The sequence below is a fragment of the Cibotium barometz genome, chromosome 16, assembly GCF_041138505.1.
Source record: "Cibotium barometz isolate CiBa-2024 chromosome 16, ASM4113850v1, whole genome shotgun sequence".
NCBI lineage: Eukaryota > Viridiplantae > Streptophyta > Polypodiopsida > Cyatheales > Cibotiaceae > Cibotium > Cibotium barometz.
The window spans coordinates 18,155,229-18,227,317 of NC_141061.1; the positions used below are offsets into that span (position 1 = coordinate 18,155,229).

The following is a 72,089-nucleotide window of genomic DNA, read 5'->3' on the forward strand; positions in this document are numbered from 1 at the left end:
TCCTTGTAGAGACAGCTCCTAGATGGTCTGAATCCATTTTAGAAATTTTGACAAGTGGTCAAATACAACTAGCAGGTCCTAATGTGGACCTATGGCGACCATTCAAGTTGATTTCCGGGAGATTATATCGTCAGGGTAATGATGGAGTGTTGAGGCTTATACCTAACCCCGACCAATATGAGGAGATCTTGGAATGGGCACATGCGGGTATCGATGGAATCCATGCATCAGCTACCACTTGTGTGCGACGTATATCTCAAGATGGGCAATGGTGGCCTACCATGCATGCAGATGCTGAAACATTTGTTCGTAACTGTGCTTCATGTAAAATTCAGAAGCCAATTCATAATGTCACATTATTCCAAATTTCAACTACACCAAGTTGGAGTAAGTATATTGTGGACTACCTTCAGCATGGTCATACGGATCAAACAATTCCTAAACATCGAAAGCAGGCTATTAAAATTGAAGCGGCAAACTATATGCTAATAGAGGGCCAACTCTACAAGAGGGGCAAGGATGGCAACTTACGCATGTGTGTATGTGAAGCTGACTATCTGAAAATCTTAACTCATGCACATGCAGGTGTTGGTGGTGGACACTTTTCTGGCAATACCACAGCTAAGTTGATTAGGTGGTCTGGGCTTTGGTGGCCAACCTTACAAATGGATGCCGAAGAATATGTGAAACGTTGTGACGATTGTCAAAGGACCAAACCTCCCATCACAAAGGATAACATGCCATTGCGGCCTATGTTAAGCACACGTGCTTTTGCAAAATGGGGTATTGATTTTGTCGGTCCCATTAAACCTCCAGCTCGTAACACGCATGCAGAATATATTATAGTCGCAACCGACTATTTGACTAAATGGGTAGAGGCAAAGGCAACAGTCAAAAATGATGCCAGAACCACAGCTAAGTTCTTGTATGAGTACGTGTTTACACGCTATGGCTTACCTATTGAGATCGTTAGTGATCAAGGTGTACACTTTGTAAATGAAGTCATAGAATTTTTGCTTCAAGAATTTATGGTAATTCACAAGCGTTCTGCACCCTATCATCCCCAGACTAATGGACAAGCCGAGAGTACTAATAAGATTCTCTGCACAGCACTCACAAAGATTGTTGAGGGACATAGGACTGATTGGGAGCAAAAGTTGCACTCAGTTCTCTGGGCATATAGGACAGCCTATAAAACATCTGTGTGGGCACAACCCCATTTGAACTTGCTTTTGGGCTAGACGCAATTCTTCCCATTGAATTTCTTGTACCTACTCTACGAGTAGCTAAACAACTGGATTGGACTGGTCATGAGCTTTCACAACGCGTTGACGAATTGGAAAAGCTTGATGAGACCCGCTTATTGGCGGTAATGGGGATGTATGCTGAGAAGAGAAGACAAAAGCAATGGTATGATAGAAATGTAACAACTGGCCGATTCAAAAAAGGAGACCTGGTGCTCTTATACACACTTAAGAAGCATAAGAGAAAGCTCAAAAAATGTGGCTTAGGACCGTTTGTGATTAATGAGCTTACCCCAAGTGGTGCAGTGCGTTTAGAGACACTAGAAGGTGAGCAAATGCCTAACTTCATTAATGGAAGTCGTCTCAAGAAATACAATGAACCATTAACTGAAGCCATGCTTCAACAGATGCATGCTGCACAAACACGGAAAAAAGCACTTGACCTACTTAAACGTCAGGCTCAAGAGGAGGCTAAAGCTAGAGTTGCAAAAACCAAGGAGCGTCGCAAAGCTTCTATGTTAGCCATACAGTTGGCTACTGATGAGCCATATGTCGAACCATTCAATATTCAAGTGGGACTTCATCTTCATGAGACTACCTACTTTGTCTCTGCCTTAATTGACTCTGGTGCAGATTTTAATGTTCTCTCGTTTAACACCTGGATAGCCTGGGGTCAACCACCACTTGTGCAAATTCCTGTGGACCTACGAAGCTTCTCTGGAGAAGATAACCCTATAGAGGGAAAATGTGTCATTATGATGAACATTCAGGATCACCAGATGTCAGTGCCCTTTTATGTGGCACGTAAGTCCAAGGCGGTAGTAGAGGTTGTTCTCGGTAGATCGTGGTTAAGTGCTACCAATTGCTCATTAGATTGGAAGAATAGACAATACAAGTTGCAAATTGATTCTGATTGCATCTTGGGATCTGCAACTCAACGAGCTTTATCGTGTCAAAGGGGTAATGTTTCTACCTTACCCAACCCACAATCAAAATCTGCTCTTGAAGCTCCAAAAAAAATGATGTGGATAATTGATGAGTACTCAAGTGAGGGCCATGGCTGGCATGTTCCAACTAATCTAGTTGCTGCTCAAAGAAGGCCAGGCAAAAAAGAATTATCAATGTGGCTACCCAAAGATGCGTACAAACTTGTACCATCCAGTCCAGTTGCTAAGCCTCTTAAGAAGCACATCATTTCCAAGCCTAAGCCTCGAATTGTTACTCGATGGGTCCCAAAACATGTTCTCAAAGCACAAGGCTATTATGAGAGTGCAACAGCAATTTGGCTTCCAAAATGCCATGCTTTGACAGGGGTAAAAGAGTGTTTCAGAAAGATTCCAAAAGTCACCCCTGATTGCCCATATCAGTGGGTGCAAAAGAAATCAACACAAACTCTTCAAGAAAGGAAAGGTGGCTGTGATAGCACCTACAAAACAACTTGTGTTGATCTTCCTAAAACATGTATTGAAACACCTGCTGTCCCTATTTCTCCTTGTTTCACAATTCAACCAACAACTTGTGTACCTACGACGAGTCCAAATGTGTCTCATTTGAGCATAGATTCTAGCATTTCAATGCCTAAAACCTCTTATCTTGCTCAAATTCGAAGACAATTGCTAAAGTGTCCACCTCTTAAAAAGGATATACCAAAAACTAAAGATAAGGCATTAACACTACAATTAAAGCTCTTTGGTAAATCAATGTTTGAATAATGTAGTTCCTTATGCCTTTAGAAGATGTGTTTTCTTTGAAATAATCTTGTTTTTAATTGGAATTGTCATGATGGATATGAGTGTTCTAAATTTCATTGTTCTACGTCCAGATAACTCCTGATGGATATGAGTGTTCTAAATTTCATTGTTCTACGTCCAGATAACTCCTGATGGATATTTGGCGAGATACATGTCCACCATGCATTGACCCCGATAGTACTCGACCAGATCATCGCGGGGGTTATAGTGCTCCTCCATTTCAAACACATTCTAGGTACTTCTATGCTCCCTTAGGTGAAAGTTGCTGTGGGCATCACTTTGTCACATTATTCTATCACCCATTTCCACATTGTCAAGAGTGTGCACGGCTTGTATTAGAAGAAGCTTCACATATTTGTTGGATATGCCGCTCTTACTTTAGACGATATGGCATGGGCTTAATGAAGCAAATTGTGGGAGTTACACCCCAACGCCATAATCTTCTTAATGTGAGAATACCAGAGAGGGGACCAAATCAATGACGATTACCTGAGGAGGTTCAAGCACAACAATGGAGGGATACAAGCCTAAATGACTTGCAACCACCGATCCTGCAAGCCCTCCTTCCCCAAGCCTCCACATGTCAATATTGGATCAATATGAGTACCTACATTGCACAGTTCCAAAATCGAAACTGTCTGATTAACCTTCCCATAGAACCAATGCCATACTTTAGTGAGGGAGCACTCCTTCCTCTACCACCTTCTCCAGCGGCGGCAGGTTTTTGTGAGGGGTTGTCTCTGCATCCTGAGGAAATTGATACAATCTTTCCAGCAGACGAGGACACGGATCCACCACCAGGGCAAGGGTAAGCACATCGACTCCACAATAAGATCGACAAGCCAGGGCACTTTTCTCCCATTGGGTTTTTTCCCCTCGGCTATATTCGGTGTTTGGCACCAATGGTAAATTTTTTTTTTCTCTTCTTTTTTTTGTGTTTGTTAATAAAAATTTTGCAGAGATCCTCGCTAAAACAAGAGCATCAAACATGCCCCACTAGTCCACCTACCTTGCACACAAATTAGGAAGGGGGGAGACATGCTACGCCTACAAAGATCAAGGAGGAGCAATCTGCACCAAAATCAGCAATGCCTCATTGCAAACGAACAACATCAACAGAGCACTACAACAGGTGTATTCAAATCTTAATCTCTACTTCTTTTTGTGCTCTTATCTTTCGAATATATGGTTTGCATGTTCACACAATATTGGCTGGTGTGAGTTTTTGATTAGTTGTTAAAATATGGTGAGTTAGTTCTAGAGTCTTAGAAGACTTAGTAACAGATATTTCTATTTAAAGACAGTGTAGGATATATACCAATGGAGTATGCCAAGTACTTATGTTTTCAAGGTATATTAGTTATCCTTAGTGGTAGCTACCTCTTAGATATGAGCTAGGTGCTAGGAGTAATAAAAATTTACGAAAATGTGCCTTAATAAATATATATCCAAAATAAATTGAGACAGGAAGTGTCTACCGCCATGTGAAATGCTTGGTAGGACCTGAGGTTGTCTTAGCACCTTGGGGCCGATGCCTTGGTTTCCATGGGGTGAACACTGATGTCTAAAAACTTCAGAAGAAGAACTTTGAGGAATCTATCGCCTTGATAGATGTTGGTAGGACTCGGGGGTACACTATGGGCCCTCAAGACCGATGCTTTCATCTTCAAGGGGTACTCCTAATTAGGTCATAACAGAAGGAAAAAGGGTATGTCGCCCTTGAGATACTTAGCGGTCTTTAGATTCTCTTGGCGGAGGTCTCTTGGCCATTGCTTGGGTCTCTTTGGGATAGAACCTTAATCTTCATCAACTTCTACACACATATCAAAAAAAAAAAACGAGAGTTCCAATCACCTTTGCTCATATTTAGGAGTAGGTATGCCATTTAGGAGTAACTTACATACTGGTAGGACATTGAGACTACGGTCATAACCGGCGGTGTACAAAGCACACTTGCCTTTGCATAGCATTATCTACTACTTAAGTCTCACTTTGACTAGTCTTTACTCACTTATTTTAGTACTAATTAAAACTATAATCAGCCCTGCACTTGTATGCTCACGTGTGAAGTCATCATTGCTGATTTTTCTTTTCTTTTCTTTTCTTTTCAATAAAGGACTTTACTCGTATCAATTGTTTTTTTGTTGCAGCTCTTGCTACTACCGCGCTCGAGGACGTGCGCAAAATAGGAAGGGGGGAGTGTTGCATGCAAATGAAGATCAATACAAGGATGCCGAGGATGCAACAAAAAAAGATACTTAGGGCTCTTGTAAAGAGTTCCACTTTGTAGATGTATGTGGGAGAGGGCTTCACAATAATCCCACATGGGAACTTTTGAGAGTTCTAGAATTTTTGTATAAAAGGTGGCTCATTTGAGAGCATGGACACATTGGGCAAACTCATGTTTGAGCTCTCTTGAGACTAGCTCTCCCTCTTCTTCCATAGAGGTGCAAGCTCTTCTCACTCCCCATCTACATTGTTGTAAGTTCTATTCTTTTGTTAATTCAATGCAATGAGTTGATATTAGTCTCTCTTCTCTTGTCAATTCTCTAGTATGCATATTTCTTATTGATAGCTTAAAGGGTTGTTTGCATGCTAGGGAAATGTTTATTTGAGAATGAAGAATGCTTAATCTTTGTGTAAGCAATAGCTAGGCTTTCTTCTTGTTTGGATGTATGGATGAATGGAATGTGGAGTTGAGCAATAGCAAGATTGAGCTTGAGTGTGTGTGTTTGAATCTATGTCAATAGTAGTAGTTTTCTTAGCATTCTCTCCATCAAATGGATAAGCTTTTGTGCACCGGTACGGGTTGAATCCCTAGCTCCGAAAGGGATGCAAATCCCATTGGATTGAGCTAAGTGTGGATCATACTACTCTTGCTACAAGTGAGAGAGTTATTCCGTCTCCAGGGACCAAACTTTGCAAGCATGTGGGGGGGACCCACCCCCACATGCTTGCAAAGTTTGGTCCCCATCTGGGTACGATGGTATGGGGAAGGCCTGGATTTTCTATGGCCTCTTAAGCACCAAGAGACTTGAAAAACCTGCACTGGGCGCCAATTGCCAATCCAAACATGCTCTGATGGTGGGGACCAAACTTTGCAAGCATGTGGGGGGGACCCAGCCCCACATGCTTGCAAAGTTTGGTCCCCATCGGAGCATGTTTGGGTATGATGGTATGGGGAAGGCCCGGATTTTCCATGGCCTCTTAAGCACCAAGAGACTTGAAAAACCCGCACTGGGCGCTAATTGCCAATCCAAACATGCTCTGATTGTGACCAAACTTTGCAAGCATATGGGGGTGGGTCCCCTCCCCATGCTTGCAAAGTTTGGTCACCATCAGAGCATGTTTGTGTACGATGGTATGGGGAAGGCCCGGATTTTCCATGGCCTCTTAAGCACCAAGAGACTTGAAAAACCCGCACTGGACGCCAATTGCCAATCCAAACATGCTCTGATGGGGACCAAACTGTGCAAGCATGTGGGGGGGACCCACCCCCACATGCTTGCAAAGTTTGGTCCCTATCGGAGCATGTTTGGGTACGATGGTATGGGGAAGGCCCGGATTTTCCATGGCCTCTTAAGCACCAAGAGACTTGAAAAATCCGCACTGGGTGCCAATTGCCAATCCAAACATGCTCTGATGGGGGGACCAAACTTTGCAAGCATGTGGGAGGGACCCACCCCCACATGCTTGCAAAGTTTGGTCCCCATCGGAGCATGTTTGGGTACGATGGTATAAGGGAAGGCCCGGATTTTCCATGGCCTCTTAAGCACCAAGAGACTTGAAAAACCCACACTAGGCGCCAATTGCCAATCCAAACATGCTCTGATTGTGACCAAACTTTGCAAGCATGTGGGGGGGACCCACCCCCACATGCTTACAAAGTTTGGTCCCCATCGGAGCATGTTTGGGTACGATGGTATGGGGAAGGCCCGGATTTTCCATGGCCTCTTAAGCACCAAGAGACTTGAAAAACCCGCACTGGGCGCCAATTGCCAATCCAAACATGCTTTGATTGTGACCAAACTTTGCAAGCATGTGGGGGGGACCCACCCCCACATTCTTGCAAAGTTTGGTCCCCATCGGAGCATGTTTGGGTACGGATGGTATGGGGAAGGCCCGGATTTTCCATGGCCTCTTAAGCACCAAGAGACTTGAAAAACCCGCACTGGGCGCCAATTGCCAATCCAAACATGCTCTGATGTGGACCAAACTGTGCAAGCATATGGGGGGGACCCACCCCCCATATGGGGGGGACCAACCCCCACATGCTTGCAAAGTTTGGTCCCCATCGGAGCATGTTTGGGTACGATGGTATGGGGAAGGCCCGGATTTTCCATGGCCTCTTAAGCACCAAGAGACTTGAAAAACCCACACTGGGCGCTAATTGCCAATCCAAACATGCTCCGATGGGGACCAAACTTTGCAAGCATGTGGGGGGGACCCACCCCCACATGCTTGCAAAGTTTGGTCCCCATCGGAGCATGTTTGGGTACGATGGTATGGGGAAGGCCCGAATTTTCCATGGCCTCTTAAGCACCAAGAGACTTGAAAAACCCGCACTGGGCACCAATTGCCAATCCAAACATGCTCTGATTGTGACCAAACTTTGCAAGCATGTGGGGGGGACCCACCCCCACATGCTTGCAAAGTTTGGTCCCCATCGGAGCATGTTTGGGTACGATGGTATGGGGAAGGCCCGGATTTTCCATGGCCTCTTAAGCACCAAGAGACTTCAAAAACCCGCACTGGGCGCCAATTACCAATCCAAACATGTTCTGATTGTGACCAAACTTTGCAAGCATGTGGGGGTGGGTTACCTCCCTATGCTTGCAAAGTTTGGTCCCCATCAGAGCATGTTTGGGTACGATGGCATGGAGATTTTCAACAAACAATATGATAGCCAAAGTGTTAAGAAATATAATAAAATCAAGAACATCAACTAAAATGTAATGATACTCAATAATGAGAAAACTCATAATGATATAAACATCAAATAAGTACATCAGAATGAAAATGAGCTACCCCAGCTAGTCTGAGCTTTGTCACTGCCCAAAAATCTAAGTACAATGTAAGTGAGCTAACCCAGCTAGTCTGAGTTTAGTCACTATCAACAGCAACCCAATCAAAATCGTCATCTCTATTTGTCGGTCGACGTGCGCGTCGAGGCTGCTGTGCACGTCGAGGAGGCTGTGCCGGCTGTGGGGGTCGTCGAATGTCTACGGGGAGGTCTGCCTCAAAGGAAGGATCGTGAGCTGGTGCCGGTCTACTCGGGAGCTCACGAGTCCCAAAAGCTGCTATGGCCCTCTCTCTCTCTACGTCGTGCTAATGCAAGACGCCTCTGTCTGTAAACCCAAAATCTATAATCTGCAATGGTGCGTGTCTGCCACTCTGCTCGTGTAAGCTTCTCTGCTGTAAGGACACGCTGCTCATGAGAAGCAGCACTGCTGCTAGCACCATCACCCGCTGTGCCACTAGGGCCAGCACCACCCACGCGCTCATATGCTGTCACCTGGCTCTCATGTAGGACTCTCTGGTAAGCGTCGAACTCATGTGAGCTCCACTCTATCTCAGGAGGCACCTCAGGCTCCTGGGCTCTATCGTCGAAGGCGTCGAGTCCCAAGTCCATAGCTGATGTAAAGTCGACAGGCCTGCCAGTCCTGGCATCTACTCGTACAAGGCCTGGGTGAAGATCATCGATGCCCAATACCCTGTACGTCGCTAAGTCGACGCGTGCACGGTAGGATGGGCATGCTGAGAACCGGACGAGCTCCTGGGTGATGCAAGACAAGTGGAAAATATGTCCACATCCTAGGGCATATCCTCCTGTACTATCAATGTCCTCGATACATAAACAGCAGCACGCATCACGTAGGAAGGGTGGTGCATCCTGCGGGAGAGGTCATCGAAAAACCTCTGTTTGACAGGCCGTGGATATAACGGTAGGTAAGGCACTGTCACGTCCGATGATCTACGATACTCTCGAACATGCAGCATCAGCTGCTCTGCCCTGTGCTAGGCAATCTGCTCCATAATCTGATGATGCTGTGCCTCAGCTCTGGAGCTCTCTACCTCGGTCCGAGCCTACGCAAAAAAGTAAAGCATTAAAATATTTGATTAGTCTCTCATTAGGTATTACTTAAAGAAATTTGTAACTTAGGACCTTAATTATAACTCTTTAACATGCAAGAGAAACCTACCTGCTGGATGTCGGACGGACTCTCTCAGATGCTGTGCCTCTGCAGTAGCTACCTCTGCCATCTGTAATGCAGCTCGGAGGCGGTCTATCTCCGCTCTCGCCTCTACCAACTCCTGAGTGAGCCTCTGAGTGGTAGGTGTGGGAACCTGCGTGACACAATCAACCATGCTGCTCATGTAAAAATATAGAAAAGTACATATAAACATGAAGATAAATGACCAAAAAAACTTAAGACGTAATATATATGTAAATACCTCCACATCTGTCGTCGGTATAGATCGTGAGAATAGGCGCACCACGTGCTGGATGCTCTCCGTGGTACTCCGTACGTCAATGCCGACCTGCGTGGTGCCAAGAGCCTCTACTGTCGACAATGGCACAAATGAAGGATCTGTGGTAGGTGCTACATGAAGGGCTGGTGGAGGCCGCCTACCCTGGTCTTGGAGACGGCCTCGGCCAGCACCACCACCCGGACGATGGCTGGTGTAATCGACCTCCTCCCCTAAGACAAACTCCGCATATAACTGCTTTGCGAAGTATATGGGAATCTGGCGGTTGTTCGACATCCTCCCATATGCGGCAACATATCGACTATAGATATGTGCCGCCATACGAGGATGCGAACACCGCGAAATAGTGAGGGGCTTGCCGCCCCGGGCCTCATCCCACGACTATCGAGGAAAAGATCTAGGAAAGCCCCATCCCTAATAGGAGCAAGATCACAGACCTGACGATATGTCAGGCCATGTGACACAGGAGCAGCGCGATGGTGGGCTATCCACTCATCTACATAAACAATATCGTGAAGGCTACGAAGGGACGCAAGCATCGCCTCCAAGTTTGCCACGATATGTAATGTAGACGGAGTGTCTCTAGCACTCCTACGGATAGCCGCTAACTCGCGGTCTATCTCCGCGATGAGGTCCGCAATAGATGAGCGGCCCTCCTCGTGGCCCTCCTCGTGGCCCTCCATGCTAAAACCTAAGCCAAATGTGAAGGGTCCAAATGTGAAGGGTCTAATGTGAAAGGTCTAATGCTTAGTGCTAAGTAGCACTAATGAAGCTAAAAACAAAGCTAATGGGCTCACTAATACTAATCCAAATCAAGAGAGCAAGAGAGTGAAAACGACTTGTGAAAATGAGGCAAAAAAAAAGTTTTTCGGTTTTATAACCTCGATCGAGGTTCGGAAACATCATGCAATTTAGGGTTTGCAAGATTAACGCTCTGGATATTAGGGTTAGTGCAACATACAGCCAAGATACACACCTAATTCTAGGGTTGGGGAAGGATCGACGGCTGAGATTTGATATTACTATCTCGTTCGAGGTAAATGGACGGCCACGATTTAAAGGCATTACCACGACAAGGTATCTCGACGGTCAAGATTCATTATATACCTCGATCGAGATATTTAAACGGCCGAGATCGCATCTTCTAGCGTACGTGAATGGACGGTTTAGATTGCGTTTCCGTATCTCGATCGAGATAATTGGACGGTGGATATTGCATCTACGTATCTCGATCGAGATATGCGGACGGTGCAGATCGAATCTCTGTATCTCGATCGAGATATTTGGACGGCTGAGATTTGAACTCAGTATCTCGATCGAGATATGGGGACGGTGGAGATTGTATCCGATTACCTCGAACAATGAATGGTCGCGATTGGATGTATATTTCTCGTTCGAGATACGTGGACGATGGAGATGTGCTAGTCAAATATGCCTACGTGGACGATGGAGATGTGCTAGTCAAATATGCCTACGGGGATACAGCGTGGCCCTGATGTGGATCCGAGTGGCATAGATATCTCGATCGAGATATTGTGGTGGCGGTGACATGTATTGGTGACATGGATGACGCCTGGAAACCCGGACCTGCTAGCGTGGCATTAGTTGGCATCTCGATCGAGATATGTCGATTTAGGCTCGGGAGGCACGTGTCGTCTTTTGATTCGCGGCACTATCACGATCGAGGTACTCCGCCCGAGATGCATAGATGTCCTAATTTTAGAGAGAGTGAACGAAAGTGAGTACCCTCATCTTGCAACCACCCAAATGTAGATCTTGGTGTCGATGTATCCCCTAGTCTTTTTCATCATCCATGTCTACTCTCTAGAAGTTGTGGAGGAGCTGTTTGTAGATTTGGCAAGCCTCTCAGATCTGTTGGTGGAACAGGTATAAGTTCACGCCACAGAGTTATCAAAAACTAGTTGTGTGGATACTTAAAATTACCAAACCGTGTGTGGTCTATAACCTAGCGCGGGCGGAATTGCTAAAATCAGGTGTATGTGAAAATCGACTCCAAAAATAGTCACGTTTTACTTTTTTATCAAATTTTGATTTACATGTCCATCTACACAGTTAAAGTCTTCCTTTGAGCATACTAACTAATTGAAAACTCAATCTTGAATTTATACTTAACTTAAAACTTAGAATTTTGGCCTGCTCTGAAAAATTGCTAAAAACCTGTTGGAATTCATTACTGAAATCTGTAACATCCAAAACTTGGGATTATCTTTAATCATAACTTGGCTCGGAGGTATGTTACATTCTCTCCCCATTAAGAAATCATCGTCACCCCCGACGATAAAAACATCTTATCCTCAATCACTAGCCCTTGAGAGAGAGTTTTTTTCTTATTCAACTATTACACTTTATATAGTACTTGAGAAGTTGTATACCTTTGACTGTTTCTTGCATTGTCAGGTCAAGAGGAGTATCATTCCTCACATTCAATCATGTAGGACTGCTAAATATGCTTGGGATGCACTTTTGTCATTGTACCAGATACGTAATGAAGCATGTGTTGCTTATCTATGCAAGCAACACATGCTTGAGAAGTTGTATACCTTTGACTGTTTCTTGCTTTGTCAGGTCAAGAGGAGTATCATTCCTCACATTCAATCATGTAGGACTGCTAAATATGCTTGGGATGCACTTTTGTCATTGTACCAGATACGTAATGAAGCATGTGTTGCTTATCTATGCAAGCAATTGGAGTCGGAGCATATGGATGAGGCAGACTCCATGGACAATTTCCTCACAAAAACCCATGATTTTAAGGAGTAGTTTTGATGACAATTCATTGTTGCCTATGTCTTAAATGCATTACCAAACTTGTATCAAGGTTTTTCTTCTACCATCAGACTCATGATGTGATGAAAGGCAATCCAAATGCCTTGAAGTTTGAGAAGTTGGTTTCTGTATGTAAGAAGAGAAATCCAAGCAAAATAGATCTGTCATGCGTACAAGAGATTAGGCTTTTGTTGCCAACCAACAAAGATGCAAAGGTAAATCCTTTCCTTAGGGTAGTTACAAGCCAAAATTAGAGGCATTGGACAAGCCTACAGATAAACAAGGCGACAAGCTAAAGAAAAAGGAAAAATGTAACTATTGCAGGAAACCTCATCATTACATTAATGAGTACAGGAAACAACTAGAGAAGGAGAAAAAGAAAGACTTAGGTATGGTTGTAGGCTGATGCATTAGCATCTAATACAGAAAACAAAGAATCTGCAAACTATGCACATGATGATTGGGCTTTCATTGTGTAGTGCAATTTTGACCCTTCACATAAGGATATATGCATTGCTGTTCTAGATGTACATGTTTGATATTTTAACAGTGGTTCTAGTAAGCACATTACTTCTCATCGCAATTTGTTCTCATCACTTGAATTTTCTCCACAAGGAAACAATGTTACATGTGCAAACAACTCCTCGTATCATGTAAAAGTAGTTGGTATTCTTAGTACTATAAATGATGGAAAAATCACGCTCTCAGATGTATTATATGTAGAAGGAATCAAGAATAAATTATTATCTATCTCTACCATTACTAAGGCAGGCTTAGTGGTTCGATTTATGGATGACATGTGTATTGTTCATGATCGTAGTGCTGGCAATACAATTGTTGCTTCTGGTACTTTGTCTCATGGTCTCTTTACAAGCTAGATGCACATGAAAGACAAAAGCATGCTATATATATAGTCTCTACCACAAAGGAAATGGGTGATGCTAAGTTGTGGCATGCACGCTTTGGTCACTTAAACTTTGGCAGCTTGCTGCATTTGCATAAGCATGACACTCTCATCACTAGACTCCTTGAGCCAACCTCCTAACCAATCTTTTACATCGTTCCATGTCATAGGCTTACCTTGTAAAAGTTTTCCCAAGGGAATGGTGAGACTGAAGTAGACAAAATCCTCTGCATCAGTAAATCCACATCCTTGGGTTACTTTCCTCTTTTTAGAGTTTGGTCTTTCTTAGGAATCTTATAGATCTAGCTATAAATGGTCCAAGGTTTTCTTGCATGTTGGTTTTCTCACTCTCACTTCCTAGATATTGAGGAAGAGTTCCCAGAGACCCCATGTGAGGAATCTAGGTCAAACATGTTCTTCAAAGATCCTAGAAATATTTTTTGGATTATGTTCTTCGATTTGTTCCAAGAAATCGGAAGGAAGAGACTCAGGCTTTATATGAGGACATGTTTCTTTGGTCTCATCAAAAAGATTCTCCATCAATCCTCATTTCTTATGAAGTCCCTATTTTTGCCATCTCTTTTACCAATCGAGAGTTTGATACAATAAACACTTCATTGTCAGAATCTGTAATGGTAGAGAGAGGTGGTGGACATGGGTGAGGCATTTTTAAAAGTCCAAGCATGCCCTCTACTTCTCGTCGTGTGTCTACCTAACCAACACTTAAGTTGCCAAAAGTTGCTCTTTTTCCCTAGCTGGGTTTGGATATTACACAAGATTTTTGTGTAAGTCTTGAGGATTCTTCTCAAGACTACTCTCGCGATTTCTCTCTTTGTGAAGCGCAACGTTTCATCTTCTGGTATAGATGGCACTGAAAATGAGGAATCTGTTCCATCCAAGATTTTGACTTTATCATCCCCTTTCCCAACTTGGATACTCCTTTTGTTCTAATCTTATTTTCATGCTCTTGGAAGTGCTAGCTTCCAGGTCAGTCAAAGTTTTGTCACCCTTATCTTTAGTCAACTTTGCTTGTGTTTGTATAATCACAGTGTTGATAGGTATGAGGATTGAATCAATTCTCTACCCTTGCAAGATGCTCAACATATTTAAAGCTATAATCGGTCCCATATAGGTCCACTGCCACTGGTGGAATAGTATGGTAGAGGTAGTCTTTGAGCAAATGCTCAATACCACACCCACTACACCATATGTCCAAGGGAACAGGGTTTGTAGCCACTAGGGAATCTTTGTTAATGCACTCAACCTTAGTGCAAGGTCCACTGCATGCATAGCAAGAAAGTGGGGGTCTTCTTGCATAGGAGTTAATGTCTTTCCCATGCGTTGAAGTTGTTATGTTCATCATCCCCGATGCAACCATAGTGAAACCAGGAGGTGTAACAAAATACTCAAGTGTGTTTGGACTTTTCATAGGTGACTCGTAGTTGTAATCAAACAAAACTTTCAAAGGCATTTCCCTCTTCTACTCCCACTTGATGCATACCACTTGATGCATAGGAGTGACTCTGGATGGAGCAAGTTGAGGAGGTAAAACTGGTGGAGGCATTTCAATAGGTCTTGATCCTCCACCCAAAGCTCCTTGATTTTGAGTTCCAGTTGGTGGTGCTAGTAAGGCAAGTGGCCTTTGAGGAGTAGGCAAGGCCAAATCCCCTATTGTATTAGTTTTTAGTGCTGGGTTAAATCTATAGCATCGGTTAGTGTCATGATTTTCCATGCAAGCATAATAGCCACACCATAGATTAGGCTTTAGTTTTAGGTGCAAACACTCTGTTGTCATATGATTCGATCTAAAGTTGCGCACCAAATCATATCTCTTTTTGGGTAGAGGTGGGGATTGCCTGCCTCTTTAGGGGTGATCTTGAACTCATCTTTCAACTGTCTCATAAGTCTATTAATGAATTCTGGATCCTCTTTGTTCCTCTCAAACTTTCGTCCTTGAAATCTTGCACTTCCTATTCCTATCTTGAATGATGCTTTTGAGCCATGTATTTCTTTGGGTGGTCCCATGAAATTGTCACTATAGGGTATGGCATCTAGAGCACATTCATTGAAGGTCGTGTGCCTTCTTGCATAAAGTGCATCATGCAGTTTTGCACTTCTTAAGCCTTCCAAGAAAAGAGACATCAATTGAGTTTGGCTAGGTCTTCAGGCTCACACCTAACGAGAGACGTAGTTGTACAGATACTTGGCCCTATTAATGTATTCGCTGATCGCCTCAGTTTCTCTTTGCTTTAGAGTGTTTAGTTGGTTTATTGAACTCCATTTAGCTCCAGTCTTGGCATATACAATAAAAAAGGATTGTTTCAAATCTTCATAGGTTGCTTTGCTCTATGAGGTTCTAAGGTTCTAAACCATTTGGTAGCCTTGTGCTCTAGGGAAAATTTGAATGCTCCAACCTTTGTGGGTACATCATTCACTTTCAAAGCAGACTTGCTCAAAAGTTTCCAAATTTCTGTGAGCATCACGAGTCCCACTAAACTTTTGCATAGCCTTTGACTCTAGAGTTTCTTTGGTCTCATTTTCTTTCCTCCAAGGACCAAGAGGTGTAGGCTATTGGCTGTAAGAATAACAAGTTCTCTTGTTGTAATTGCTCTGGAAATTGCTTTAGCCATTTTGATGGCATCATTGGGGCTGACACCATTCCCATTAGAGGTGCAGGATGAACTTGTGGTTCAACTGGAATGGGTCTTTCCAAGACAGAAACAATCCCAAAAACGGGTGATTCTATCTACCCGCGTGTTAGCACCTGTTGAAGTGGTGCAAAAGTGGGATCGGATTGTTTTGACAAAACGATCCTTTTGTAAAATTTCAAAAACTGCAGCTATGTTGAATCATTTGGTTGTAGCTTGAAGCCCTTGTACAAATTGATTATTAAATTGCAAACATGATAAAGACCAAAAGAAATAGGCTATTGAAAGCTTTAACACAAGCTATGAAAGCTTGCACACATAGTATAGAGAGAAAAACCTATGGAAAAGCTTCACTCCAATACCACTGATGGATCTCGCAGAATGGAGAGCCAGACTCACACACACACAATGCTCAAAGACAAAAACACAAGGGTGTAGAGTGTGAGGGAGAATGGCAAGATCAAAGGAGATAGATGAAAGCTCTCTACAAGTACAAAGAGAAAGTACAAATGAGCACACAATCCTAAAATGTGAGTAAAGTTTCTTATATACTAGCTAACCCTAAGGGGCCCGATCACACCTGGATGGCCATGGTGGGGAAAAACCCACTGGGACAAAATTGCCCATGGCATAAGTGCATAACCTCACGGCGGTGAAGTACTACCAGATATCTAATGATACTCACAAAATGAGATATAACATATGCATGCCTTAATCAACTATATTACCCATCGTTACATACTAAAGTACTCAAAATTAATTGCTATTACCCATTTAATATACATGTGTCCTATACACATGATGTTACAAAATGTTATTAGCTAAGGCCTTTTCTTATGCTAACATCCATCACACTCCATTTATTAATTTCAAAAGAGAGAGCTACACCTATATTCTTCTTGCTCCTTTTTCCACCTCAAAATGCTTTTTTTTCTTATCTCATTCTCTTGAAAGGCCCCATAACCAATCCTTAGCTCCTAAGTGGTTGTGGTGGTATTAGCCATGATTCCTACTCCTATTACTAACATGGCATGTAAGGGACCATGAAGCTCCTCTTGTGATAAGGTTTTTAACGTCATAAATCTAAGAAATGCATGTACGTTGCCTATGTAAAACTGATTTTCTCTGCAACCTTGACAACCACTTTTTACGCTGCAGTACACATAATTGGCTTTAATATCTTGCCAATAATTCTCAATCACCATCGTGAGGTGGTTAGCTCCCATCGATTCAGTATCCTGCCGGCTGCAACCACACTAACCAATATACTTTCTTCTTACTATATGCTATAATATACTCTCTTCTTTGGTGCTCTCTGTTGCAGTAATGCCTATGACTATATATCAATGATCTATGTTGCAGCAGTAGTGCCTCAAAAATGCTAATAAATGTCCCATACATTTCTCATTTTGTTCAATCAACATAGCTTTCAGAGTCTCGAGAGTATTATTAGTGCTAGCGGGGTTCAAGGGGGTTAAATGACGTTAGGGTTTGGTCGATGTGTGTACACATCTAAGTTAGCACGGCTCTTAAGTAAGATGGGTGGCCGGGCTAGGAGGTGTGGACACAGGCCAGGGTTTTGGTATAAAACCCAACGAGAAACCCTTACTCGTCATTAAATGGTTGGGAGGTGAACCAACTTCCACCCTCTCTTCTTCTCCACGCCTAGGCTATGGCGGCTTGAGGAAGACGCAGCCGTAACATCAGAGAGCCGTAACCGAGGCGTTTTACAGATCTTAGCCACAATCAAGTTAAATACTCCCTTTTGGCACTCAACTGCTAATAGAAGAGAAAGTAAAATTTGCTTACCCACGCACACTTTAAGTTGCCATTTAATGAGGTAGGGGTTTGATGACTATGGAGAGAGTAAAAGCTATATATAGATGAGAGATTGAATTGGGGTGGTTGAGGGGCTACAAAGAATTGGGGTGGCTTTGTGCATTGTAGGGTAAAAAGTTATAGGTTGAAAAGTGAGATGGCACAAGGCCTCATCTACACAACAATAGAGAATCTTTACTAGCTCAATACATTAACTAAAAGAACAAGGTTACTATGACAATTGCTTAAAGAACCTTCTAGTACATACATTAATTTAAAAAAAACATTGTAAAATAAGGACTTTTGACTAACCAAAACACAAGTAGAACATTATTAGTATGTTCACATGCTCCTTACAGCATTAAGATTTTTGGGCTGCTAGAGGTGGAGCTCGATTCCCATGTAAAAAATCAATGAGCTACATTGAGTTGAGCAAGTAAAAGAAGCATCAATACATAAAGGGGTTTTTATAGTCATGCACCTAGAAATAGAATTTTAAATGCACCATTGTATTGTTGGATCCCGTCTATTGAACTAAAAGTTTCTCTGTAAGCGATGTGGGGGTGAAGGTTTTCTCATATTCTGGTGGCCAATTTGATAGCGAAAGCTTTCTATTGTCCATCGCAATTTTCAAAAATGGTGCGGAGTTCTCCGGGGCACCATGCATGAACATGTAGTATGTCCTATGTTTACACACATTTTGGTTCTTTGATAAAGGAGAAAGGTGGCTTGTGTTATACTAAGCACACGTGTAAACACCCTAAGGAGATGCAAACTTCAAAGGCAAGAGATGGGGACATGACATATGAGGTGAGAGTGTAGGTAGGTCCAAAGTCAAGGATCTAGAACCAAAGAGTAGCATATACTTTAGTCACACACTTTTTATGTCCCAACGGAAGGCGTATAAACATATATGTGTGCAGACGAAGACGCAGAGACACACACACACACTCTTTTTATGTCCCAGCGGAAGGCGTATAAACATATATGTGTGCAGACGAAGACGCAGACACACACACACACACAGTAGCAGAAGAGAGAGAGAGAGATGGTGGCCAGGCTGAAGCCCAACATATTGATCACAGGTACCCCAGGCACAGGCAAGACTTCCACCTCTTCCCTCCTCGCAGATGCCGTCCACCTTCGCCACATCAACGTGGGAGACCTCGTCAAGGAGAAGCACCTCCACGATGGCTGGGACCCCGACCTCCAATGCCACATCCTCAACGAAGACTTGGTAACATTCTAGGGTTTTCAACAGTATCAGGTCTAGGGTTGCCTTCCTGCTCAGGTTCGACACGTACATTGTATGAACAGCAGTTTTAACACTTTCAGGGTTAGGGTTGATTACAACGCTAGGGTTTGCGTTTGTGTAAAAGTGTATTGTATGGTTTAAGCGTTTGAACTGTATCATTAACTGCCCTAGGTAAGGGTTTATTACAGCATTATGTTTACAGCACTAGGGCTAGGATTTATTGCAGAAATAGGGTTTCTCTGCTTTCAAGGTTTAGTGGTATGTTTTAAGGCTGTCAACTTGATTTTTCCCTTTTCTTTAGCACTAGCCTTATGAACAGCAGTTTTAACGCTATCAGGGTTAGGGTTGATTACAATGCTAGGGTTTGCGTTTGTGTAAAAGTGTCGTTTGTACTGTATCATTAACTGCCCTAGGTAAGGGTTTATTACAACATTATGTTTACAGCTAGGATTTATTGCAGAAATAGGGTTTCTCTGCTTTCAAGGTTTAGTGGTATGTTTTAAGGCTGTCAACTTGATTTTTCCCTTTTCTTTAGGACTAGCCTTGGGCCCAAGATCCACTGGTAGTTACCGTGTTACATGCACCTTGTGCGGTTGTGAACCCAGGACCTATTGGTCCTAGGGCAAACACCTTCACCACTTGGGCTGTCACCTCATTGGTGCTGTCAACTTGATTTTTAGCTGTACTAGTCTTAGTTGTAGTAATGGTTCGATGCCTTTATTAGGATCTTCAATGGTACTAGGGCTAGAGTTTACTATAGAAGTAGTGGTTGTCTTTCTTCCAACGTTTAATGGTAGGCTTTAAGGCCTTCAAAGCGGTAGGGTTCTCCTTCTTGTAAAGGTTTAAGGCGTATTGGCATGGTTAATATGTAGGCCCTTTTTTCGTATTTGGGTTTTCTGTCTTGCTCTGCAAGTAAATCTCTTCGACATTTCGGACCTCTTTTGCAGCTCTGCGATGAGCTGGAAGACTCCATGAGAGAAGGTGGAAACATAGTTGATTACCATGGCTGTGAACTTTTTCCGGAAAGGTGGTTTGATTTGGTGGTAGTTCTTCAAATGGACAACTCTATCTTGTTTGATAGGCTGACAAACAGGTACAGATTCATACAAGGAATATCTTGTTATTGTGCACAACTAGGAAAAATTTATGAAGATGGCTTGTTATTCTTAGGGGATACATGGGACAGAAACTTCAAAGCAATCTTGAATGTGAGATCTTCCAAGTGTTGCATGAAGAAGCTGAGGACAGCTACCATCATGACATCATTATGACTATGGCTAGCAATACAATAGAGGACATGAGCAATAATGTGGAGGTCCTCAAAGCATGGGTTGCATCATGGAGGCCTCATGAACCTTGATGTATATTATACTCTCTACAGCTTGGCTCTTACAAGAGCCCTTTGAGTTTTTCAGGGTCAAAAATACTTGACATGTAAAGTTTCATCAAAGGTTTGTGTACTTTCTCTCACATTCTGCTGTGCAATAGCCATCGAATTGGCTCTTAGTTATATCAGGTTCCTGACATTTTCCTTTGTGTATCACATCTATGTGACATGAGTAGCACTATATTTGAGTTATGATGATGAAGGTTTTTGGGTGATGTTTCTTAGTCTGTATTACTCTTGAAATTTTAGGGATTGCAGGGTGCACCCGTCTTCTTGTCAAGGGTTGCATGATTGCTCGCCCTTCTTATGATCTTCAGCTTATCTTCCAGGCAATTGGCTGTCTTTTGAAGCATAATACACTGAGCTTTGAAGAAATGGGTCGGATGAAAGCCTTACATAAGCATAAAGCAGCTCGACTGAAAGGCTATTACTTTAATCAAACTTTGTTGGTTAAACTCTTGTTGCTTATTTAATAGAAATGCTTTAAGCTTATCCTTATTCCAGCTATTGGTTCAGACTCCAGTCAGATTGTTGTTTTGATTCCATGTGGTGAGTTTAACTAAAGCTCACAGTTGTTTCCGACTACTGAGCAGTGTAGACTCTAAACCTTTCAATGTTGGGAGCCATCCCGCAAATGCGGAGACTGAGCAGCTTTTAGCGTGGATAATTTGTGCAAGCATTAGGGCAGCTAATGCAACCCTAACGGCACCTAGCCAGTGGGGAAAGGTGGGAACAGGAGGAGCCATGTATGAACAGCACAGAAGGGTAGATTCTAGCATGGATAATTTGTGCAGCCATTATGGTAGATTGGGCAAGCTTTAGAGCAGCTGATGCAGTCCATAGGGAGGGCAGCCCATAGGGAGGTCTGGCCAGGGGCAGGCCTGATGAGAAGGCCACAAGGGGCCAACTTCTTTTTGCCAACTTCTTTTTATCTTGCGGTCCCTACAGTAGACTGAACCACTCAAAGGGAGGGGGGATCTTTCTATATAACAGACCACAGGCCCTTAGAGAGTCCATTCCTCAATTTTACTTTCATGATAGGTTCTCCGACAGTGCTCCTTGGAGGGGATTTCTGTGTGTTGTAGAGCTCTGCGGCTGCCCATTTTGAAGGGAAGCAAGAGACACTCCTCGAGTATTGAAGATCACAAGGGAGATGTCATGCTAGAAGAAGGTTGCCACCTACACTTGGGGAGAGGCGAGGCTAAAGGGTCTGCCACTTTGGGGGGATGCCTGAGTCAATATCAAGGATAAGGTCCCCCCCAAACCCACCACACACTCCCTCCTCCTTCCCCTTCCACCCTCTCTCTCTCTCCTTCCCTCCCAAGACAGAGATGCAAATCACTTCTCTTGAACGGGGAGGGAGGAAACTGCATAACGTGGAGCCAGGATCCCATTGACTGTGCTGGGTCAGAGACAAGGTGACCCCAAGGGATGTGAGTGTGGGCTCCAAGGTGGTGGCCAGAGGGGAGGCGTATAAGGGCATTCCATCGTAGGAGGTGCTCCTCATTAAAGGGTTGGCTCAAGTATAGCACAGGTTCCAATAAGGCTAGCTGGAAGTCTGTCCAAACTTGCAAAGTGGAGTTTATCGAAGATCAAGTGTGCACCCGGGTGCACTTGGGGACTAAGGACCACTGTAAGTAGGGGTGTGAGTTGCAACACAGGAGACCAAGAGATGTTTCTACTGCCCCTCCCTCCCCAATGTTGGAGATTTTATTATTATTATTTTTATTTTGGGGGGGGGGGGGGGGGGGGGGGGGGGGGCGACGATACTCCAGGCCACCATGTCTCGCGACGCTCGGCCTTCTCCTCATGCCTAAAGGAAGTTATGAGTGATGTCTTTGAACCTAGCTAATGCATGCATAGGAGAAAACCCAACAACAGATGATGTACCACATGGTGATCAAGAATGCCTAGTTGATCACCACCACTTGCCTTGCAAAGGACAACCCCACAAAGCTAGACTATAACAGCTTCTCCCATTTGCATAGGAGGGGGGCGATTTCCTGCTTTACAGAGATTCTGATGTTCACTTGGCATTCCAGGTAGCATACAGGGGTGTACTACTGGGATGCACTAGAAAACCTTGACCATTGAGGTGGGCCACAAATTGATGGGACTGATGCCAACTGGTTTTAGCCCAGTAGGAAAGGGAGAACTCCTCCATGATAGTAGCAAAACGTAGTAGGTTCCCCTTGTCACAAGCAAGGTAAGTCGTGGTATTGATTGCAAAACGTAGTAGGTTCCCCTTACCAACTCGAAATATAGGAACTCCTGGAGGGTGTGTAAGTGTGAATGAAAGGTCTATAAAATTGTGTACTACTACTAGGGGCCAGCCTTGATGAATTGATCGGGAGATGGGGAAGCCATGAACCTAGTTGTGGGTTGAGGAATAAAGCACAGACGCCTCGTGTTGGAAATCAGTGCTCCAGCCTTGTCATTTTGATTGTGTGGATACCGGCTAGCTCTACATTGTAAGGCTCCCTTCATGAGGAGAAGCCACTTTGTGTATGAATAGCATGGATGGATGCCCAATAGATCCCGGTTTCCACACAAGGATGGGCCATATGTGGCCAGATTGTTAAAAAACGGATTAGGTAGGTTTGGCATCATGCTGAATAGGCTACAGCATGTGTAGGCTGATATACCCATATTGGACCCCACTCAAGATAAGAGGGAGATCCTTGTGGGATATACAGGCCTTGGGTTTTAGGGCCTGAATGAGTGCATGTTCGACAGCCTCCATCGTATTCAGATCATCAATTTTGAGATCTGCCTTCACGGCATCGTACGCCCTCCTTTCATATATGGAGAACATCAATTTTGAGATCTGCCTTCACAGCATCGTACGCCCTTCTTTCATATATTGAAAACATCAATTTTAAGATCTACCTTTATTGCATTGTACACCCTTCTTTCATAGTGTATACAGCCACCATCTTAGTGTCTTTCCTAGGTCACTAAATGATAATACTCTAGGCCATGTTGGCGGTAATTCGCTTGGTTGGGTGTGAGCACTAATTGGGCATTGTCTTGTAAAATAATCAACACTTAAAAACACTTATGAAATGGAAAAAACAAGAGAGACAATGCTGAAAATTAAACAAGTATGAAACAATATTGCCGATTATGATTCCGTCGATGTAGAGCTTTCCTTGCAACTCCCCACCTCTCACTGGAGTGAAGAAATCTTGAAACTGGTATTCCAGATCCACACACATCATTGGTGTGCCTGTATTAGTACTTGGATTGTAGCCTCATGGTGATGAATTGGCACCGGTGGTCACTGCTGTGCACGGTGAAGAAGAGCACGTAGGACACTATCGGTTGACCACACAAGCATTGCCCACGAGCACAAACATGTCCGTAAAAGGTTCGGGATAGCTCCAAACAGCAATATGCAGCCAAGGGGGGCTCTCTAGAAACAATCACATATCAACAAGGGCTTCCTGAGAATTGTTTAGAGTGAACTTGTCGCTTGTTCACATGCCACAAAACACATCAGAATACATAGCATTCGCATTCTTCACGGGTAGGCATCCCAGGCCCATGAAGTAGACAGTCACATGAAAACAATTGACTGGAGAATGGTTTCAAACATGCAAACATGTGTGCATGTGCACTTTGTTATGAATAATTCTCTCGATCATGGAACATGTACAACACTACATTTTCGAGCACAAGTCTGGCACATTGGAAAGCGTGGAACTAGGATCTAGACACTTGGATCCACACACTAGTCACAAATTGGCGTGAAAACTGAGATCCCGAGTGCTCGGATCCAACACTGGGCAAGAAGTTTGCCTAGGCCCCATAAATTGGCGCGAAACTGGAGAAGAATATGGCCAAATGATAATCTTGGCCTGGGTTGCCTAGCCATCTCCATATAAATTTTGATGCCCACCTGACATCTTGAATAAAAAGATAAAGGAGACTAAGAGCCAGCCTTGATGAATTGACCCGAAGATAGGGAAGCCTTGAACCTACTAATGGGATGAGGAGTAAAGCATCGGAACACCCTATTGGAATTGAATGCCCACCCTCATTGTCTTGATTGCATGGGTTACTGGGCTAGCTCGATGCTCACTTCATGAGGAGAAGCCATTTTGTGTATGAGTAGCATGGATGCCCCAGAGATCTCGATTTTGTTAAAAGACGGCTTAGGTAGGTTTGCCAATATGCCAAATGTAACTACACCAGCTAGGTGTGAATGTCCTTTGGCACTGTCTCATGAGCAATATGCATGTCAACACTTAAAATGTAAAAGCCACATTGCACAAAGGAATTGAATGATACATCACTACACAAATAATCTGCAAAAGAGACATGCATTGCACAATACACCACCAGTGGGGCGACAGGCACCGCACAATACACCACCAGTGGGGCCGTGAGTGCCCCCCTCCCCCAGCAACTATATTGTCTAGTATATTATTGGAGTATTTAACCTGTACAAAGTTCCAAGGGTGTGCCTGCCAGATAATCCAATTCAATGCAAGTATGAATACAAGTTACCCAAAAAAAGTGTGTCAGAGTAGGCTGTCGAAGTCAGACTCGTCGAATGAGTAGCTTGGCCACCAATCTCATACCCTTGGAGGGAAGTCAACGTGAAACTGTCATTTTGAGACCACGCACAAACAGGTTCTCTCGCACAAGCAATACTTGACTCTATACCTACACTTGTGGTGAAGTTGTCTCAAAAGGGTTTATTCCAATAGTGTTGTGGAAATAATTGTTGCATGTTGAAGTTAGATATTCTTCCCATAATGACAATCTTGGTTAGATGTAATGTCTCAATTATCTCTTTAAGAATTCATCTTTCTCTCTCAATTTATCCATTTGTTTATGGATGATAGGTTAACCTGAAGCGTAAAGTTGTCCCTCAGAAACCCTGATTTTAGAACTATACGACCTGCTCGTACAACCATACGACCAAACCCTAATCGAGTATCATCTACACACGTATATTTGCTCTACTTTATACATCACCTCTACAAAAATTGAACATGTTTGGCGGTGGTCATACAGTTGTGACATGGTATTTTGTGCCTATGCACACAAAATTGAAGCTGCAAAAGTTGCCAAAATTTGGGGTTATTGAGCTTCCCAAACCATCATTGGCTATCTACACAAAGCGCTATTCCGGTGTCGACAAATTACATATGTAAGTGCAAAATCGAGGGTTTTTCCCACACTTTCCTTCAGTTTTTTGCAATAGGTTTGCATAAGACAAGTACATGTGATTGCATTTGGTGGCAGATTGTGCCCGTTGTGTCTGGCTATGCACATAGGTGCATATTTGGGCTACTTTTACAGGATATTTGTGCCTCTTGTCTCACATACATGTCTAGGTGGCATCTCCACATGAGTCATCTCCTACACCATTTGATGCCTTTGCAAAACAAAACAACAAACTGCAATAATTCACATGCCCAAATATGGCATGCCATAACTCTACCTCTTGCATGACAAAAGTAGAAGTAGTGGCCAAACATGCACGTGTGCTCTCTTCTTCTCAAATGAGTCCAGGCCCGGTACAAAGTCCCAAAAGTGACCATCACATAGTCTTTCTCTCTATCTCTTACTATGTATCTGTCATCCTCAAAGTTAACCACATAACCTTTATCCTTGGCATATGAAGTACATTTGAAATGCATAGTTATGAATCATTTCTGCAGGCAGCTATGAGTATGTTCTCACCGAAGCCTTTGACATAATAAGAAGAGTTATTTGCACATGTGACTTTCTTGCCTTCTGGGGCAGCCCTTGATGAATTAAACAAATCCCTCTTAGAGGTGATATGTGTGGAGGCTCCACTTAGTCTGTCAAATTATCATATAACTTGTTTCTCATTGACATTGAGAGATAAGTGCTCTTGTGATGCATCATAACCGCAAACTCAAAAAGCCCAATCATCATGCACAAAGTTAGTTGAATCATCAACTTTGCCTCTGTAGGAGCACGAGTCCACTGCCAAACTAGATTCTTTCGTCTTCTCCTTGGCCTATCTCTTCCTACATTGACTAATGTAATACTTGGCTTTTTGCAATAATGACACTTTCCCTCCTCCTTGATTTGCATCACTCTTTGGTTTGCTTGATGCTGTCCAAAATCATTCTTAGACCGATAATAGCCACCCAGCCCGAGACTGGTCATGTTGTACAAGTTGGTAGGCAGGGAGAGGTGGCACAGTGGACGACCCGCCAATGCGACCAAGATGTTGTCAAGGAAGATCACACGTTCTACTATCGACAGATGAAACATTTGCCAAAGTACTCAACCCTTTGTAAAGGGTACCCCGCGAGAGGAAAGGAAGTAATATGGCATAATAAGGCACTAACTCCAACAGATGAAACATTTGCCAAAGTACTCAACCCTTTGTAAAGGGTACCCCGCGAGAGGAAAGGAAGTAATATGGCATAATAAGGCACTAACTCCAGAGATGCTATGTAGATACGAAGGGATTGAATCCCAACTGTCCATGCAAGAACTGAAGTGGTGGTGTGTGGGGAAATTCCATCGCTCTCTTGATAGCACCACCTATCACCAAGAGGATAGGAAGGTATTCTTTCCTAAGACTTGGAAATCATATCATGACACAGGAAACCCTAAGACGCCAACCAAAGGTCAGACGCTAGGTTGAAGCCATGCTTCCACCTCTCACAAAGAAGGCTTCGACCATATGCAGTGCGTGACGAGGCTCAGCTGCATGACTTCTTACGAAGCTAGGCAAATCGAATTCAAAGCTGCGTCCCAAGGGATGAATATCAGCGATCTTTTAGAGCGCACCAAGAAGGCTTCTTTCTAATAGGTCCCTGAACTATCCGTGTTCGGGTGGCTACCCACAATCTTGCATACAAGATGGAGGCCTTGAAGGATGTGACTGTCAAAGCAAGGAGCTAGAGGTTCCATTCTAAAAAAGAGAGGCCTGAGGCCTTGGTCGGGCATGACCGAGGCCACAAGTTGTCGAATCTTGCCAAAGAGAAAACTTCCCGAAAGCTAGACGCACCTGATCAGGGGGTGGGGATATATTTCATGCGCTCCCCCTCGGGGGAGTGCATGAAACACTTTCCACCTGGAGCCCGCTCTCATGCCAGCTCAGCAGAACCAGCCCTCTCACCACCTCGGATGCTCCAGACCTGCCACCACGACGCCTAGCTGTACGTTCCTCGGATGCTCCAAACCTGCCACGCCTACCTATACACCTCTTTTATTTTAAAGAGGAAAGCCCTCTTCTCCTCAGTTGTACTTGGTCCTTGAAGCTTTCTTGCCGGCTCCTTCACTTGCTTATCACTCGTATCCTTCCTCTTGCAGACATCCTTGCCGGCTCTGGGGTCAATGGCTATATACCTCTCCCCTATGTTAGTCATGCTAGAGAGGGTTCTCTAGAGTTTCTTGAGAGTAGCATATATTCAAAGCTTTCTAGAATTCCTCCAAAAGGAGCCTTGTCGGTTGTAGCAATGCATTGGCAAGTCTACCTTCAAGAGGGTTGTCATTAGAAGTTTCCCTTTCATGTTTGATTGTGGAGGTGAAGTATAAGCAATTGTGTAGTGTCGGTCCTCAATTAAGCAAAGGCCCAGAGTACTTGATCTCTATGGCAACAAAGCTCAGCAAGGTAGAGACTAATGCAACACAAATGTGTGGGGAGTCAATGATGTGCTACGATGCTCTTAGACCCTATTTGAATAATTTTCTAAATTTTCTCTAGCCTCGTAATATATTGGACACTTGGATGATATTTGCTCCTATGTCTCCACCTACATCAAGAAAAAGCAACAATTCTCTCATTTGTACACCAATTCTCAATATGCAATCTATGAGAGGAAACTATGGGTTGCCCAATGGCTATCCTCAATAAGTCTTTATACAAAGCCTTGCTCACAATAGAGCTCTCTTTGGTATCAATCTTCTCTAGGGAAACCCTTGTACAATGTGCTACTTGCTACAAAAGCTTTATCTCTAAGAGGCACTTAATGTTTGATCGTGTAAGAATTAAGAGGGGTGCATCTAGGGTAAACTAAAATGTAGGTAAGCAACATATGTCAAAGCCCCATCACAAAAACCACGCACATTCTAGTTGCTAGTGTTTCCAATCGTTGCAAATCTCTTAGACAACTCTAAAGCAAGCCAAGGCAGCTTGGTACTATCAGGTGTTCCGATCAAGATACATGATACATCACTAAGAAGGCATATACTACCAAGGTTAAGGCTCTAAAATTTATTAGAATGATGGATGATGGGGTGGAGGGGTGGGGATATATTTCATGCGCTCCCCCTTGTCGTGTAGCGGGGGAGTGCATGAAACACTTTCCACCTAGACCTCCCTCAGCCGGGCTCTTCCAAAAATGCTTTTTTTTTTGCCCAAAAAATAGCCCAAAACTAAAGAATAAAAAACAGCCCAAAACTAAAGAATAAAAAATTCAAAACTCTCTTGCCTCCCTTGCTCTCTCAAACAGAGACAAAAAATGTATCAATGCTCTATCATATACACTCCAAACAAAGAAAAAAAAGCCTCAAAAGCATGCATTCACATGCCCACATAGTCCCCGCTAATTAATGAATGCTCGCCAAGGTTATTGGGATTAACAAAATATTTAGTAATACCCAATTGAGTCTCATTCACATGCCCACATACACAATCGGCATAATACACAATCAATTGAGTCTCGTTCACATGCCCACATTCACAATTGGCATAATACACAATCGCCAAGGTGCTTTTTATAAGAAAGACTTTCCGATCAACATGCATCAATGCTATACATGGTTCAAAAAAGTTCATATCCATTAAAAGGAAGCTACTTGAAAAAAAAGTTCATGTCCATTAAAAGGAAGCTACTTGAAAAAAAAGCACTAACATAAGCATAATGAAGAACAAAATTAAGCCCAAGTGTTTCATGTCACTAGCTACAATGATCACTCTGCATCCCCATCCAAAGCTTTGGCATCCAAAGTTGCTTGCATGGAGCGTTTTTTGGTAGCTACGGGCCGTGGAGAAGGAAGAGCACTATTTTCTGTATATGCTTTTCTCCCAAGAGGACGCTCAATGAATGGTCTTGCTCGTTGTATAGAATTTCCAAAACCATCTTGTACAATCTGAAAATTCTCAGCAGGATGCAATGCTCCATGCTCGTCCCTTGCTTGCACCTCTTGCATTTGAAGCAATAACCTTTGCATTAAGGCATCAAAATGTGCTTGTAAGCTTGGTTTTCCTTCCACCATGTGTACAATGCGCTCATAGCAATCTGTTGCATTAGGCTTCTTTGCATTTGGCTCTTGAGTACCTTGTTGAGAATGGTCTACATTCTCAATGCTATGAGTCTCCTCCATGACAGAAATACAATTTGAGCCAATACATGTGTCATGGCCATTGTCATACAACTCCAAACACTTACCAATGATAGTATTTAAATTAAAACCCTTTAGTAGCATGACCTTTACTTGGTGCTTACACATATTGCCCTTCATTGCCCATCCACAATTACAACAACCCCAATCACAATCGGCATTATACATAATGTAATGGATCTTGGCGCCCGAGGATTGACTTTTTACCTTTGCCATAACCCTTGTGCCTTCATTAAAAAATAGTACATCTCCATCTGGGATGCTCTGAGCTCTTTCCAGTGAATGCTCAATCAATCTTTTTATGGCTTTATTTGTGACAAAGCCACCCTTCTTTGTCTCATCTATATACCAAAAATACGACAAACATGCCGTCATAAGTTTGTGCAAAAGCCAATCAATTCTACGTCCCCATATGTACTTCTTGCCACATAAGAAACGAGACTTTAAAGTAGCATGATATGACTCGATAGCTCCATTTGTATCTTGATTTGCATGTGGAAGCATCCTCAAGCTTCTTGCCCACATCTCTACAAAAAAGATAAGGCCCAGGTGAGTACTAATGCATAAAAAGTACATTAGGTTCCAATGATGTATTAAAGCTTCAATCAAACTTTTAACTTCTTAAGCTTAGAAGGTTGAACTTACCAACTTTTGAAACCCAATAAGTACGGAAATATTCAATAAAGGCCTCCTCATGTGAAAAGTCGACCGAGAACTCCAATACACTATCTTTTATATTGTCTATGGCAATGGCCTCCGAAGCTCCCCCTTGGACACGGATGTTCATGATTGCACCTAGGCGTCTAAACATGATAGCTCTAACTTTCCAATCTTGTACCTTCTTCACTAAGTGCTTCAACCAACTTCGATGAACGTGCCATAAACATAAAAAAATTGGTACGTTGAATACCACCCTATTTTCAAGATTGCAATAAATTAGAAATAAAAGTTTAGCTAGTTTGACAAAGAGAAAGAGATAATACTTTGTGAGCAATAATGTGGGCATGCACATGATTTACCTAATGGCATTTATCTCGACGGTTGCATTATCAACAAGAAAGGCATTTGGATCCCATGATTTGTTGTAGTCAAGTACTTTATTGCGAAGACTTGTAAGCCATTGGACAATAGTGTCCGTATCAAAGCTTGATGTTATGATCCATGCAACTGGGACTCCATTTTGATAGTTATCAAATACTAGCACAGTGTAGAGTTGGAACTAAACAAAAAATATTCAATGAGATAGAATCTTAGCATTTCTACATACAAAGTAGCATAAAAAAAGTACATATATACTACATGTAAGCCATTGGACAATAGTGTCCGTATCAAAGCTTGATGTTATGATCCATGCAACTGGGACTCCATTTTGATAGTTATCAAATACTAGCACAGTGTAGAGTTGGAACTAAACAAAAAATATTCAATGAGATAGAATCTTAGCATTTCTACGTATAAAGTAGCATAAAAAAAGTACATATATACTACATGCGTACCTTGTAAAAGTTTGTTCCAAACGTTGAATCCATTGATATGACTCCATTGTTGCCATGTGTGTTGAGCCTCTCAAGTTTCCAATGTGTTTAATACCTAGCACAAATGGCTTATTGTTTGTAGCATCCATCTCCGCATAGTAGAAGACATCTTGAGAGTGTTGTTGTTTCCACATGCGAACACTTTGGGCATCACTAGCTCATGAGTACTACTTGCATGCTTCCTAGCAATATTTAAGATGTCTCTAAGTGATAGGAAATCATCTCATGACAATGTATAGCTAGGATTGTTCACTTTTTTTTTGTGAACAACTTGAATATGTGCCTCATGCACTTGCATGAGGCAACTTGAATATGTGCCTCATGCACTTGCATTGGAGTGTAACGTTTGCAAAGCATTTCAAAGACCCATGATTTTATTTCCAAAGAGAGCATCGTGTAAAGGATAGGTTGTGGCCCAAAGTTGCCTTGATGCCTTCTTTGTGACAAAGCTCATCATTCTCATCAACATGATGCATTTGAATATAGCGAATGCAAGCTACATCTTCTAATAGATACAATCTTTTTACAAAGAAATGACATTGATAGCCACACATGTGAGTGCCTTTTACACAACCTGGATGGCTTCCTTTCCCTGTCTTTGGTGTCTTTTCATTGCGAGGAACCATGATCTCCTTTCCACGCATATCTTTAGGACCATAAGCACACCAAAACAAAGTCTCCTCTAAGTAGCTATCAAGAGTTGGTTGCTTTAAGCTACCCTTTTCATGCCTTCTCACGGATTGCTGCCTAAAATTTGTTTCTGCATCTGTAAGAGACTCTTCTCCTTTTAAAAAATCTGTTAAGTGATCCCAGTGAAAATAGGCTACTCGAACATATCCATATATAGACTTTTCACACTTTTTATCGGTCCATTGTAGATGATTAGCATTGAAAGGACCCAGCGGTGGATATTGAAGGTGGATCCTAGTGTCCATTCTACACACACGTAGACTAGCACTCGAACAAATAGAGACGGTAGCCTTGGCGCTTTGCTTCTTGTAAGCGATGGGGCTATGCGTATGCGACTGCAGTTCTCAATCAAACAGCTAGAAATATATTCTAAAGGAAGCCATTGCTGTTGCAAAAGCATCAACTTATATAGATGATTAATTGTACCCTGCAGTGATAAACCTGTGCTACACATAAATGAAAAGCATGAGCTCCTGCATACGACGTACATGGGGTGGGAATGCGATCGACGATGCCCAGCATTAGAAGCCTGTCGTCGTCGCGCCGGGCTGCACCTTTTGTTCGAAAGCATAGACGAGGGCACTCCAATCGGGTCTTTTGTAACCAGCCCTCGTTACAACTAGCACCTTGTTCGCACGTCGCTAGTCTGCTTGGAGAGCTTCCGGCCCTGAGGGTCCTTTCGTTCTTCGAGGAAGATGGCGGCAAAACCCTCGGCTTGATTGGCCACACACGAGCATCACAGATGGTGGATTGCAAATCGGACTGATAGCTACCCTTCTGGCTTAGTATTAACCAAGGTTGATCAGCACAACAGGCTCCAGCTCATGGGGGGCAAGCGATGCTCCGTCGAGATCATCAAGATGTTCTGCACCTGCAGGATGTTGCAACAAGAAGAAGGCCGGCGTTTGAGAAGACGGGCCTGTGAAGAGGAGGGAGATGATGAGACAAAAGACGTACAACAACAGAGAGCCAGTAAGGATGGCTGCAAGAGCGAGGATGCGAGTGATAGGCAAATGTGAAGGAGCCGGCAAGAAAGCTTCAAGGACCAAATACAACTGAGCTCTTGCAGACTGTGTTTACGAGTGGATGAGCATGAGGAGAAGAGGGCTTTCCTCTTTAAAATAAAAGAGGTGTATAGCTAGGCATGGTAGGTCTAGAGCATCCAAGGAACGTACAGCTAGGTGTGGCAGGTCTGGAGTATCCGAGGAACGTACAGCTAGGCGTGGTGGGTCTGGAGCATCCGAGGTGGTGAGAGGGCTGGTTCTGCTGAGCTAGCACGAGAGCAACTCCCCCGCTACACGACAAGGGGGAGCGCATGAAATATATCCCTACCGCTGATGATCAGGATGACGAAGAAGAGGGTAAGGAGGGGGGGAGGCCAGCAGAAGCGTGGAACAGCAAGGCAGCACTCCTGGGTGAAGGAGGAGGAGGAGGAGGAGGAAGGGCGAGGAGGAACGCAGGAGGGGACAGCTCAGTACAGCTGCATAGGGGGCGAGGGATAATAGGTAGCGAGAGGAGGAGAAAGTAGAGCAAGGCAGACACACTGACACAAAATTTCATAACTACTCTAGGAAAAGGCTCTTTTGGCTATCCAACCTCTATGTCATCCTTTCTATTTGAAGAGCCTCTCTCTTTCCTTACTTCTGTCTTGCCCCTTGTAGCTCTCTCTCTCTCTCTCTCTCTCTCTCTCTCTCTCTCTCTCTTTCTTTTTGATCTCTTTCATTTAGATTGATCTTACACGTGTTTTTAGTTTGGCTAACACTTGGTGATTCAATAAGTGCATGCTGTCATCGTTTGCAACAACAATTAAGTAATTCTCTCTACTATGGAGGTTAGTCACCAACATATTGCCCACTTTTAATACTTAATTAATAAACTTTGAATCTTAAGTGATATGTTAAATCAATTAATAAACTTTAAATTTTTTTATAACAAAATAAAGAGAGAAATCTCATTAAGAAATATATACATATGTGTGTGTGTGTGTGCATGCGCGCGCACGCGTGCATACAAGTGGGGATAATGCAAGATACAAAACATTAGATTGGAGATCTATCCCAAGTGTCATAACAAAAAGCATCATCATGATGCAAGATACAAAATATAGGAGTGGGGGATCTATCCCAAGTGCCATGACAAAAAGCATTATCATGATGCAAGATATAGATTGCATCATAAACATATAAATGTGGACTCGATAATCCTAACTATATGTAGCTACAACCAATAAAAAACATATCTAGCTATGACCATCCATGAATCTCTATGTCTAGCTAAAACCATCCGAATCATGAGATTCGTTTGTCGTGACTCGTGATTATTTGTTCTCTCGTGGTCATTACCCTCCACCGAGGAATCTACACTAGCCTCCTACAATGGTACAATGTAATGATTAACATCACAAAGACTTAATTATGGAAAAATTTTACAAAAACTCACTTATAGTAATGTAAATAACCAAGACAATTGTAAATATAGCTCTGTGAGTGAATGGACTCCAGCCTATGCTAATTGAACCTTTAACTAATCGTATCCAATATTTTTGCCATCCTCAATCTGTTTTAGAAGTAGGTAGACACCATGCCACCAATCCCAACAAAAAAATAACTAAACATATATAAAACAAGATAATACTATCCAAAATTGCCAAATGATGAGTGACAAAAAGTGGGAGAGAATAATATCAACTAAACACTATCTTTTAATTTTTTGACCTATTCTAATTGTTGTCACTTCTTTGCAACTTCATCCTCAACCCTCATGTTTCTATTGTTTTGAGACTAGACGTTTCCATTACTTTTCGGTTGCACATAGCCATGCTTCATAGTAACATGATCCTAAAACACAATAAAATTAATTCAAGTGAAACATGGTTTAGAAAAACTTTAGGGAATTATGAGCTTATAGGCTTATAGACTTGTGAGATTATGGACTAATGAGCTTATGGACTCATAGACTTACCAAACGAGTTTGCGGGCTTATGGACTTATCACCTCATCGGCTTATACGCTTACTGGCGTGCCGACTTGTAGACTTGCACGCTTTCTAGTTTACTAGCTTGCGACCTTATGGGCTTATGGACTTTTTGGCATGCATAAATAGACTTGCAGGGCATACATACATAGACTTGTAGAACATGCATAAATAGACTTAGGGACTTGCCAGTATGCATACATAGACTTGTGGGGCATGCATAAATAGGCTTAATATGGACATATAGACTTGTGGGCCTTATGGTTTCTTAGCTATTATGCATAGACTCTATGTATGCATGCCTAACATTCTTGATTATGGCTTAAGGGGATCTCCATCTAGCTGAAGAGATTAATATGCATGAATAGACTTAGTATGGACTTATAGACTTGTGGGCCTTCTGGTTTATTAGCTCTTATGCATAGACTCTATGTATGCATGCCTAACATTCTTGATTATGGCATAAGGGGATCTCCATCAAATGGTAGGCTCTACCAGGTGGTGGGAGTTCCCATGAGCCCATATTCTATTCTCCATTTTCCACATGCATTTTTTCTAATTAAATTGAGGAAAAACCCCTTTATATTCATTTGGTTGGACATAAAAATAGGCAAAATTACTCCATAATATTTCCAAAAATTATTACAAGCATCAGGGATCTTACATCGTCCCCATCATAAAAGATTTGAGATGTCCTTGTCTTGATAGGTAGGGGTAATTCTTCATTAGATCTTCCTCAAGTTCCCTGTTGCATCAACAAGGTAGAATTTCCATTTGACTAAACATTTTTTGTGAATTCTGTTTCGTAGAAGTCTTTCCCTTGTATCACGGATGAGTTCAGGTTCTACCTCAATGTGACCCTTAGTTGGCAAAGTTATTCATAACCTAAGATATGACTAGGATTTGGTACTATTTCTTTACCATGCTTACAGGAAAAACATTTCAAATGTGCATGAAGCAAGAGCTCATAAGCTTGTTCTCCCACTCTTCTAGTAATAACAAAAGGTCACAATACCTTAATGTTGACTTCTTATAATTAATTGTGGAAAAACCCCTTTACATTAATGTGGAAAAAAACATTTTTGTCCATAAAGAATAGACAAAATCACTCAAAAATATTTACAAACATCACTCGCACTCATCATCCTTTATTGATGATTATACAAAATACACGATACTTTGATTCCAAAAGAAAAAATCTGAAGTTCTTGATTGTTTTAGAGGTTACAAAACTCTAGTTTAGGACCAACATCAAAACGATTAGAACAGACAGTGATGGGGAACACGATTCTCATGCATTGGAAGATTTCTGCCAGCAGCATGGAATAATGCACCAGTTCGCCATCCCTTGTACTCCTCACCAGAATGGCATAGGCAAGCAAAATAATCACACTCATGGAGGCTACACGCTGTATGTTGCAGGTTGCCTCCCACATACTGGGAGAGGAGTGTCACCAACCCATGCTATCTGCAGAATCGGCTCTCAAGCTGGACTCTTCCCAATCACACCCCACATGAGTTGTAGTGCTTGAGATCAAATGACTTGGTATCATTGGATGTGTGTGTGTGTGTGTGTGTGTGTGATGAGAAGAAACTTGCCATATCGTTCACTGATAAATGCTTGCAAAAAAAGAATTCTGGTGGAATGTGCATGCCTTCATGAATTGAGTGTGCAATGAATTTCATTACAATATTTTTAATGTGGTCACACCCACAAGTGTGGCACGTTGTTAATGTAGGATGTTGTTTTGTTTTTGGGATTTTCATTGATGTGCCTTTCCTTTCTTTGATGTTCTCGGTGTTGTGTGAATGTTGATCTTGCACAAGCAAAATATGGGAGCCGAGAAAGCTCAAAAAATCTTTTAAAAGAGATGATGCCTGCATTAGGCCTGAGTGGTGGTTTTTTTTTTTTTTTAGTGATGGTCTTTGTGATATTAGTACTATCAAATGGGTACAAAGGCAAAAAAGAAGAAGAAGAAAAACCAATTGAAATTCAATGTTTTCCTTATGTTTAACCTATGTTAACCTATGTTAGTTGTAGTTATTTCCTTAACCCATGTTAGTTGGTGACTTCTCATCACAAAAGAAGCAATAAAGCAGAAGGGAAACAAGAATTTCCAACGGGTGAGGATAAATCTCAAGCCCCCCCACCCTTAGACTACAAGTGAAGTTCTATCTCCACTGCTCGGGCATCCCACCTTCCCCTTTCAAGTGTTGAAATGAGGTCTCCCTACAATACGTATGATCTCTGAGGAAAAACTTGGATATGAGCTAAGCACTTTAACAATAGCTTGCCATCTCGGTTTAAATTGTTGCAAATTTTATCCTCCTCTCTTGTCAACTTCCACTGCCTTTTGCTCTTTTCATCTCTCTTACATTGCCCTCCTTGTCTTTGGCTCTCCTTGTTGTTCCGCTTACTCTCATCACCCCCCACAAACGGAATATCCACATCCACATCCACATCCATATCCACATCCATACATCTACATCCATATCCACATACACATACACATCCACATCTGGAGTTGATGACAAGTATATTGCATGTAGGGGTGCATTACAACAGGCAAAATATCAATATAGCAGCGGTTGCTTCTTTTAATCGAAGATGAGGAAAGAAGACTACTGATTTGTGGGTGGATAGTTCTGTATACCCAGAAGATCCATTACACATGCAAATTTTCCCTCTCAAAGTTTATCATCATTTTGGTGAGGTATGTTGGTGAAGGTGAGCATGGATTATATTGTAAATGTTTGTGCAGTGATGCCTCAAGAGCTCCAATATTACATGGTCTTTTATACAATATACGATAATGTATGTATTCAAGCAAGGTAGATTAAGAGCACCTCAACAAGTACTAATGGTGGTCAACAAAAAAGACGAGTGCAAGCCTGACGGTGACATAACTGCATTTTAGGTTTTAGTCATCTAAATGTAGTGAGGACGCAAGATAGAGAGGATAAATCTGACACTAATAAATTGTGCAGTGGCTCATGCCAAGGGAAAATCAAAGAAACCTCCATTTATTGTCCAATAAGAGAAGAAGATACAGTGGTTGGCTGCCTTTTAAGTTCCCAAAGAAACACACAATGTCCACCCTGCCCAGGAACTAGTTAACTTGCATGGATTACAAATAATCTCTCACAAAGGAAGCTTGCGTTATGAAGGCTGGTTTGGTGAAGTTGTAAATTTATGTCTTTGTATTTGACTTTGGCTTATAAATCTGTCACTTTACAATCTGCACAGGGTAAACATTCCATAAGCAAGATTACCATCCAAGAACCACGGCTTGCTACACACAACAAACTCACATAATGTGTGCAGAACCATATAAAAGTAAGATGACAGCTTGAGACCTAACAAGTATTGGAGGCAGGCCAAGTACAAGTTAAATCTCTCTCACAAGTTTGTTCCCTCTTATTTTAAAGATACATTACCCCAGTAGCATCATAGACCCAAAAAGACCAGAATCACACACGATGCAACACACAGCATCCTTTAGTCCTAAAGAAACAGTTTTTATTGAAACCAAGAGCTAAAGAGACAGCTTCCATTGAAACCAAGAGAGAAACGGCAGCATATTCAGAACTTAGCTTCCTTGGCATCTCCTAAGACAACCAACACTAGACTCCACATGAGCCGAGCAATATCAGCCGCCACTTATTGGTGGTATCAAGGCCAACTCATCTCCATCCTTGACAAGTGCAGTGCCATCTACATACCCTTCCTTAAGGGCTACAATCATGCAAGAAATGATTTCCTGCAAACCAGGAAACTCGCTTGTGATGATCTCTACGCAATCAGAAACGGTGTTTGAGCAGCCAACCTTCATTTCGAGGGTAGTCTCAGACAGACCAGCAATCTCTCGAGCCCTTGCAAAAAAGAGCACGTTGATATGTTGGATGCTCTTCCCACCTCCTTTTTGTTCGGTCTCATTCTTTGGTTGCTCATCCATCACCTGCCAAGAATGCATATTGGCACAAGAAAAAAAAGCTGTGAACTGTGCCACAAATGCTAACACTTTAGAAGTATCATGTTCTCCATGAAAAACATCAAACTTAACAGATTTGTCACCTGCTTTAAATTCCTTGAGCTTCTTGGCATGAGGCTCATGGTCTTCCCTTTTTCTTTTTCTCTTATCCAACGGGGCATCCCTATCTGCATGGGCTCCATGGGCCGTCATAGAAGTTTCATGAGGCACGGTGGCATGTGCTCCACGAACTTGAAACTCAGATGTATGTGACTTTTCTGCATATGGCAATGTCTCTCCATGAGACAACTCAGAAGGTAAAATTCTTCTAGCAGACCTGTCACCCTTACCATGGGATACATGTCCTGAATGCATGTGACCTTCATGCCCTCCATGAGCACTAGCATACATATACCTGTCAGGTTTTGTGCCTTGTGGAGAAGATGCATGACGAGAGGTGACTGTCACCTCTTCCTTTTGCATAAAAGACCTCAGCCTTTGAGATGCGGGATCTCCATGCTTCAAGCGAGGTGGATTTCTGAATTTCAGCTCTCCGTCGTCCCCCTCTTTGATGTCACCTTTGCGGAGGAGGTAGGCAAGTGCCAACTCCCTTGGCTTCTTGCCCACTTCCCGTGCCATAGACTCAAAAGTTACATCTACCATTGCATCAGCTTTCCTAGCTTCAATGGCACTTTGCACATGGGGATCTTCATGCAAAAATTTTTGCTCTTGCTCTTGTGCATGCAAAAGCTTCCTCATATGTTCCATTTCAGCCCTCATTGCATCAGGCTCTTCATCAAGCATGACTGTCTTTCCTCGAGACAGTTATCCCTTTGATTCACTATCATTAACCCTTTCAAGGTGCTTGTGCCTTCCTCGCAGAGCATCAGAACCACGGGAGGCACTAGATGGACCCCTCGAATTAGGCACTTCCAAAGGGTTGCCTTGGCTGTCCATTGTGTTAAGTGTGCTAGAAGCGGGGTGTCCAGTACACAGGTTCGTTTCCCCACTAGGAAGAGGGAAACAACCGTGCTCTGATACCAATGAAACCGATCCCGTCAAGTGGGAATAGACTCCGTTGGACACCCACACGCGTAATAGCACAACTTAATATCACAATTTGAAATGGACAACTTAATAACAACTTAAAATTGAAATGAAATGAAATGAGATAGATGGACACCAGCACTGGGGACGGAACGGGCCGACCCCCCCTTAATATATGATATATTTATTGGGAGTATTTAACAAATACAATGCTCCATGGGTTCCAAGAACCAGATAATGTCCATGTACAAATGAATACAGTACCAAACAAAAAGGCTCGAAGTAGATGTTCAAAGCAGAGTGACCACTTGCGTGGTCCAGTCTCTACGGTCCTGTGCTTTCACTGGACTCCGCGGAGAGCGCCTAACTGGTGTTCCAAGACCACGAACAAACAGGCGCTCTCGTACTAACGCGTGGCTCTCCCGATCTCAGCACTTTTGGACCGTGGTTCCTAGCGATGAGGACTTCACAGAAAAGTCTAAAGTACGCCATGCTAGCATGTTTGAGAAGGGACCGCTGCTCATTAGTGGATCACTGAAAAGATCACCAAGGACTCCATTTACACCTGGAAGGAATTTAAGGATAGATTCTATGCTCAGTTTTTGCCACCAAATGCGGAGCAAACTCTCACTCAAAAGTGGGACAGGCTTGAACAAAGAGATAATGAAAGCGTGCAACAGTATGTTAACAAGTTCTGGAAAGTGTTGCTGGAAGTAACTCCCTTTATGCAAATCACTGAGGATGAAAGAAAGAGGAAGTTTCGCTCTGGATTGCAACCATCTTATCGTTCGGGCATTGAATTGCACCCGAAACATACTTTGCAACAGCTCACAGCAGCTTTTGCTCTTGCTACGGATTGGTGCTCAAAATTAAGCAGGATCAAGGCGGTTCAAAGGGGAAAGACAAGGCTGTCCTAAATCTGCAAAAGGGTAGACAGCCACCTAAAAAGAACTTCCGAGAGACCTACAAGGGTGGTAAAACTGAAAATACCACATCTAAAGATTAGGGCCCAAAGAAGAACAAATTCGGCTTGACTCCGGAGCAAAGAGAGCAATATGCCAAGGATGGAAAATGTTTTTCTTGTGGTAGCAAAGAGCACATGTTTCGACAGTGCCCTGACTGCAAACCAAAGCACGATGACAAGCACACCAAGGCTAATGTTCATGCAATTTCTGATGTGCAAGGAAATACAAGTCATGATGCAAAAGAGCGGATGGTATGCAAGGCTTGGGGGCAAATCAAGGATCAGCCCGCCTTATTCATGTTTGATGACTGTGCAATCGATAACTTCATCTCTATGTAAACGGCAGCTGCATTGGGTATTGAGGTTGAGAACATGGGACCTCAGATTGAAGCCGAAGCTGCATTTATTAGTAAAGAGGTGCAGGTTACCCCGTTGATAGGCAAGTTGCGCATCCATATCCAGGGCTACCTTGATAATGAACACTTCCTAGGTAGTTGCTCCACTAAATGGATGTGATGTATTGTTGGGCAAGCCATGGCATCATAGGCTTGAGCCCCGCAAAGAATCGGCCGAGGCTAAAGCCATGCAATGGCTTTGCCTAAAGAAGGAGTTTTGGCAGTCGGTCCGCACTATTGTCATTGCGGTCACACCCTTCTATAGGGTATTGCGGATGACCGACGGAGGGAGCCACCATGGGCCTTCTTGTTCACTTCATGAGAGAGGCCATAGCAGAGTTGCGCGCTTCTCCTTCCATCGACAAGGAGAAGCGCGATGATATGTTGGCCATTGTGGAGAAGAGATGGAAGTGGATGCAAAGACCTATCCATGGTCTTGCCGCTCTATTGCATCTAGCTTACAAATCACCCGCCCTCTTCACCAACGTGGAGCTACTTGAAGCCCGAGATGCTTACTTGCCCAAAGCATTGCCGGAGGATCGCCATGGGAAGTTCCTTGAGGAGCTCATAAGCTACAATGACCAAAGGGGAGGAGCCACGTTTGCATCTACTACCTGTTGGAAGAGGGAATCCCTTGTGAAGCCCCTCTTTTGGTGGGAGACATTTGGGTATGCGCTCTCAAGCCTCCAAAAGGTGGCTTTGAGAATCCTTGCTCAAGATTGCTCTTCGGGTGCATGTGAGAGGAACTGGAGTTCCTACTCACTTGTACACACGAAGTCACGTAATCGCTTGAGCACGCAACAGTTGGAGCGGCTAGTGTATTGCTGCGCTAACTTGCGCATGGTGCGCGCAATGCAAAAGAAGGAATCAGCGAGACAGGTATAAGTTACAAGTTATAAGTTATAAGTTATAAGCATTCAAATTTCAAACTTCAATGTTTATTGAAATTTGGAACCAAATTCTAATACATTGCTTGTCACTTGATCATTGTACAATGTAGGTGAATGGATGCATTCAAGCTCACAGGGGCACTCTTAAGAGTGTAAACAAAGTGCAGGATGAGAAGGAGGAGAGGATCTATGCAGAGATCTATCGAGAGCTCGAGTCGTTTGATCGACGACCTACTCACACTCGTCGTGGGCGTGGAGGTAGTGGCAGAGGAATGCAAGTAGCAAGCCGTGGATGCACGGTTCGTGGTGCTTCCAGGGACATAGTGCATACCTATGTGCGGCGTGGATCGGGTAGCTCCACACTCGCTCTTGCAGATGAGGATCCTCCCTTTGGCTTCTCACATGAGCTTAGAGAGCCCGAGTTCGATGATGAGGTCAACCTTCTTAGCGATGGCGACTTCGGCGAGGCCACTGATGTGTCCTCTTCTCATGAGGATGATTTCAGCGAGATAGTGATGCCTGTCTAGTCTCTCCTTGGGCCTTGGCTCTAGCCTCTCTTTTTGTACTCGTGCCTAGCGCGCTTGATCGCATCGCACCTCTATACTTTATGTACTTTTGTTTGTCACTTCAAACTTGTTTAGTTGTTTTTAATGATATTTTGGTTTGAAACAACTTCTCTGACTCTACTCTTCCAAATTGAAAATGTCTATGTTTGTAGGTGTTCTTTAATAAAAAAAATCGTATTTTATCGTACGGTATCCTAAAATTTCATATCGTACCGAAAATTCCCAGACGGTATCGTACCGTACGGTATCGTATTTTCGTACCGTGACAACTATGCATCCTGGTCACTGGTTGACGAAGAAAGAGTCGGAGGCGAAGCAATAGGAGACAAATCCCCCTCAGAAGCTGTGAACAAAGATAACCCACTGTCTTCCTCAAAAACAGTACCAGATATATCATCCTAGCAGGGAGAAGTATGCACAAAAACTGAAGACAAGGCAACAGGAGAAACAAACTCCTCAGATGCAATGAGCAAAACTGGCCCACTATCCTTCGCTGTGCAGGAACATCTCCAAAAGAAGTATCCATAAGATCGCTGGTTGCATAGCACCCAAAAGCAGAAACCATCTATCGATCACTGGCATCACCATACAGGTCACAAAGCAACTGCCACACAAGGAGAGTAGAAGCATCATTAGGAGCATAGATGACGTGTCGAAGAACCGAATCCTGACAATTCAGGAGGAGAAAGCCATAGATCTGTCCGTCGGTCTCCCTCCACCGACACACATCCTTTGTAGAGGCAAGGTCCGGCAAGCACCGATTTTTGTAGGAGAGAAACTCCATCAAACCATACTCCCTAAGAATAGAAGTAACCTGCAACTTCCATGACGGAAAGTTACTAGCATCCAACTTGTCTGCCTCATCAAGGAAATAACAAGAGAGTGGTACGGGAGCCAAATCTGAAGTTGTCATCATTGATCCAATCAATAGAACCAACCCTCATAAGATAAAACTATCCAAAACAGAAAACACTGATATAGGGCCCTTCCTCCCACCAAAATGCAACCCTAAGAGGCTGGACAGCACCCGAAAATCCTCCTGTAGTAGCAAAAAATGCAGAAGCTTCTGTCAACTGTACCCCCAACCTTGAGGTCACCAGAAGAAGGAAGCAAAAAATGCAGATTTGATATAGAAAGGAAAGGCAGCCACACATGGCTTGGGAATATGCTGTAAGAGGGTGCAAGAGGGAAAGGTAACAACAAGGACACTAGCTTGGGCTCTCCTCAAGAAAAAACGCACAATCTCAAAAGAAGAAGTGTCCTCCACAGGTACCAAGGGTACCACCAAAGCCCGAACTGTCACAATCCCCCTCTGCACACTAGGGAATGACCACTGGAGAGAAAAACGCAGTAAAAAGAAGAGTTGCTGTCCTGAAAAAACAGGCTGCCTATATCCAAACTCCACGTGGAATGAAACGCTGATCAGAGAATTACCTTATGGCCGCAAGTGGTGAAGCCAATCTGAAGAGGATGTGATCAGCAGATGCTGTCCAGAAAACACAGCAACAAAGAGGAAAAAACGCAGAGGAGAGGGTGCTGAAAATAGGGCTGAATCTGGGGCAGCAGAGGAGTCGCTGAACCGGGAGCGATGATACCATGAAAGAGTGCACAGAGCAAAAGCAAAGGGGCACTAGAGCGTGCTTAATAGACCATGAAAGAGTGCACAGAGCGGAAGCAAAGGGGCACTAGAGCGTGCTTAATAGATGGACACCAGCACTGGGGCCAGAACGGGCCGACCCCCCCTCAATATATGATATATTATTGGGAGTATTTAACAAATACAATGCTCCATAGGTTCAAAGAACCAGATGATGTCCATGTACAACTGAGATGAATACAGTACCAAACAAGAGATTTGAAGTAGACACCAAACAGGTGTTAGCGGCAGTAGAGAGAATCCTTTATCAGATTTACAACAAAATCCTTTACTTAAATCTGAATCCACTTACTTGTAGCTCGCTAATGGAAGACAAATACCCAAGGCGTCTGTGTGCAGCTACTAGAGATGGACACCAGGGTGCAGCAGCCTGTCGAGGAGGAGGAGCAGCAACTGCCTGTGTAGAAGGTGTAGCCACCTGAAGAGGGGAAGTGCAGAGCCGCCTGTAGTAGCCGCCTATGGAAGGAGGCATCCCCGCTCAGTAAGAGGCATGTCAAACAGGCAAATACAAGAATACAAGTCATGCGAAAACAGTTCCAAACATGCAAAACATGAATGCATGTGCAAATAGTATCATGGACATATCTCATGTTCATGGAACAAGTACAAAACATCTATCGGGCACAAAAATGACACAACAGAAAACATAAATCCCAATCTTCGTATGGAGTGACAATCCCATAGGTAAGACACAGATCCAGGCACGAGCCTCCCTATGGAGTGACAGTCCCATAGGCAAGACACGGCACAAATACTGGCTCTTCCATGGCGTGACAATCCCATGGATAGAACACAGTCCAGGTCATACATGGGTGGCACCAGTCTAGCTCCCGTCCATATGACACCGTCCTGCTAACACACGGGTGGCACCAGTCTAGCTCCTGTCCATGTTATGCAAAATACTGGCCCCTTCACATGAGACACCGGCCTTGCCTCAAGTGAACGAGACACAAATCTGGAGATGGACCAAATGGTCGGCCAATTGGTGACATCCCCCCGGGCTTCTAAAGAGTTGTCCTCAATTGAAAAGCCTCAAGATATGCCTGCAACAACTGTGGGTAGTCAATAAAATAATCCTCATTTACCCACTTTGCATCAATGGGCAAATAATTTTCGAACTTCACAAGGTATCTCCTGGAAAGCTTTCCTGCAAAGCAGGTAGCTTTCGCTCCTTGTGAAAGATAATCTGTTCTGGCTGGAGGATGTCCTCAAGCTCATCAATCTCTGGCGGATCTTCTGTGGGTGACAGGCTCGTCAGAATCTGGCCCCACATATTTCCGAAAAAGACTCACATGAAATGCGTTGTGAATCTTCCAATGACTAGGTAAAGCAAGCCTATATGACACTTCATTGATCTTTTGAATCATCTTGAAGGGTCCATAATAGTGAGGAGAAAGCTTAGGATATGATCTTCTCGTCTTGGCCCTCTTTCGAAGCCTAGCCTTCTCAAATTTCAGCAAAACCCAATCACCTTCTTTGACTTGCATGTCCCTTCTATGCTTGTTAGCAGCCATTTTATGCTTATCTTGTGACCTTGCAATGGCTATCCGTACCTGAGCAAAGGCTACATCCAAGTCACGACGAACATATTCATCAGCTGTAAAAATCTCATCCTTTGTACGAAGGATGGGTGGCAAAACCACTCTGGCAATAATATCAAATGGGGCCTTTCCCGTGGAGGCATGGATCGTATTGTTGTAGGCAAACTCAACAAGTGGAAGATACTTCTCCCATGCAATCTTTTGATCTGCCACATAACACTTCAACAAATCCAACACGGCTGAATTTGCAGCTTCACTTTGGCCATCCGTTTGGGGATGATAAGCTGATGAAAACTCAAGTTTAGTGCCTATATTATAAAATAAAGCCCTCCAAAAGAGGCTCGTAGTCCTGGGATCTCTATCCCCAACAATGGATGTAGGCATACCATGATGTTTGAAAATGTTAGCAAGAAAAAGCTTTACCATATGATCAACTTTAATGGTTTTCTTAATGGGCAAGAAATGAGCTTGCTTGCTAAACCTGTCCACAATGGTCCAAATAGCATCATTCCCATGCTTGGATCTAGGCAAGTCCATAATAAAATCCATAGTAATACTTTCCCAAGGTTGCGAGGGAATAGGCAATGGCTGAAGCAAACCTGGAGGTTTTTGCCTATCAAATTTCACCTTTTGGCAAGTAATACATGCACGCACATAAGCCTCAATGTCTTTACGCATGCTTGGCCAAAAGAAATCTCTCTCAATCATGCGTGTAGTGGGCATGATACCTCTATGACCAGCATAAGGTGGAGCGTGACATTCCTCCATAACCTTTGGATGCAAATCCTTCACCACACATAGGCAGTTATACTTCATAAGATAACCCTCGGTGATAACATAAGAGGCATGTGAGTGACCAGCCATATATGGCAAAAATCAGCATCCAAATGATATAAATCTCGCATAGCAGATAAGTCCCCATGAGAGGCCACTGAAACAGTAGCTACATAAGGCCTCCTGGATAATGCATCTGCCACCACATTTTTCTTTCCCTGAGTATGCACAATCTGAAAATGAAACATGGAAAGAAAGTTTGCCATTCTCATCTGCTTCTCCGAAAGCTTTGTTTGAGATAGAAAGTATCTCAAGCTTTGATGATCTGTCTTGACTACAAATTCAGCCCCAAGAAGATAATGTTTCCATATCTTTAAGGCATGAATTATAGCCAAGAGCTCTTTCTCATAGATATCCCTATGAAGCTCAACATCATGCAAACGACAGCTCTCGTATGTAACTGCATGCCCTTCTTGATTTAGGACAATCCCTATACAACCACAAGCATCACATTCTACTACGAATGACCTTTGCAAGTCAGGAACAATTAATACGGGTCCACATATGATAGCATGCTTAAGTTGCAAGAAAGCATCCTGTTCTTTTGATGTCCATTTGAAAGTGGTTTTCTTCTTTGTGAGATCATGTAGAGGGGTGGCTATCATAGCAAAATGCCTTATGAAACGCCTATAATATGAACATAATCCCAGAAAACTACGTACTTGATGTACGTTTTGTAATTCTGGCCAATTTCAAATGGTCTCTATCTTTGCAGGATCCATTGTTACTCCATCTTTGGATACAATGTGACCTAAATAATGTATCTCTGAAAGGAAAAACTCACTTTTCTTGGCATTAATGAAAAGTTTATGCTTCCGCAACTCTTCGAACACTGTGACCAAATGAGTTTTGTGTTCCTGCCCATTCTTGGAGAAAACCAAGATGTCATCAAAGAATACACCTGTGAATTTGCGATGGGGTCGGAATATCCTATCCATCATACGATTAAATGTGACAGGAGCATTGGTGAGACTAAAAGGCATCACCAAAAATTCATATAATCCAAAGGCTGTCCTGAATACAGTTTTATGGACATCTTGTGGCACCACTCGTATTTGGTGATAACCACTCTTCAAATCAAGACGGCTGAAACAAGCCGAACCATCAAGCTTATCCAAAATGTCATCAATACGTGGAATTGGGAATCTATTCTTGATGGTAAGCTTAGCGACTGCAAGATAGGAAGCGCACATGTGGGCTGCTGTTGTGCACGCCTTCGTGCTGTGGACGTTCGCGCTGCTGTATGGCACCTCTGTTGGGCTGTTGTTGTGCGCACCTCCGTGTTGCTCTCGACCGTTGTTGTGGCAACTTTGTGTGGATTGTACGGCCGAGCAAGGCTGCTGTTGATGCTCCTTACTGTTGTTATACGACAGATTTTTCCCAAACCTACTTGATGCAGGAGACTAGAGATAGGCTTTTCTCTTTCTCTCTCTCATCATGGATTGCAGGCCCTGCTGAAGAGATTTGGATACAGAGACCAAGCTACAGATACATGGGATGAGGTTCATGGAAGAGATGTGTTCCTCTTCGTCTTGAACTCATGTGTATTCAGGGATTGCTTGAAACGGCCTCTATCTTTCTCTCTCTGGGTTATGGAAAAAGCGCAGGGTATTGCTGTGGAAATCAACCTTGGTTCTCGCACCATGCTTCGATGGTGTATCTGTGGATTTCTCATGGAAATAGGACATTGGTTTTTCGAGAGGAAACAGGACTTTGGTTTTGAGGAAACAAGCCTATGGTTTATGGGATACGGGTCTTTGGTTTATCAGATATAGGTCTTTGGTTTCATGTGGAAAACATGTCTTTGGATTCATGTGAACATGTTGTAGTTTTCTCGAGGTTACATGCAAGCTATGGCTATAGGGAAGGACATGTGGTACGGTATAGCCCTACTGCTGTTTGGGAAAAGGTTTGAAGGATCCATAGTTGAGATGGAGAAGACCTTTGGAAAGTAGGGAGGTATTGTATAGGTGTGCCTTCTCTATGGTATGTTGTGCTGTAATAACGAGAGTTCTTATTTGGAAGTCCTGCGTGGAACTATAAGGGATCCTATTGGTGGAGGATTCTACAAGTTGTACTTTGTACTCAAATTTGATTAAATTAAGGAAATACCGCAAGGGGCGCCACTATGATTTGGGGCCAACCGGTGTCCGTGTACTTTTTGCAGGAGCACTCTAGTTCCCCCTATTTGTTTTCCTTTTCCAAGTCCTCAAAGGTGTTGAAGTGTTTTGTGTGCGAGTGTTTGTTTCACCGCCCGTCAAGTTTCTGAAGGCCGGTTTCATGGTTCCATTGCCGGGATATCGTCGACTTTCTCAAGGAGGCGAGCCCATGGTTGTTTCATGAGAGTCGCATCATAAGCTTCAACATGTGGAAAGTGAAAAGGAAGTGCAAGAGGCAGTACAGGACTGTGTGTCTTTGCCTATATGAGGTGAAGAGCAAAAGCTGAAGATGAAGCTCAAGAGAAAAGACACCAAGGACAAGAAGGAACAAGAAGCAGTTGAAGTGTTATGGTGCAAAACATGGGTTGAAGGCTATGGCTTTCAATAGTTTATCACCGATCGTATCTTCATAGAGGCTTCATGGGTTCGGAAGACAGTTTCATTCTATGTTAAGCAGTGGTGGTCTACTATGCTTCATTAGGGACTTGTGCTTACCACTTGGGTGGAGTGCAAGCAAGTTTTGGGTGCCTAAGGATGTATTAGATGAGGCTCAGACGGAAGTGGAGGAACTTGATGAGGTTCTTATTCCTGAGCAGATACTGGCACACAAGAAAAGAAAGGTACTAGGTAAAGTTTCCCATCGCTATCTTGTGAAGTTCAAGAACTATTCACCGATGGATGCGAAATGGATGGAGGGTGACTTAGCAGATTCATCTCAGGTATTGCAACTTTATCTTGATGCCTTTGAGTTGGAGCCGACTCTTGTTACGGCTCATTTAGGTTGAGTAGAGCATGGGTCTCGAGCATTGCCTAATGCTCAAGATTGGGGTAGAACCTCCACTCCCTTGTTATCAGGCAGGCTCAGTTGTCATCTAGGAGTCACTTGGTGACATCTTTGTATTCACCCGAAGGTAATGAGGTTGACAATACATCTGCTTTTGGGACTTCTATGATATTGTGTACTAGTCACATGAGATGGTAAAGTTGGGTATGGTTCACAGTCGGCTGCACCATGAACTATAACTTTAACTATGGATGGTTTTTCCCTTTGGAACTAAGGTATGACTGAGGAAGATTGGGACATTGATCTTTGTCACATGGTTTTGGCTGTTCTTGACCACAGGATTGGTCAATTGGATATTGAGTTGATGCTATTTGTGGAGTTGGTCTCCTTTGGAATGGCATGGTTTGGTTGAGCTCAAAGTCTGCAGCAACCTGAGTTAACACTTCGAGACTCTATGGAGGGCATAAGTCTTGCGAGCACTCCTAGAGTTGGTTTGGTTCATGGATATATGGATCGAACTCTATTTGTGCATGTATTGATACACTTTCTAAGGTATTATTGTATTCTGGTGCCATTGGATCCTGATACCCTTGAGAATACATGGGTAATACTTTGGATTGTGTCATGTGAGGCATCATGTATATTGGTATGATACATCAAGTACTTTATTATGTTCATGGATGCATCGATGCATCACTGAGTGTGACTCTTGCGGGATGGCCATGAGACATATGTGGAAAGTACTTAGTGAATGTATTGTTTGGATGCATTGAGTGCTTTCATACGCTCATGTTGTACCATCAGTCGTGGGTCCTATAGGATATCCATGGGTGTAAGGCTTGCGAGCAACCCTAAGACTATTATTTTAGAGTAGGTAGAGCATCTTGAGGAGCATATTGTTTGCGAATGCATATATGTGTCATGCATATGTGTGTCATATGTAGAATGATGCATGGTTTTGTTTTTGGCTAACACAAGTTACGTGTTTCCACTTGGTTTTAGACTTTTGCTACAGGTTCTGAAGGAACAAGCAAGAGTTGTTTGTCTTTTTCACGTGACAGTGTGGCCTTATTGTCCAGGATGATTGTTTCATCACCCAGATGCACTGGAGGGGCATTGCTTTTGTCATATGGGGAATCTTTGCTCATACGATGCCTTACTGTGTTATTGAGTGCAATCGAGGATGCTTGCTATTTTTTTCAAGAGGGGGGTATGTTACGACCCTGTGTTTTTCTTTGGACAGTATGTAGGTGGGCACGGGGACATGGTGGACAGTGTGAATGGAATTGGTTTGGAGTTGAAAAGGAAACCCTTTTGTGGCCAGCCCAAGTGTGAAAGGGACAAAAAGGGATTTTAAAGTTTATAAGGTTTTAAAACCTTTGATGATCGCCTTCGTGCTGTGGACATTCGCGCTCCTATATGGCGCCTCTGTTGGGCTGTTGTTGTGCGTGCCTCCGTGTTGCTCTCGGCTACTGTTGTGGCGACTTTGTGTGGGTTGTACGGCCGAGCAAGGCTGCTATTGATGCTCCTTACTGTTGTTATACGACAGATTTTCCCCAAACCTACTTGATGCAGGAGGCTAGAGATAGGCTTTTCTCTTTCTCTCTCTCATCATGGATTGTAGGCCGCCCTGTTGAAGAGCTTTGGATACAGAGACCAAGCTACAAATACTCGGGATGATGTTCATGGAAGAGATGTGTTCCTCTTCGTCTTGAACTTATGTGTATTCGGGGATTGCTTGAAATGGCCTCTATCTTTCTCTCTCTTTGTTACGGAAAAAGCGCAGGGTATTACTGTGGAAATTAACCCTAGTTCTAGCACCATGCTTGGATGGTGTATCTGTGAATTTCTCATGGAAACACGACATTGTTTTTTCGAGAGGAAACAGGACTTTGGTTTCGAGGAAACACGCCTATGTTTTATGGGATACAGGTCTTTGGTTTATCAGATACAAGTCTTTGGTTTCATGTGGAAAACATGTCTTTGGATTCATGTGAACAGGTTGTAGTTTTCTCGAGGTTACATGCAAGCTGTGGCTATAGGGAAGAACATGTGGTACGGTACAGCCCTACTACTCTTTGGGAAAAGGTTTGAAGAATCCATAGTTGAGATGGAGAAGACCTTTGGAAAGCAGGGAGTGTTGTACAGGTGTGCCTTCTCTATGGTATGCTGTGCTGTAATAACGAGAGTTCTTATTTGGAAGTCCTAGGTGAAACTATAAGAGATCCTATTGATGGAGGATTCTACAAGTTGTACTTTGTACTCAAATTTGATTAAATTAAAGAAATACCGCAAGGGGCACCACTGCAATTTGGGGCCAACCGGTGTCCATGTACTTTTTGCAGGAGCACTCTAGCTCCCCCTGTTTGTTTTCCGTGTTTTGTGTCACCACTGGTCAAGTTTTTGAAGGCCGGTTTCAGTAAATCTTGAGAAATTTTGTGCCTAGATCATGGAACAAAATATGGGTACGTTTCAGTAACCCATAGAAACCGCATGGCTCAATGGTCTCCGAGATAATGCATCTACTTCCTTGTTGTCTTTGACATTCATCAGCCACAACATGGCTTGCTTGGTTCAAGACTGCTCCAATGCAATCTCATCATGTTCAATCACAAAAAGGTGTAAAATAACCAACACCGGTCCTTTGCTAGCATAAAGTCTCAATGCTTCAAAAGGGTTATGTTTCAGCTTTGGTCCACAAAGATTCTATGGCTTTATTTGTCAAAATATGCAATGGGCTAAACACCACTGCAAACCACTTGTCAAACTTCTTGGCATGATGTCAATCTGATGATCTTCAGATCTCTCTGGCGTCTTTGCCTTCCTTTCCCTTACTTGTCCCGAGGAATCTGCATGTGAGAGAGCAAGAGAGCACGCCTAGGAGTAGCTTCCTTGTCTCCTCCATAAGAAATAGAATGGGTAGCTCTAGATCCTTTGCAATGGTGACTCGAAGATAGGCTTTAGTAGCTTCAACTCCTTCGACTTCAGTGGCTCAATCCTTGATGAAATCTGCAAACATTTGAGCCCTTCTTTGGTCTTCTTCTCTCTTGGTTCTCCAAGAAAGAAATTCTTCCTCTCTGAGAGGTCGTCTAAACTGCTGAAAGTCATGGTACTCTTCTGATGTCATGGCCGCGGTTTCATGATAAATAGATTGACAATCTTGGGTCCCATTTTGAAGTCTTGTATTGGCCTTATAGTTTTTCCCTTCATTGGGTCCTTGGTCTCTCTCTACTCTCAACATGGCTCTATCACCCCAAGAAAGTTTCTTCAAGAGAAATCCCCCTCTGATACCATGGAGCGTACAGTGACAGATGCAACCACGTGTACGAGAGATAAATATAGAGAGAGGCATTTCCAATCGAAAAGCTCTTCCCAAGCAACTAATTGACCCTTTACAAGACCAAAACCCCAACACGGGTTCCAACGATGCAAATATTATATGCTGAATTATGAAAAAAATAACAGTATGTACGAAAAAACAATAGTCTTCTCAAATTCATACCTCTTTCTTCTCTACCTACCGACTTGCATGTTCTTTGAGGTATGCTTTGATACCACTCTCAAATCCCCCAAGGATCAACTTGTAGACGCTCCTGATACAAGACTCGAACCCTGCAAAACAAAGCCAAACAACATGAAGGGGGTGCAGGCCTGGCTCACCTCCCAACCTTGACAGCCGTGGGCAAAACCCACAAGTCTTGGCTGTCCCCACCAAGCCACGAGCTAAGCTAACTAGCTAGATGTACCGACCAATCTCTACCCCATAACGTCCCATACCGCCACGAAGCTACCCTCGTGGGTCTCAAGACTACTGCCGGCCTTGGCTGCATAAAGCAGGTGCACGTCTGCACTAGATCCAGGCTCCTGATCATAGAGCTCTCACAAAGACACGCGAGACTCTATGAACTATTGACTAACCTTGGCCACCCTTTTATAGGCTCTTGACCGGTCATCGGGCGTCCACACTTGGATGCCCGTCGTCCATACTTGGGTGCCCGCCCGTTAGTTCTATACCCCGCCGTCCATACTTGGGTGCCCGCCCATTAGTTCTATACCTAGCCCAACTCGCCAATCAGCCTCCCTGGCTCCAAGCTTCCCCAAGCCTTGAAGGTAGTCTTATGTGCGTGTAGCACACTGTAGATACCCTCTGTGCACATGACAAATTCAGTTGTTCTCACTCCCATAGTTGAGAGTTGTTTGGTGCTCGCCAGTCTCCGGAAGAAGTGAGTAGCTCCCAAAAAATGCACGGAGTGGTAGCTTCTAAGGATGGCTAAACTCCAGCCATACCCTATTCCATCTGACAAAAAGAATGTAGAGAGGGTTTAGTGGACTTGCAGCCGAGGAACGGTGCCAGTGTGAGCGACGATGATGGGGGGTGGAATTGGATGTGTAATGCATATGACAACACAAATATGGCAAAAGGATGTTGCAGATGGCCCACCTTACCGATAATGTATCAGATTCTCCTACAATTGGATGTTGCAGACACGGCCCACCTTACCGATAATGTATCAGATTCTCCTTCAAGAATTTCCACACTCGAAAACTCCATGGATCGAATTCCACTTCAAGAATTTCCAGACTCCGGTACTCCTTCGAGAATTTCAAGGCTCCAATACGCTGAAGCACAATTCTGCCAATTAGCACCAGCCCCTTCACTCAACATGGCACCTTTACTCAACATGGGGGTCTTTGGGGGAACAGAGCAGAAATGACTCGTTTTAGGGTAAAAAAACATACTTGAGGGGACAACAACAACAACAAAAGCGAAAAAAACAGGCCCAAACAGAACAAAAATACCTTCGCTACTCATGTAAGAGACAAGCGTCCAGGGTGATCACACGAGTAGGCTTCACAGAGCTGTACGAGATCTGGTTCTGGTTCTGGTTACGCTTCGCTGATTACTGCTAATTCTGCATTTTTTCTTGGGTTTAATCCATTATTTAAGTAGCGAATATGCTTGGATGGGTTTAATCCATTATTTAAGTAGAGAATATGCTTGGATGGTATTGTAAAAAAGAAATTGGATTATTATTAGTGAAAAGGTATTGGAAACCGTGAACTAATAAGGTTTTGAACCTCATACGTATCAACAGATTCAAATTTTTAATTAATGGCAACCATCACCTCCCAAAATGGCTCCATTCCATGGAGAGCTCAATTTTTAGAGTCGTCTACCTTCCGGAGGGCTCACAAAACAAAACCCTTGCATCGCACTTTTAAGATAGGCAATAGCCACCACCGAGAGAGAAAGAGAGATTATGCAGTGTGCATTGTGTTTAAAAATTAAAAAATCATAACCAGGAGGCAAGCATATGAATTACTGCTTCCCCATCATCTAAAGGTCCAGAATGTATTCCATGTCAATTTACTTAAGTATGTGCTTGACCCAAATCACTTACTAGGAGAGGAGACTCCTAGACTCAAGGATAGTTGAACCATCCTAGATGTTCCGGAGAAGACCCTTAGGAACATAACCCTAAGGAAAGGTCTGGTAAAATAGAAATTTTACCTAGTGGAAGATGCTACCTTGGAAAAAGAAGAGGAGACATTAAGGGATTATCCCATATTTAACCGAGATGAGGGCATCTCGGTTTTTCAAGTGGGGGAGGATGTAAGATCCGTTCCTAACCCCTCAACACGTATGGCCAAACTCCTTTATTTACTAGTTGCAATTCTACAAAGAGAAAGTCATATTTTTTAAAAGGAATTAAATGGAAAGTTTCCTTTTTGTCCCAAGATCCCATAAATCCAACTAGATCGTGGGGAGAAAGCACCTTCGAGGTGGAATGTTTGAAGTAATGAGAACTGCCAAATAGGTGTGGGTCCAAATTAGACCATCTAAGATTATTTTTGAGTCATATGAACTATTGGATACGGTAATTGCATACTATAAGGATTTTTGGAGCAGACAGAATGTTAAACAAACGTTCTTTGCCTTATAAAAAGTTAGAGAGAGAAAATACTCTTGCTTGTACTATATTGAAACTTAAGCATGTCTAAGATGATCAATGGGAGCTAGAGGAGTGATTGAATCTCTCCAAAATGGGCATTCCTCTCAATTTTTAGAAAATTTTAAAATTTAATTAGTTTACTTAATCCCTCTTTGTACCCACTAAATCAATGGATGAATGCAAGAAGGCTTGAAGGAGTAGTAAGTATACCTGATTATGTTGCATTCATGCTTTGATTTGAAGGAGGTTTTGGATTCATAAGAGAGGTTAACTTATTTTTATTAGCATGCTGAAAATAGGAGTTTCTTACTCATTAGCTTGTATGAGCATACCTCTTCCCCATAGGTATGCCAAATATATGCTTTCCATTGGGGCTATGTGAGCATGGTTCAAACTTGATATTGAAGTTTTCCCATTTAATGGTAACTCTAATATTTTTCCTACAAGGATTTATAATGACTAACAAGTATGTATTTTTATCACCAAATATGGGGTTTTGTCATGTATATTAAGTAAGTGCGATAAGTACCCTCGCTTACAGAGAGTGGTATTTACTTAAAGTAACCTTAGCATTGAAATGTAACGCTCTTTCTTATGTTGGATCTAAGAAGTCTCTTTTTTCCATGATTGCATAAAGTATGCATTTTTTAAAGTTAAGTTCTAGTCATCGTATGTTAGGGATTTGTCATGGGAGCTTATCTTTTGTTGTACATAGTCTTTATGTCCATCATGCTTATCTAGATTGACATCCTATACTTTCCATTTTTGAAGGATTACTTTTGTAAAGGTTGCATATCTACGAGACATCTTATGTTTAGATTGATCCAAACATTATTGAGCTTCTATGTAACCCTTGCTTTCTAAATATGACTTGGTACTTTCCATAGATATGATCCAAAAGTTTATTCATGAATAAGTTACCTTCTTCTCATCATAAAAGACATAGTTACTTTTAAGACTAAACTTGTAGATATAACTTTTTGCTATACTTATGGTAGTCATCTAACTAATGATGAACTCTTCGAACATGGTGGTATATTCACTTACTCTTGCTTAGATATAAGAAATCTAGATTGCTTGAATTTCACTTCATGAGAATTTACCTATTCAATCTAATCTTTTGAATGTAACAAGATTGTGCACTGGTTGAGTATTGAGAACTTATGGTGGACAACATATAGTACCAACAAGATTGTGCATTGCTTGAGTATTAAGAACTTATGGACAACGTATAGTCCCAACAACCTGCTTCTCTCATTATCCCAAGGTTGGTATTAGGGTATGGATATTCTCTTATAATCACTTGAGTTGTCTGTTATTACTTAGATGAAAGAAATACAATGATGGCCTTAAGCCTAGTTGTTAATAGTTCAAGTTTCATGACTTATGCATGACTTATGCCAAAAGAAATTTAATCTCTTTTCTTAAAAACATGCACCAAGGTAGAAGGTAGAACTAAGTGATGGGAAAACCTTTTTCTTTCAAGAACATGGTAATACTCTTGTAAGCAAGCATGACTTCGCAAGTTTGACTGTAAGTTTCTGTAACCTTGCATCATTTAGGAGTTCCCATAAGCTTGTAAGTCTTGAGGTCCTCATAATTCATGTTGTCTATATGTCCCCACTTTCTCATTTTAATATTGTTTATGAAGTTCTTGAATGCGTTCAAAGTCTAATAACTTACGGCTCAAGGTCGATGGTTCTTTTCTATGCTTTAAGGTTAATTAAATGGTGAGTAATGAAGTTCGTGATTGTTTTCAATCCATTTAAGTTATGCAAGTGATCTTTTTGAAAAGGGAAGGAACAGAAGTTGTGGTAGAATAATTTAAGAACCTTAGAAAACATTAAATATTCCCATAGAGCAAGGTGGAAGTTCTAAGATAAGTATAAAATTTCAAAAAATAGATAGTCATAGGAATAATTTCTCTATGACTTAGCATACTAAGCAAAGTGCAATGGCACAATGGTTTATCAAGAGTAAGGGACTCTCTTAAGCCTCAAACATGTAGGAGAAATCCTTTTTCCCATAGAAAGTGAAAGGTATTCACAACATTAATTTATGTGAGTAGCAAAAGTATTTCTACAAAAGAGGAATCCTAACACTATACATAAGAGATAGACAAAGGGCTCTTTGACAAATAGGAAGACCATGTTTCACAACTAGTGAACAAAAAGGGGGTAAGAGTAACACAACAAACAACAGTAATTTTTGTTCTATTAAAAGTGCTAATTTGAGTTCTCCAGAATAAACATAGTCTAGAGTTAGTTCAAGGGCCCGGGTGGTACAATACCCCATTGAAAACAAACCAAGTGATAATCCCAACGTGGTAGTATTTGACTCAAAAATCCACTGTTGAAGGTAACGAGTAAACCAAGTGGGTGTGAAGATAAAGCTAAACTAATCCTATTTTATGCTAAGTGATCTAAGATGACGGACTTGGATTGTGAAGAAGGCTTGTGGAGTGACTCACAAAGTCACTATAGAGATTCCCTATATTATTGACAAGCCATATCCCAAGTAAATGAATTTCTAAGTTTTGGTCTGTGTGTAAAGACTTGGCTATGTTGCACAATTATGTTGTGAAGATAAAGTTAAACTAAACCTATTTTATGCTAAGTGATCTAAGATGATGGACTTGGATTATGAAGAAGACATCAGCAGAGACTCTCCCACCATCATCTCTTTGGATTTGACTACAGGATCCACGTTGGTTCTTCCCAGTTGAATTATTATTTCATTCCTTGAAAAGTGGGAATAGAAAGAGCGAGATTAAATAGAGGTATAATGATCTGAGAAGTTTGAAAAGTTAGGGAACCTATCTAAGATAACGATCCTTGAGAAGGATTATTGAGGCCCTTCACTTCGGTTGATTAAACCGTGTGAAATCAAGGAGCCAATTAATGATTGTGAATTTTGGTGTTTAAAAAGAAAAGTTGTTATTAGCTATTTTGTGAATTATTGTTTGGTAAAAGAATGATCTCATCTCGATAAGGAGATAAGTGATGGTTCTCTGAGAAGTATATGCCATCTCGTAAAGTGAATTCCCTGAGTAGCATTGGCTATTGACCATAAGTCATTCTCATGGGAGACCAACTGTCGAGGCTAAGACCTTCCTCGGTATATTCGTGGAGGCTTATCTTGACATGGGACTAAGAGTGGTGGTGGTGTCCATAATTAATCATCTACATAGGTTGGGACCCCTTGGGTAGCCACTAGGGTCTTGTTGACATGGGACCAAGGGTGGTTGCCACGATCAACCATCTACAGAGGTTGTATCTCCTTTGGTAGAGTCGTTGAAAAGGGAGCTCTCTTGGATGAAATTCCCAGGATATATTGGTTTGGACCTAGGTGTTGTAACCGAGATGGAACGCACCAACGTGGCAAAGACCTTGGCATCTTTCTCTTCCTAATCCAGTAGTGCCTCAAGATAAGCATCTTTCTGCAGCAAAGTCCAATGCGAAGTATCATGTGGCTTGATCAGCTTTAGGGATTCACTTGTGGTGGCCACCACAGACTAAAGATCCTTTTGGACAAACCAAGCTCTCATGCATAGCTTCCTGTCACGTAGGCTGTAATGCCTGTGTGACCGACGGCGGCAGACCGGATGGCCATGTCCGGGGTTCAGTGGGAGAGGACGCCCATGCGGAGTCATGGGCGGCCAGGCTAGTGTGGACGGCAGGCCACACACTATATAGCCTGGGGGATGAGGGGCAATCCTCATTCTTCCTCTATGGCTGGGTGGTGAGCCAGAGGCCGTCCCCTCTTGTGGTAATGCCCGTAGCGGCGTTACGGGAATGTAACACTGGTATCAGAGCCAGGTTCGAGGGAATCGTGAGAGTCCGCGCGTGAACGGGGGACCGGAGCACTCGATGGTTTTCGACCATTCGTCTCCTTATCCTTATCTGGAATGGAGGGTGTGGAGGGAGGCAGCCATGGAAGAATGCAAGGGAAGAACACTCTCTCTCTCCCCGTCACACACTCGAAGGAGCATTGCAGGTAAGCAAAATTTTGTTTACTTTCTTTTTTGTTTTCTGCGTTGAATGGCTCCGAATGCTGCAAAAAACCTCTCCGTGCGAAGTGAAACCTGTGTAGAGGTGGGGGGGGCGCAGACCAACCCCACGATATAAAAAAATGCGAGTGTGTGGGGGGGGCGAAGACCACCAGCCCACGGCCCGTGCTGAAGGGGGGAAGTGGGGGGGGCGAAGAGCAGCCCCACAGCCCCACGCTTTGCAACGTTTGTATAAGCTTTGAAGCTTGGGTGTGGGGGAAACGACACCAGCCCACGAATGCTACTGAAGGCAAAGAAGACCACGTTGAAGGGGGGGGAGCAGCCCCAGCCCCGAATTGCTGCGTACGCGAAAGTGGGGGAGTCGAGGGAGGGCTGAGCTGTTGAGGTGAGGCGCAGTTTGAGCCCAGGCCCGTTGCTGCGTGCGCTGTTTGTCTGGGCGAAAAGCCTTAGCGGCGGCCAGGGGCTAGGGCCAGCAGGCCAGCCCAGGCGGCCAGCCCAGGGCGGGCGGCCAGCGGGGGCGGGCGGCCAGCCATTAGGCGACCAGCCCAGCGGGCGGCCAGGGCCACAACCAAGGCGGCCAGGCCAGCCTTGGGCGGCCAGCCCTTAGACGGCCAGCCCAGCGGGCGGCCAGGGCCACAACCAAGGCGGCCACCCCAGCGGCCAGAAAAAGAGGAGAGAGAGAAAAAAAATTTCTTTATTTTTTTAAATTTATTTTCATTATTCAATTTTAATAAAAATTAAAAAATAAAAAATTCAAACAAACGCTCTCTCTCGGCTGGTGAAAAGGATAATTCCCGCAAGAAATAATCCCAGTAAGCACAGTCTCTCTTCAATTTTTATTTTTTTATGAAGACTCTGGGAGCATAGCCTCACCAGATTTCAGTTTACACTTTTGCGAACGTCGTCTTGCTAGAGTCAACGTTTTTGTTCGAACAAATTTGTGTTTGTTCTGTAGTGACAAACAAATGTGTTCTTCTGTAGACACACCCCACGAAACAAACCCAACACGACCGTCGCGTCGTGTGGCCGTAGTGCCTGTTTTCCACGAAAGAGACCCACCGCACACGGCCGTAGCGTCGCGTGCTAAGAGAGAGACAAATCCCACAGACGTAGTGCCGAATCCTTCGAAAGAGAGCCGTTCTATGGCCGTTGTGCCTAGTGAACACGTCTATGACCGTAGCGCCTCGAAAGTAGCACATGTGGTGATTACACATTTGGTTCAGAGAAACTAAATTTAAGCTGACTTAGTGTTGACCATTAAAGTCACGTAGTTTGGCTATAGTGTAAATCAAAAAACGTGGTGTGTTTTACTTGGGCTACGAGGACCGGCAATGGCGTCAGTAGGGCCCAAATTAGACGAAGTGCTTATCACGAAAAATCAAGGTAAGCCCAATTGAGCCGTAGTGCTCATAACCCTTCACAATCTTTTAACAGTTGCTAGAAGATTATGATAAACCTTGGCAAATGAGAACCATGTACATGTCACGTAGGCTGTAATGCCTGTGACCGACGGCAGACCGGATGGCCATGTCCGGGGTTCAGTGGGAGAGGACGCCCATGCGGAGTCATGGGCGGCCAGGCTAGTGTGGACGGCAGGCCACACACTATATAGCCTGGGGGATGAGGGGCAATCCTCATTCTTCCTCTATGGCTGGGTGGTGAGCCAGAGGCCGTCCCCTCTTGTGGTAACGCCCGTAGCCGCGTAGAGCTTTCCAAGGAGAAGTTTTAACAAGTTGGTGAAGCAACATGGTAGCGTAGTCTACAAATATCTAGTAGCATAGTCTAAGAACTTGCGCTACTAGAGTGCTCTCCAGTACATTAGCTTCTGTGCTAATGACATGATGCAAAATCAAGGCATGAAATTTGCCTTAAGGTTTTGGTTGAAATACCAAATCATGGCTTGTGTGAGCATGATCCTGTCTTTACAGAGGTCTGGCACGCTGTCAAGTACGCACTTTGTCACAGCTTCGCCCACCTTCTTCGCCGGCACGTAATACTAGTCCGGAGAGACTGGCCGTAGGTGCGGCGGGTAGCGAAGCGAGAGTTAGTCTGAAGAGGCTAACCGAGTCTTCGGGGTATAGTTTTGATAGTCCAAGTGCGGGTCACCCTGGGATTCAGAAGACCTATGCACTAGTAAAAAGCAGTTTTATTGGCCTAGTTTGTTTAAGAACGTCCAGACTTATGTGCTGAAATGCAGTAAATGCCAGGTCAATAAACATGAACGTCTTAAGGTTGGAGGACTACTCCATCCACTGGAGATTCCTCAAAGGAAATGGGAAAGCATTTCCATGAATTTCATTACCGGTTTACCCAAGACGAGTCGAGGGAATGACTCGGTGTGGGTAGTAGTGGACAACTAAACTGGCAAAGTTTATTACCACGAAGAAAACTGTAAAAACGCCAGAGTTGGCAAAACTCTTTATTGAACATCTCTACAAGCTATATGGCCTGTCCGCTCTGCAGATATAGTGTCGGATAGAGATAGAAAGTTCAAAAGTCATTTTTGAAGGGAAGTCTTCAAAAAAGTTGGATACTACTCTGAGTATGAGTATGGTAGATCATCCAGAGTCTGATGGTCAAACTGAAAGAGTTAACCAAATTCTAGAGGATAGATTGCATTCTTATGTTGATAAGAAGCAATCAAATTGGGAAGAATATTTGCCCATATTGGAGTTTGCTTATAACAGCTCCAAGCTTTCAGCGACAACAACTGGATTTACACCATTTATGTTAATGTATGGATTCCAGCCGAGATCTCCGATGGTTGTAGACCTAGAAAAGGAGAAGATTCAATCTGTCAAGGATTTCCTTGAAGATATGAATGATATGCTCAAAGCTGCACGCGAGAACATTCGTAGCGCACAGGATCGCGCTAAAACATTTGCCTATAAAGGACGCAGACAAGTGACCTTTGCAGAAGGTGACTTTGTATTTTTAAAGGTTCCTGCGCAGTCAGCAACCATGAAAACGGGAAAGTGTGATAAAATTTCTCCTAGATATTGCGGTCCTTTCAGGTCCTTAAGAAGATTGGGGACGTAGCATATAAACTTGAGTTACCGGAGAGTTCTCAAGTTCATCCTATCTTCCATGTCAGTAAACTGAAGAAATCAGTTCACGGGTTATAGAACCCAGTTTCTCCAAATAATTTGGTGGACTTGATAGAGCCACCAAAGATACCACATGAATCTGAAAAGATTCTATAGTATCGTGACAGACAAACCCGACATAAAGTGTACCAGGAGGTACTTGTTAAATGGACGGATAGGGATGAGGAGTAGCAACCTGGGAACGCCGTAGTGCAATTTCCAAAAGGTTTTTCCAGCTTGTTTTCGAGGACGAAAACTCTTCTTAAGGGGGGGGTAATGTCACGTAGGCTGTAATGCCTGTGGACCGACGGCGGCAGACCGGATGGCCATGTCCGGGGTTCAGTGGGAGAGGACGCCCATGCGGAGTCATGGGCGGCCAGGCTAGTGTGGATGGCAGGCCACACACTATATAGCCTAGTGGGGGATGAGGGGCAATCCTCATTCTTCCTCTATGGCTGGGTGGTGACGTCCCCTCTTGTGGTAATGCCCGTAGCGGCGTTACGGGAATGTAACACTTCCAATGAGCATAGTTAGTTCCCTTAAGTTTTTCATTAGATCTAGTGCATGTGGGTGTCATAATGATGATGTGCAAGGAGAAAAGCAAATGTACCAAATTACTTTGAGTTGGAGCCGAAGCACATGATGGTTGGTTGTAGCCACAAAAAAACTCAACAAATATTAAATAGAAAGTAAGTAAGCAAAAGAAAAAGGTGCTCATGATTGCAATCGTGTGTTCAGCCTACAAAGGAATGCTTCCTCCCCCCAGAGATCAAATAAACACAACTACACCAGTCCATAAGGCATCGCCAAAACAAGCCAACAACCAAGGATCTTGAAAACCAAGATGCCTGATATCATGCTAGAATGCACAAGCATGGAAGCAAAACACAAACAACCATACACAACAGTAGAATACAAAGATCACATAATAGATGGGAACTAAAATCTATTAGACATGCGAGAGTACAATGATGAGAGGTTATATACAACTCATGTAACACAACCATGCTCTCCTCCTCCTCATCTCTCAAGAGCTAACAAGCTCAGACTCTAAAGAGTTGATAGGAGCTCATGTAGAAAATGTAGCTTTTTTTAGAGGTGGCAATAAAATTTCCCACCTTATAGTAGCACCATTGTCTACTACTAGTATTTCTCATGTTTATCTATCATCAAGGATATGCCTTGGACCATCCTCTCACCCTCCACTTGTTACAGAGCTATACCGCAAAGTGCCCACGGAATACATACGTCTAATAACATGCTCATTTTCAAAGGAGACATCTGCCTCAAGTAAAAGGTGCACCCATGGTTGAAAACTACCATGCTTGGTGCTCTTTATTGAACAACCCATGTGCAGAGGTCGATGCAGAGTAGGTAGTTCTCAATGCCGACCAATTTACTATGCATGCTACCTTGGGAAATGATATATTAAACCATGGCACAAAGCAATGGGTTCATGGAGAAGGCCTTGCTCTAATGTGGACCATGTACAAAGCTATGCAGGCCAGTCCATTGGCTGCCACTTATAACCTAATCAGTGTCATGTTTGTCTATCACCAGATTGCATACTAAATTGAAGAGCAAAAGGCAGCCAATGGCTTCTTCTTTACCACCACACATGTTTCCTATCCCACCTTTGATAGGGTTGAAGGTGATGAGGCCTTTGATTTCATTGATGAGCTCGATAAAAAGGATTACTTTGATAAGTACCATAAGTCAGGAGGGCCAGATCCCGAAGAGCAAATATGTAGACACTAAAGAAGGGGACATGGAGCCACCCCCCATAAGATGCTGAGACATCTAGGGAGCAGCCCCCCCACAAGATGCTAAGACATCCAGGGATCAGCCCCCCCACAAGATGCTGAGACATCTAGGGATAAGCCGGCCAGATAAGGAACAGGGAGAGGGGCCCCAAGATGCCATGGATTCCCAAATCTCAACAATGAGCCACCATAGCCACAAGAACCCTAAAAGCCACTAGAAGAGGGTGAGGTCTCGCCTACTCTTAATCAGAGAATCATACCTCAATGGGTGGGAGACCCCCTAGGATCTTTCAACCCCCTTAACCTATTCTTTAAAGTAGAAGAAAGGCTACCAGATGACATTCCATGGGACCTCTATCTAAAATTATGATGATACCATTTACAGGCTGGTGAAGGCCCTTCCCCAGAGAGCCAGCCCATACATAGACTCGAGGTCCCACTGATGTCATTATACCTAGAGAAACCTTTCAAGGGGTGGCTATAGAAGACCCCAATAGAAGAGAAACCAATTCATACTATACATAGACTCGAGGTCCCACTGATGTCATTATACCTAGAGAAACCTTTCAAGGAGTGGCTACAGAATACCCCAATAGAAGAAAGAGGTGGATACATGAAGCCAATAAATGAGACTGAACATTCAATAGTGCCGAAATGAAGAATCAACCAAGATGGTAGCTCCACTACCTAAGGAACTTGGACTAGTTTGGCCCATGTGTACTGTGATATACTAGTAACACAAAGGATCAATCCCATGTACATGTCACTATGCAAGCATGTGCACATGTAGTGGAAATATTATGAAGCAAAAAAAGAAGATCAATCCATTATTTCTCAACTTCCTAGAGTTCAAATCCCCATCTTTCGGCATGATCTCAATAGAGGTTGTATATATGGGCAGATCACATAGTTCATCGCGTCGTCCTATCATGAGGTCCCTGCCGACATCACAACCCAAGCATCCGTTAAGTTCTTGGCCACCATCAAGATTCGCCTCCAAGACTTTAAAGAGGAGAAGGTCCACATGCAATGGCACAAATATGATGAATCCCATGTCGAGGCTTTCCTTGAACATTAACATCGATGGACCCACACTCCGATAGTTCGCATGCATGCAATTCTTGAAAGCCTTTTGGATGTGAGATTTTGAAGAGTTCATCCTCTCTAGATATAACTTTTGTTCACTCGTTAACAATGGGAAGCCACTCCAACTTTGGATTCACTCGCAATAATGGGAAGCCACAGGTTTTCGATCTTTAGATCCACCAATTAAATTGGAGGCACACTTTTGTTAATTCTTGGCTCATCGCCATCATACATCCTTGTCCTCATCATCATCATACTCCTCTTATAAGTTTCCTTATCTTTGAATCAAATGTCAACCACCATGAGATATTACAAGAACAAATGTCTCTTTTATACATCATGACTTTAAAAAGAAGTGTTAGATTTACTGTTTTTTTAAAAGTGCATGTGTTCAATTCTTCTTTCATTCACCCTTGTATTACATCAATGGGACAAAGTTTTGAGAAGAGTCAAGATGATAGCTATCTTGAATTTATAAAGTATTATGTGGCCTCTTAATCTAAATGAAAATAACGATAAATTCATCATCACTGCAACGCTTTGATGTTCTCATGATATACTTCTTGAATTTATAAAGTATTATGTGGCCTCTTAATCTAAATGAAAATAACGATAAATTCATCATCACTGCAACGCTTTGATGTTCTCATGATATACTTCTTGAAATTGGGAATAAGATGAGTGTTTAGAATGCAATTTTTGTTACTTTCTAAAAATCACACGTGACTAAGAATTTTTGTTCTTTCATGTTTATTAGAGCTACCCAATGGATTGAATTGGAGTATTTTGTGATGGTTTGGAATGCCAACTAGGCTAACATAATGCATAGACATACCATTTACATATTTCCATATTCTCACACATATATAATGAAATCTTTCATAGCATTGCATTACCATCTCCCAAAACTCCATTATTTTTATATTGCCTCAAGTAATCATGTTCCATAAAATGTTCAATATTCTATATTCTAATTTCTTGCAAACTTCTTGATAACGGACTAGTAGGGTCCTCAACTTGCAAGCTCATGGCATTGCAAACTTTTTAGCTTGTAATCTCATGGACTTCCTAACTATCAGACTTCCAAGCTAACCAGCATATGGAGATCGCGACTTTGTAGGCTTCTTCACTTAAAAACTTATGACCTTATGTGCATGCTTATGGATGACCATCAAACTTAAAAGCCCCAAAAGCTGCAAGCGTGTAAGCTGATTAGCCCATAAGCGTACAAAAGTGTATGCTTATGGACCATTAAACTTGGAAAGCGCATAAGCTTAGAAAAGTGTATGCTTATGGACTAACGATCAAACTTGGAAAGCCCCAAAAGCTGCAAGCTTGCAAGTCAGTTAGCCTGTAAGCCCATAATCTTGCACCTCGTTGGCATGCCAAGAAGTCTAGCCAGTTAGTCTTTAAGTTTACAAGCTAGGAATCTCACATTCTTGTGAGCTTATCAGCTTTCACTGGAAGAAACCTAACTAATTACTAATCGACTAGCTTAAAAGATTGGAAGATCATATACTTTTTCTTCCACCACCTTCCCCACCATGACTCTCGCGATTGTAGTATATATTTCCTGAAATCCATGGACATCATGTGCATGATCAAGGTGATTAATTATAATCCTACACTAATTAAACATGATTAGAGTGGATTAATCTAAGGTGGGTGTAATCTAAATGTACTCATGTTGATAATAGACTCAAGCATAATTAGGTTACAAGATTTAGACTTGTACTCATAGAGAGGCTTGAGATGTGTGCAAGTGATATGATTTCATTTCTTGAAATGGCCCCCTTTTATAGGAGGAGGTACACCCTTGGGCTTGTACAACAATGTGGGATAAATCCCTTTGCTCATGTAGCTTCATGCTGGGCTTCGCACCTTCTTGGCTACTCATCTCACTCCCTACCTCTTCCTTGTGCTCTATGGCACCTCAACACCCCCCCTTGGTTTCATATCTCTAGGCTACTCAAGGTGGTTGGATGTAAGGTTTACAACATGTCATCACTCCCCCCTCATTTCTAACTTGGTTGGGTAACTTAGAGGCTCTTTGTCTTGGTTATTCTCTATCTCAGGGGTTTTTTAAGGTGGTTGGGTGTGAATTACAACAATCATTACTCCCTAGGAGCTCAACTGGCTACTCTCAGGTGGTTGGGTATGAGTTACAACAATGATCATTACCCCCCTAGGTGCTCAACTGGCTACTCTCAGGTGGTTGGGTATGAGTTACAACAATGATCATTACCCCCCTGGGTGCTCAACTGGCTACTCTCTGGTGGTCAGGTAGATACACACAACATTCGATATTTGGTCTACTCATTTGGTGGCATTTAAAACATATGATTTAGTTTAGGGTAGTGGTTGGTAGCTTAATGTTAAAAACCAAAAAATAGAGAAGAGAAAGGGGGAGAAAAAAAAAAGAACATCACCACTAGGTTCCAATTACCAACCCTCTCAAGGGTCCCCACTTTTTTTTTAGGTGTATTAATTTCTTTCTATATTGCAAAGAGATTACAATTTGTCCCATACATGTGAACTATTATATGGACCTTATTTGGGCTGAGAAATGGACCTGCTTGATTCCATGAGACTGGTCCTTTTGGCTTCATACTTCACCCTTATTTGATGCCCACTATTTGGCTTTGATTGAGCCCATAAAAACCCCTATCTACCTTGCCCATAACTCTCTCGATTGTAGCATATTTAGTAGGCTATTATCAAACTTCTTATTTGGAGCCATTTCTTGCCTCTAATTGAGCCCCTAGAAATGCCTATCTCCACTTATTCTTCCACCACCTTGCCCCCATGACTCTCTGAATTGTAGCATATTCAACAAGAAACTATTAGATTTCTTATTTTGAGCCATTTTTTTTCCTCTGATCAAGCCTCCATGTCTCTCACTTGTTCTTCCACCACCTTGTTGATGTCTCTCTTGATTCTACATATTTAACAAGCCATTGTTGGACTTATTATTTGGAGCCATTTCTTATTGAGCCACCAAAGCCCCCTATCTACTATCACCACCTTGTTGATGTCTCTCTTGATTGTACACCACCTTGTTGATGTCTCTCTTGATTTTACATATTTAACAAGCCATTGTTGGACTTATTATTTGGAGCCATTTCTTATTGAACCACCAAAACCCCCTATCTACTATCACTTTTTCTTCCACCACCTTGCTGATGACTCTCTCAATTGTAGCATATTCAACAAGCCATTGTTAGAATTCTTATTTGGATTTCTTTGTTGTCCCAAATGTGGTCCACCTTCTTCCATGGCCACTTTTTTTATGTTACTGATACTCGTGTATAAACTCACTCTTGATTGTGGTCACTAAGATTGAGGCATGGCATGCTATAACCCAATCTATAAAGCTAATCTTCTAAAGCATCATCTCCTCTCTTGACTTCCAAACCACCATCCTTTTGTGCCTTCAAAACCATGTACTTCAATTCATTCCATAAACTTATTTTTGTTCTCATTCTCAGCAAGCCATCAAGGGTCTTCCTAGTTAGATTCCTCTATTAGCTTATCTAGAGGTTTTATAAGTGAGATGTTCTTGTTAGTGAGAGTCAGTAATCATCTCACACTTTAAATGTTAATGAAAGTTACATAGCACAATACATGTGAGGTCAAGAGAGAGAGAGAGAGAGAGAGAGAGAGAGAGAGAGAGAGAGAAAGATATTTTGTGTAATCTAATTTTGAGTTATATTATTTGTTCTATGTTCATGTTACCTTAGTTCAAGTAAGATGTTCTTGCATGTGAATAATTATCCCACACTTAATACTTTCATGAAAGTTGCATACACGGGAGGGAGCAAGAGAGAGAAAGATATTTTATGTAATATAATTTTGAGTTATATTATTTGTTATATGTTCATGTTGCCTCAGTTATACTCATACACGAGGATATGGATCGAGTAGTGCACTAGTAGGGGTTCCACTCCCATACCCTCCACACCTGCACCACCACCTTCTACCACACCTACATTACCACATTCTGCAACACCCATTTTCACCACACCACCACCTATTACATCCACACCACCACCCATGGGGTGTAGTAGACCCTAATAACAGTCTACTACCAACAACCATGTCCATATACACATCACACCTACAAGGAAAGTTGCATATGATGTCATGGGTTGGACTTTTCAGGCATGATTATGAGAGCTGGTGTTGCTCTACCTATCACATGTGCATATTTCATGGACGTAAGCATATTTTAAATATTAGATCTAGGATTATTTAATTGATAATCTTGTACAACTATGTTCTAATGAAATGATTTTTTTAAATGTAAGAAACAAGATTTGGAGGAGAAAAAGAAAGCACTCATGTAGTTGGAGTCCAAGTTCGGAGGTGGCTAGTCAAAAAAGATGATTATGAGAGAGATGTGTGAGTGAGTTAGACATAGGCATGATAACACTAGGTACAATAATCAGCCTTTAAAGTTTAGTAATAATCAAAGCGATGATGTAATTTACTAGGACCTTAAGTTTACATCAAGTTCTATTGAAGGGTTAGTCTCTTTGATAATGCAAAAGCTTCTTGAGCATATTAGCATTCAATTAATAAATCAATTATTATAGCGCTTGAAGGCATGACATTCATGGAAAATAACTAAAGAAAAGAGAGAGTAGAGAGTGTACACCAAATGGGGTCCCTAATAACCCTCAAAAGGGTCCCCACCTTGTAGTGTATTTGATTTTATTACTATATGAAATAGCTGGAGTGATTAGAGGCTAATTGTGCATGAGCCTAAATCTAACCTTGTACTTGCTTGTACTTTGATGAGAAGAAAATTAGAGGTGGATATCCAAACTTTGACCTTATACTCGCATGAGATGGGGAGGCTACTAGATGACTCCGACTCAAGGTAAAAAAATAAGATGCCTCCATGAATATATAAGTGTATGTGGGTTGGCAATTATTCCTCCTACATAAATCCAAAATTATAGAAAATGGGGCGAATATTTTCAAAAAATGCCCTAAAATGTCCAAAATTGGGCAAATAAAACCCTTCAAAATGGCCAAAATTTGGGACAATGTTTTAAGATATTGGGCGAATGTTTTTGCGGGAAAATCCCAAAAATAGCCAATTGGTGAAGATTAGCCCCTATTTTTCCTTTGCTTCAAGTCCATGGAGCAAATAACATTCGGGGCTATGGAATTGAGTTTTGTAAATTATGCCATCCATCACCATGTGTGGGTTACATCATACATGAGGGTTGGAATGACTATGAATGAGAGACTGACTATGAATAATACACCGCGAACTCATCCCTAGACTACCCTCACAATCAATTATGCTTGGTGCGAGCTCTAACCTTGAACATGATAATGAAAGAGGTGTGGAATCACTCTAGCCTTGAACATGATAATGAAAGAGGTGTGGAATCACTCTAGCTCAATATCTTTGTTCTCATCAAGTGAATTCTTATACGCTTCAATGGAAAGAAGAACATGCAAGCCTAAACTCTCATCTTTCATTAGGTACTTCAGTGTCTTCATCAGCTTATTGTAAGTCATCCTTAATGTCATGGACATGTTGACTGTCATATCTATATCAATTTTTGTGTTGTCGTTTGTACATTCCAGTCCCAAGATATGCTCCCCTCCTCTCTCGATGCTATCTTGATCTGTTACCTCATCCCCTTTGTTTGGCCACAATACCCATCATGTGCATGAATGCTTGATGAATGGCTCAATTCTTTGATGCAATACTTTTGATGACTCGATGACATAGAATCCATTTATATCCATTCTACATGTTGCATTATGCCAACAATATTGTGTCTGGAACCATTTGATTTATAGCAACACTTGCTTGAAGGACCTATAGATGACCTTGATGATATCTTTGAGCACCCCAACATAGTCGATATCACCATCGACAAGATTTGTATCCAAACTACGGCTTTGTTGTTGAAATGAGGCAACCTGCCAAAATCAATCTTGATGCATCACAAATTAACTCTTGAGATCTATAGATATTGACCATAAGCCCACATACTATTAGAACATCATACATGTCCAAACAAGTAGAGTGATAGTGTGTGAATTTAGGCATTACTACATGTGAAGTAAAATTGTCTACATAATGATAGATTTTGCATATACATGTATCTTACATGGAAATTGTGCCCATAATATATCTTAACTTTGTCATGAGAAACCATCGTCCCCCTACTCGCCACCCTATTCAAAGTCTCTCAAACTCAATCAAGTACATTAGGCATGCTTGCCGTTAATAAGTGGTGACACCATGGTCTCTTACTTTGCAAGGAGTCTCTTACCCTTTTCCTCCTCATACAAGTCAATTCACTTTGCCATGCATTTGCATATTGTACAACACAAAGGTGTTTATTTATTGGTTAAGCTCATACAATAGCATTACCTCCTTTCCTTTGCCAAATACGGCCTCCCTTGCGAGTTTATGAGATTGGTCTTCTGTCCATAATCTTAGTGAAGCACGATCCATGATCACCATGTACACAGTTATGCAAAATAGTGTTTGTTGAATAAGACAACCCTTTACCATGGCCATG

The 72,089-nt window shown here is 42.6% G+C and overlaps 3 protein-coding genes across 7 annotated transcripts; 1 reads left to right on the forward strand and 2 right to left on the reverse strand.

The window, feature by feature from the left end:
• Positions 1 to 18,529: 18,529 nt before the first annotated feature.
• Positions 18,530 to 20,442, forward strand: LOC147630437 (adenylate kinase isoenzyme 6 homolog). The gene is made up of 3 exons (XM_086810298.1): positions 18,530 to 18,881; positions 19,847 to 19,992; positions 20,070 to 20,442. Exons 1-3 carry the CDS (start codon positions 18,693 to 18,695, stop codon positions 20,257 to 20,259), a joined length of 525 nt encoding a protein of 174 aa, XP_086666424.1. The 5' UTR covers positions 18,530 to 18,692; the 3' UTR covers positions 20,260 to 20,442.
• An 8,757-nt stretch (positions 20,443 to 29,199) lies between these two features.
• Positions 29,200 to 31,160, reverse strand: LOC147630438 (uncharacterized). Its single transcript, XM_086810811.1, has 5 exons — positions 31,128 to 31,160; positions 30,947 to 31,039; positions 30,651 to 30,850; positions 30,277 to 30,545; positions 29,200 to 30,158 (listed from the first exon to the last, which is right to left on the reverse strand). Exons 1-5 carry the CDS (start codon positions 31,158 to 31,160, stop codon positions 29,200 to 29,202), a joined length of 1,554 nt encoding a protein of 517 aa, XP_086666937.1.
• A 6,677-nt stretch (positions 31,161 to 37,837) lies between these two features.
• On the reverse strand, positions 37,838 to 54,597 carry LOC147630439 (molybdopterin synthase sulfur carrier subunit-like). Of its 5 annotated transcripts, none has more exons than XM_086810303.1 (3): positions 38,905 to 44,161; positions 38,657 to 38,788; positions 37,838 to 38,068 (listed from the first exon to the last, which is right to left on the reverse strand). In XM_086810303.1, the coding sequence occupies exons 1-3, from the start codon at positions 39,001 to 39,003 to the stop codon at positions 38,057 to 38,059; spliced, it is 243 nt and encodes an 80-aa protein (XP_086666429.1). In that variant the 5' UTR covers positions 39,004 to 44,161; the 3' UTR covers positions 37,838 to 38,056. The 5 variants fall into 5 exon arrangements, with proteins under 5 accessions (XP_086666429.1, XP_086666426.1, XP_086666427.1 ...); XM_086810300.1 differs by lacking the exon at positions 38,905 to 44,161 and adding exons at positions 54,139 to 54,257; positions 54,438 to 54,597 and having other exon boundaries at positions 38,061 to 38,788; XM_086810301.1 differs by lacking the exon at positions 38,905 to 44,161 and adding exons at positions 54,139 to 54,270; positions 54,438 to 54,594 and having other exon boundaries at positions 38,061 to 38,788.
• Between the last annotated feature and the right edge of the window lie 17,492 nt (positions 54,598 to 72,089).

Excerpts from the sequence above, each read along its gene's own strand:
- LOC147630437 (XM_086810298.1), top strand. The coding sequence starts at position 18,693 with ATGGTGGCCAGGCTGAAGCCCAACATATTGATCACAGGTACCCCAGGC. Across the intron at positions 18,882-19,846 it reads ACATCCTCAACGAAGACTTG|CTCTGCGATGAGCTGGAAGA; the intron begins GTAACATTCTAG and ends CCTCTTTTGCAG. Across the intron at positions 19,993-20,069 it reads TTTGATAGGCTGACAAACAG|GGGATACATGGGACAGAAAC; the intron begins GTACAGATTCAT and ends TGTTATTCTTAG.
- LOC147630439 (XM_086810299.1), bottom strand. The coding sequence starts at position 39,003 with ATGGAGCCCATGCAGATAGGGATGCCCCGTTGGATAAGAGAAAAAGAA. Across the intron at positions 38,789-38,904 it reads GCTCAAGGAATTTAAAGCAG|GTGATGGATGAGCAACCAAA; the intron begins GTGACAAATCTG and ends CATTCTTGGCAG.
- LOC147630438 (XM_086810811.1), bottom strand. The coding sequence starts at position 31,160 with ATGGATTCAACGTTTGGAACAAACTTTTACAAG. Across the intron at positions 31,040-31,127 it reads TTGGAACAAACTTTTACAAG|TTCCAACTCTACACTGTGCT; the intron begins GTACGCATGTAG and ends TTTTTTGTTTAG. Across the intron at positions 30,159-30,276 it reads TTATTGGGTTTCAAAAGTTG|AGATGTGGGCAAGAAGCTTG; the intron begins GTAAGTTCAACC and ends TCTTTTTTGTAG.